This window comes from Lissotriton helveticus, chromosome 3_1, assembly GCF_964261635.1.
Source record: "Lissotriton helveticus chromosome 3_1, aLisHel1.1, whole genome shotgun sequence".
In the NCBI taxonomy this organism is placed as follows: Eukaryota; Metazoa; Chordata; class Amphibia; order Caudata; family Salamandridae; genus Lissotriton; species Lissotriton helveticus.
In genome coordinates this window covers 1,934,493,723-1,934,565,811 of record NC_136061.1, presented here as the reverse complement: position 1 = coordinate 1,934,565,811, position 72,089 = coordinate 1,934,493,723, and the positions used below count along the sequence as shown (strand labels likewise).

At 45.3% G+C, this 72,089-nt stretch overlaps 1 pseudogene; it reads left to right on the top strand.

The window, feature by feature from the left end:
• Positions 1-17,409: 17,409 nt before the first annotated feature.
• On the top strand, positions 17,410-38,147 carry LOC144824345 (uncharacterized; annotated as a pseudogene).
• Positions 38,148-72,089: the final 33,942 nt, after the last annotated feature.

Sequence of the window (72,089 nt, the reverse complement as noted above, 5' to 3'; positions counted from 1 at the left end):
GTTTTTGATTAATAAAAAAGTTTAAATTAAAAAAAGGGGACTTGAACAATCTTCCACAATCAGAGTGCTATGCCACCTAAAAAGCTTTATCTACCATCGGAGGAGCCACCTTACAGGTTTTCAGCATAACATTTGTGGCTTCCCATGCCTGATGGTGAATTTCTAGCAGAAAGGCTCAAGTTACAAGTAGTGTTGAGCAGAATTTGTGTGTGGAACACCACTCTGCACTACAATCAGTGACCCTGTGTCCCCCTACCTAGATTTCCTCTATCCAGTTTTACCATGGTGGTAATATTGCTGACGGGTGGGGGTCGAACACTTTTTTGACCCCCGCTCTCCTTCCTCCCACATCTGACAAAGGCACAGCTGGAGCCAGGCAGCATTCTCCCGTGACCTCCTCAACCATATCCCCAACTACACTCCCTCTCCCCCTCCCACACACACACACACACAGGTCCTGCTGTCAGTTAGCACCTTCTGAGAGCAGCTGGAAAATGCCTACATTAAACCCTCGGAATCAGGAATACTGTGTTGAATTCCACCTGATAATTCCAGGTCCCATAGTTATTCCCCATTCCAAGGGATCTAACTCTTAATTGTAGGAATGCTATGCGGACAGTCCGTCCTGTATTAGTAATTTCACGTGTCCACAAGCTGCACATATCATTTCTCTTAAGTTATTATCTGTGCCCCACAGTGGGAGCAGAATGGACCTTTAAAGATTTGTCAGTCCCCCATATCTGGCTTTTTTAGTGCATTGGGGATATTATTTCCATGTAGGTTTGCACGCTAAACATACATTTCTACTGAATGTCCACCAACGTGTCCATGTCATTCTTTCACATAGTGGCAACATTACCGTGCAACATTTGTGGTGGAATTGCATCTAAAACTTGGCGGAGCAGATAATGCAGGCTCAGCAGTCTCAGCCGAGGAAATGCCCATCATTCAGGTAAGTCCATAAAGAGAAGTAACGACGCTGGTGGGAAGTAATCATCTGTTGGCAGATTTCCCTTTACTCCGAGTACATTCTGTAAATCAGTGTCTTTTACAACATATTTGCCATTTTCATATTCGGTTTATTGAAAGAAAAAAGCAACACAGAGCATGTACACTCCACTAATCTAACCGGATATGCTTGCCTCGTTAGTCACGTTTTGCACTAAATAGATTTACTGTAATGAACTTAAGGAACCACTGAATATCACTTTAAAGCTACATTTCTTCGAGGTTATGCGCACCAGCTCCCCTACACTTGTTTATCCGGTTTTCCTATTTAACATTGTACATGATATTAGGAGCCAACATCTCGTGTTATTTTGGAGTCCCCCCGTACACATTATGTTATAATTATGCTGAGAGGGCTTGGCATGAAACAGCTGGAAGGCCCCTGCTCCAGTGTGTGATGTGACAGCCATGTGCGAGAAGCTTCCTCCATCCGCTCCTCTTAGTACTTTGAATGTGATATCAATCTGTGAGGCGCTTCCTCTGCGGATGGAAACAGGATATCACTGGGTGATTTACTAAATGCAATGCTTGAATAAGGATATTGGTACGTGATGGGCGACCTTTCCTGGCTGGTGTACAACATCCGTGTGTGCTGAGCCTGTGAGGAGTTGGATAATACATTTGCTTGTGATGAGTGCCCCTTAGTGGCGTGAACATGGCCTGTACTGCACCTAAATTAGTGACTAATATGTTACACGTGGTAAGAGAGCTCAGTGGGTTGGGAGCTCACTACGTGTAAACTACAAGCAGTAGGTCTGAATTTGCAGCGGGAAGACTCGGGCTGGGTTATAAAATGTGTAACATATAGTGTTTTCAAGTACTGTTAGATTATCAGCCATAAAATCCATAGGATATCAGTGTGTTATGAGCTCTCTATAGTGGGTGGCGTAGAATGTCAGTGCGTGAGGAACTCACTGCAGTGGCTGGAAACTGTATGCGACCACCGAGTGATAAATGTAATATTATATCCTTATATGATGAGCTCTCTCTCGTTTTAAATACTACTAGGGTAACCAATTAATCCCTCAGGAGACTGGCTGAAAGACAAAAAACATAAATAAACTCCCGAAGGAATGATTTTGTACAAGTCTTTAAAAAAATCCGAACTGATATAAATTGAACACACTGTACAGTACTATCAGTACAGGAGCAGTGGGTTCCATGTTACCAGATCTGGCAGGGAGGGTGTCAATGGCCGCGGAACATATGACACGCTTTAAAAAGTTTCCAGTTCATGCTTGAAAGCTGGAGTTTACCCACCCCATGCAGCAACATTTTTGCAGTGTGACATTCCGAACTTTGTTTGACTTAATTCAAGAAAAACAAGATTTGTCTGAGTTGTCACTTATGGAACAACAGGTGGATTCCTTGACTGGTGCTGCTTTTGACATCATACATGTAGCTGTATTTAGTAGTGGTTCGACGGTGGCGGCCAGGCACAATATTTGGGTGAGAGAATGGAATACTGATGCTAGTCAGAAAGCTGGCTGATTTGCGTGTCGTTTTTGGATCAACGTTTTTTGGTTCTGAGCTGGAGGAAATGGTTCACAAGATCTTTGAAAACCACATGTTTCTTTTACATGGCCAATCAAAACCTGCTTTTTCCATGTCCGTGTGTAGGGGGTTCCATCTTTAAAGTATGACGTTTCCGAAGTACTCTAATACACAAGGGGATCCATCCCACATTCAATCTTCTGTCTAGAAGAAGCAGTCAGGATCCCGACTCCTTGAAAGTCCCTTTTCCGGAGAGGCCGTTTTCACTTATTTGAGCACTCAGAGTGCCAATCTCTTCAAGATCCTTTGGTTCTCTCAATTTCATCGAGCAGCTGTGTCAGACAACATGATGTGGAAATGGGCATTCAGCACTTGATGAGCTACAATGCAACAATTCAGGTGAAATTGATGGAATGAGGAACTGGATTTTCTCCAATAATATTCTTGGTTTAAAAGGCCACAGGGGATTTCTTGGGTACTAGTCTTGAAGTGCCTAAATTCTAGGATCATCAGCCTACATTTAAAATTGGAGACATTACAATGTATAATACCAGTTGCCCATTTGCAAAGAATTCCTGACAGCCCTGGTTCTTCAGGATTCCTATCTCCATGCTCTTGCTTGAAGTTACAACAGAAATATCTCCAGTTCGCTGCTGGCAGCAAACATTTCCAATTTGTGATTCTGTCCTTTGCACTCAGAACTGTGCCATGGATATTTACCCCACCTAGAGCGAATGCTCTGTTTTGCTTAGCTTGGATTCTCTTTTTTTATTTCAGAAAATAGGATTCTGGCTTTTTGGTGTAGCGTGTTAGCCTTGATGGAGAAAGGGTTGGCTTGTGTTCCGGTTCAGGGGCAACCTGACTTGGCAGTTCGAACTGGACTGTTCCCATAGGAGCAGGGTCAAGACTAATTTGCATATAGCTGGGTCCAAACTGAGCAGGCATGTAGTACAAAATAAAGATGAATTGAGGTGTGGCACGAGTAATTACCAGTGGCTGAGATTAAGTCATCCATCAGTTTTGTATGCTTTAGTGTGGTTCAAAAGGAGAATGGCTCTGGATTCAGGGTCACATTGCCTCAATGGTATTTCCAGTTCCAAGGGCGTGTTTTTTTACACAGCTGCTGGTGCAGCAAATTCTAGATCATTGAAACTGGAGTCAATGTAATGTAAGGGTATACTTCTATAGCGCGGCTGCCACCCAACGGGTATCCTGGCGCTGCGTCAAGGAACTGCAGTGATGTTTTGATGATCCGCTCTTCTCCTCACAGAATCCTGGATCCAGCACACCAGAGAACAAGCATTGGAAATGCAATAGGTCTTGCATTTTTTTGAGTTAATGTTATTGGCATTGTAAATGGTGATGTGTTTTTCCGACTAAGGGAGGAGGAAGGGAGCAGTAGAGAGACACTGATGTGAGGGGCTTCAGTCTGGAATGCAAACGAGAGGAGTAGAGAAGCTAGAGAGGAGTAGGGAGAAAGACAGGGGTAGAGGTTCAGAAAGAAGTGGGTGAGGCGCTACGGGACAGTTCCTCGTAGGTGCTGGCAAAATGGAGTTCGTATCCTAACAGATTAAAGTTTTTTGATGGGTGGTAGGGCTGTGATAAAGTCGGCTCACCTGTCCTTGAAAAGCTTTGGGTGTGCACATGTTTAAATATACAACCAGTTGCGGCTTCTGCAGGTAAGCGCGGTGGGACGGGGCATGGGGAGGGGGTTAGTCGGCAGACAACAGAATAGGATTTATTTATTTATTTTATTTTCCCTATTCTGTTGTCTGTCGACTTCTCCCCCATCCCGAGCCCCGCCCCTGCTTGCCCCACCGCGCTTACCTGCAGGATCCGCGACTGTATACAACTGTTCTGATCTACCCACAGATTGTCTCGGTGATGGTCGTGCACATTTTCTTCATCATGCAAACACAAGCCCTGCACGGAGTTGTCGCATACACCAGTTGCAACACATAGTAAAACATGTTTGCATGTAATAAATCACAATTATTCGTAACAACGTTGTGCATGTTGTCAGCCGACTAATACCTAAAGCAGTCTGTAGATGGCTAATACATTAAAATATGATGTTCCCTTACCTGAAGGTGTACTACTGCAACTGCGGATACTCTAGTAGTGTGTGTATATGGATTAGTAGCAGCTACCTATCAGATCCCTGGTTATTCATGAACAGATAAGTGTAGTATGTTGTAAGGATGCACGCATGTAATTTGCAATCAGATCATTGGTTATTCAGGTACATGGAAGTGCATCAGTTTGTGAGGATGCACGTATGCTTGTTCTTGTTTGGCTGTCTGTCTGCACAATCCGGGCTAATTGCGCAACACCACTGTGCACTCTGGGACTTGCAGTTTCAGAGGCACCCTCAGAAGTACGGACTTAAATTAACAAGAACTCAACATACTAAAAAGTCAGACTTGCTTAAAAGTGTCATGCAACGCTCGGTTCTACCTGGCAGCTGCAATGGGGAGGGGAGGGAGGAATGACAATGAATCGAGCACATGAAATCAGCTCTCATAAATAGCATTTTTTCCAAAGCAAACGTCAACGTATACCATAGCTTAACTACCGAGGTCTTCAAAAACTGGCCATTAAAATAATTATTTAATACAAACATTGTAATGATCGGTGCTCCTCTACTTTTGTGTCACGCAGCACTCGGATCCATTTGGCAGCTGCTGGATGACAACGAATCGCGCAATTCATTTGCGAACATGAAATTAGCTCCCATAAATAACATTTTGCCTCAAAGCAACACCAACTTACACTGTAGCTCAACTGCCAAGGTCTTCAAAAATTGGTCATCAAAATAACATTGCTTGCAGCAAGCACAAATAAATGAATGCCGTCTCTTATACCTTGCAAAACACCTATACATATGCCTTTAGAATGTTAATAAAAGGAAGTACGTAATTCCATGGAAGCTGAGAGACGTGTGGGTGGAGAGGAGCCAGTGAGAACGTGCGGCGGAGATCAAAGAAAACTCTAGCGACCATATGGAGAGGGAGGGGGTGTTGTGCTTCGTGAGTTTAATGTTTGTGGTAAGCAAGTGAGAGCTGGGCGCGTTGGCGCCACCACATTTGTAGACTGCAACTTCCACGTGCACTTATTGTAAAATGTAGTAATACAAAAAAGAAGCATAAACCACATAGCATCAACAGGCATTTACAACCCCCTACAATTCAAATTAAAATGAAATGACGCCTTTTGGAAACGCTTTCATCCTGTAACGTAACGTGTGTTTTATTGTATATTTTAAGGGCAGAGTAGGAAAGAGACATGCATTAGACAGGCAATGTGAATGAGAAAAACGAAGATCAACGCACGAGAGGAAGAGAGCAATAAAGACACTAAGTGGAGACAATGAGAAATGATAGAGAAATGTAAGTGCACCCACGGGAGAGACTGGGTGGGGCAGGACAGACAAAGTGCGATACAGAAAAGAGACATGCATCATACAGAAGGGAAGGGGCAAAAAGGAGATAGAGACAGTAGAAAGAGATGGGCAAAAGGCAGTACAGTGAGAAAACAAAGATGAAACAAGGAAGAGGGAAAGAAAGGATGGAGGCTGACGGGCCAAAAGAAGGAAAGGAAAGAACGAAGGAAGAAAGGGAGCAGGGTGATCAACAGAAGGAAGGACATTGAGGAGAAACGTAGCCGCAGACTCTTTGGACATTAGGAAAAGGCACGCTGAAGGGCGAGGGAGGTGAGGGAGGGAGGAGAAATGCGAGAAACGTGTGAAGCAGGGGGCGGGGGTAGCGGATACCTTTGAAGTGAAGCTAAGTTTCACTTCAAAGGCTTGTTGGCACAGCGCACACTGGGGGATGCCTGTGGGAGGGAGGCCCCTTTATATCTCGCTCCGCTCAATGCGCATGCGCATTGATAGGTCACGAGACCTAAAAAGGGTATGTTGGCTTTTTTTTTACCACGTTTGGAATGTTACCCCACTTTGATTTGCATGGAAAATACGGATGCAAAATCCTTAATAAATCAGCAAGGTGGGACAAAAGTAAGGTCCTTGACTCAACTGATTTTAATTTGGGTCGAAAAGTGTGTACTTGCGGTGAAGACTGGGTGTAATGGGGATAAGATCTAGTAATCTGAAAAATAACCCCCCCTACAATATGATATGGTGTATTTCCTTTTCGAAAAGACACTCCCCCTTGTCATTCTTTTTGAGATTTTTTTATGCTCATGAATTTCTCCATTACACACCCAGAAAAAGTCTTTAGCTTGCTTTGATAATTAAGATACAGTTAGTGGAATAAGGGCCATGTTCCATAAGATGCCACTACTACACACTTCTAAAGCTTTCACAGTAGGTTTCACTGTAGATAACACCAATAAAAAGTGTTACTAACATGGGTATACCCTCAATTTCCATAACTAGCCAGATAGCACATGAATGTAATAAACAGAGTTAACAAAAACGAGAAACTCTGAAAACTCGAATAATTAAAATCTGGCTCTGAGATGGGATATCAGGCTGTGATACGAACCCTCTAATGTGTAAAATCTGAGGGGCAGATTTACAAGCCCCTTGCGCCTCTTTTGCGTCGCCTTTCCCATGTTTAAAATGAAGCAAAAGTGGCGCAAAGTGCTTGTAAATCTGTCCCTAAGTGTGTGATAAGAGCCCTCAAGTGGCTTGAACGCTATGCGTGTGTTTAATGGCCCCCTCTTGTGGTCAGAATAGTATACTATTTGTAATGCACGACGGTACACGTGCTTCCAGATTTTCCAGTGAGTTCTGCGCCTACTCTTATGTCAAGGGCTGAAAACCACTGGGTAATAATACCTTATGCCAATATAACAACCCTAAAGATGAGAATATTAGATATAAAACAATTTCATGGCAAAAAAACTCCGAAAACATGAGGTAGAGATGTGATTTACATGTGTTAACATGAAGGAAAGCCTGGGGGGAAAAGTAGCTTTATCATCAGTAATGAAAAACATTCTTGGACTGAGAACAGAGGAAGCTTAAATAGAACAGCCCCGCAAGGAAGACAAGGAAGCCCCTGCAAACTTCACCTTCCAATAAGAACACTGGATGTATTATACACCTTTAAATATGGTAAAACAGCATGAAAAAACACCAGAGAATACATTACAAAAGTGCGTTATGTGCACCCAAAGCACTTTGGTATTACAGAAGGGGCCACAGATCGTTGTTGCAACCCCTTCTGAAGTACAAGTTGCAATGGCGCACATTTTGTGTAAGTGCAATCACGAGAAAGTCTTCCGTCCTTTCCAACGGTAAGGCAGACATAGGGAGTTGACAGTCCTGTAATGCAGCCACTGATATCTGAAATACTTGTTTGTTTCCATTGTCAGTATCTCCTAAACTTAACTGTCAGATGCATTAATTCCTAGGCACAACCAGACCACAAGAAAAATTCTGCGGTGAACAACAGATTCAAAGATACAGGCTTGCTTTGTATTCAGGCGCCTCCAATCATGTTCAAAAGCTACCAGAATCGGTGGGCATTGCTGTTGCTGGGTACAAGAGGGCCGAGTAGCATCAGATGAGTCCTCCTGCAATCTCAGCAATTCATTATTATCTTACAAAGAAACTCTGGGGGATATTTACAAGGAAGTGGGGGAGAGAGGCGTTAGCATTCCTGGCTTAACACCTCTCTCTGCCACTTCTGAAACGCAAGGCTGCACCATATTTACAACGATATGGTGCAGCCTTGCGTTTCCCCCTGCGATGGCGCTACACATAGCAGTGTAGCATCAACGCAGGCACCCTTGCACCGTAGTGCAAGGGTGTCTGCATGCAGGGAAGGATTGTTTATGTGTTCCTGCACATAAACAATCCTAAAATGCAATTTTGTCACTTTTATGTGTGCTGCTTAATGCAACACACTTGAAAGTCACAAAATTGATTTTTTTTTACATTGTTTGGGCCTCATTTATGAAAAGTGACGCATCACTGTGTGAAAACAGCGATGCATCACTTTTCACGGCACCCTCACTGCGACACCAATGATGCGTCATATTTACTGATTGACGCATCATGTCACAAGGAGTTACAGATACGTCAGTATTTCTGACATATCTGTAGGCGGAAAAATTACGCATTGCTGGAGTGTGCAAAAAAAGTGACTCAACTTCAGCAATCGGTCATTACACATGGGCAAGTCCCATGTTGATAGTGCCTGCGTCAGTCTTACGCCTGCCATGAGGAAGGCGTAAGATATTGACGCATTAGCGTCCAAGAAATGGTGCAGTGAAATCTTATAGATTTGACTGCGTCACTTCTTCGACCCTTTCTTGCGTCAATATGCCCCCCTTGCACACATTATAATGTGGTGCAGGGTTTTACAAAGTGACGCATCTATCTAGGTAGACGCGTCACTTTGTAAATATGGCTCAACATGGTGCATTTTTACGCCACTGGTGCATCACAAAAAGTGACGCACCAGCAGGGCAAAGTAATGCAAGGGCTCATAAATAAGCCCCTTCATGTACAGGAAGAGGGACGTTCCTGTACATAAACAATCTATGGCATTTCGCTTTTTCCAAGTGTGCTGCACAAGGCAACACACATGGAAAAAGCAAAAACGAGGAGAAATAGTGCATTTCTCCTCGTTTCGCCAACTTAAGACCAGGTATTCCGTGGTCTTAATTCTGACCCGCCACCTATGTACGCCACCCATGTACATAGGGGGAAGTGTCGAAATCAAAGTGTGTTGCGGTGTAACGCCCACCTCAACACCCTCTGCCCAGCCCTTTCACGCTAACCATAGCGCGAGAGGGGGCCTTATTTACAAGGTAGCGTTAAGCCACGTTAAGTCGGTAAAAGTGACGTTGTGGTGGTGATAGGGGCTTGTACATATGCCACTCTGTTTCTCCCAGAGCTGAATTTGGAAAAACAATGTTGCACTTTGTGATACATTTAAAGCAACCTAGTGTCCAACTTTGGCAAATTGAGCTCTACGGAAGCGTAAAACTGAGGGCTTCACAAAGACTGAATCCGAGAAAGGTTTCTTATCATGCTTTGAGAGCCTCAGACAGTCTTTTCTGTGTGTCAAACCTGTTAGGAGTTTTAACATTTGAACAGTGTAAACTTGAGGTGTCTGGTTTCCACTAGAAAGGACCCTGTCGGTAGTCTATAAATCTGTGTATTTAAGATACATTATTTTTTAACCTCATGCATGCTCGTGACTGAACCGCTACGTCACGAGCCTCGGGTGGGCTGTGCTGGTGACGGAGCGGTTCCGTCACGGCCCGGCCGCCGCGCCCTCGCGGCGCGTTCTATTGAGCGAGCGGGGCCATGACGGAACCGCTCCGTCACAAGCACAGCTCACCCAAGACTCGTGACGGAGCGGTTCCGTCACAAGCATGCTGATCGCCGCACGGTCCCCCCTCCCCCCTAGTGCTGCGGCGGAATTGCCGCCGCAGCGAAGGGGTTAAAGTAATAGCTTTGTCTGCAAGCTAACCTTTATTGATTGTGATAACCTTGCATTATATAGTATCTGGTGTCAACTTTATGTCAGCTAGGCATTGACTGCAAGAGCACAGTACCGCTGGAGAGTAAAACTATGAAATGCTGTCCAACCAACAGAATCCTGGTGTCCAGAACCCCAGACAGTACGAACAACTTGAAGTAGCGCCTTCAGATCCATAAGAGGCCCTTCACATAAACAACATCTGAAGCTAAAAGCCTGGCATGGACTTTCTCTTTAGTTTCTACTAGGCTTGACTCTCATGTACATTCTTTGTGCTGGTCCATCAGGCCTTCCTTGTTCTCCTGGATGAACTTTGCATCATCCACTCTCTTCTGCAGGAGGGGATGGAACATGACAGCCATTGAACCGTGAGAGTTTGAGGTATCCTAGGTACCTGCACTATTCTTTTACAAAAGCTGCAGATTCCAAAGAGCCAAGGTCCTCTTCTGTCTGTCCTTCCTCTAGCACTCCCTGGATGAAATACTATAGTGCCCTGACTGGGCTTTGTCTAAGGCAAGATGGCACGCTGCAAAACCAGCATTACGTTATAAAAGCTGAGTCCTTTGGCCATGCATTAACTCAGTCTTCATTTCTACCTCAAGTACACTAGTCGCTCTCTCAGCTCTAACACAGGCATACAAAATTACTGCAAATTAAACAAACATGGTGCTCAGTAACTATGCTATATGTCAACAAATATTGCAAGAATTCACAGAACCATCAGCTGTACCACTCACTCTCTTGGGACTAGATGTAGGTAATTGAAATTTACCGATTCTAAAATACAGAATTTTACGGATTCGGTATTTTAGAATCGGTAAATGCTATGTAGCTAAAAAATCCGGTAATTACCGAATCGGTATTTACCGATTCGGTAATTCCCATTCATTCCTATGGGCCTGGAGGCCCATAGGAATGAATGTGAATTACCGAATCGGTAAATACCGATTCGGTAAAATAGGGAAAGCTTCAAGGATGGCAGGGTGTTACATTGACACCCTGCTGCACCCCTGAATAGTGCTTGTGTGCACATGTGGCACACATACATGCCCTAAGGGCAAGTATGTCTGTCACATGCCACAGTTTAAAATGCACAGATTTGCATTTTCAAAGGTATTCGTTATTTACCACCAACTAATAGTTGGTGGTAAATAGTGAATCCTTAAAGCACATGAGCACTCTTTAAAGTGCTTCCTACATGTAATTTACCGTTTCGGTAAATACCGAATCCGTAAATGATGATTCGGTAAATACCGAATCCGTAAATACCGATTCGTTATTTACCGAATCCTCCCCTAAACCTGAAATTTACCGAATTTCGGGTTTACCGACCGGTAATGGGCCATTTACATTTGGCCCTTAGTCCTCACTCACTTATGCCAGCCATTTCTCAAACCTCTGGCATATTAATTAACCTTTCATCAACTCGGTGAATCCTAATGTTTACCCATTGTTGCCAATTAGACAAACTGCGGAGCGGATACACAGTACAGCACAAGAGCACTTTCTATTATATATATTTGATTGTTCTTAATTGTTTGCTGAACTGAAACACTGTTCTGATACTGAAATGCTGTTCCTCTTTTGAAATTCTAAATTTGGAGATTTTTAGAGCCATTTTATCATTTTTAGGATTGTTTTTATGAATTTGATTTGATACCTCGAAGACAACAACATCCTGGACCCTTCTCAATCCGGTTTTCGCAACCACAGCACCAAGACCGCCCTCATCGCCGCCACCGACGACATCAGGATCCTGATGGACAAGGGAGAAACAGCCGCCCTCATCCTCCTGGATCTATCAGCAGCCTTCGACACGGTCTGCCACTGCACCTTAGCAGCACGCCTCCATGATGCCGGAATCCAAGAGAAGGCCCTGGCCTGGACCACATCTTTCCTCTCCGGCAGAACCCAGAGCATCCGCCTCCCACCCTTCTGCTAAAAAACCACCGAGATCATCTGCGGCGTCCCTCAGGGATCCTCCCTCAGCCCAACGCTGTTCAATATCTACATGGCACCGCTCGCCCACGTTGCACGACAACATAACCTCAACATCATCTCCTACGCCGACGACACACAGCTGATCATCTCCCTCACCGAAGACCCCCACACCGCCAAAGCCAATCTCCACAAAGGAATGAAGGCCGTCACCGACTGGATGAAGGACAGCAGACTGAAGCTGAACTCAGACAAGACGGAGGTCCTCATCCTCGGACCCACCCCATCAGCCTGGGACGACTCCTGGTGGCCCACATCGGTAAACACTGCCCCGGAACCCACCGACCACGCACGAAACCTGGGGGTCATCCTCGACTCCGCCCTGTCCATGACCAAGCAAGTCAACGCCGTATACGCGTCATGCTTCAACACCCTCCGAATGCTCCGCCGGATCTTCAAATGGATCCCCTACCGCCACGAGGAAAACCATCACCCAAGCCCTCGTCACCAGCAGACTCGACTACAGGAACGCTCTCTACTCAGGAACAACAACCAAGCTCCTGAGACGACTACAACAAATTTAGAACGCCTCGGCACGACTGATCCTCGACGTCCCCCGACGCAGCCACATCACACCCCATCTGAGAGGCCTACACTGGCTCCCCGTCAACAAGAGGATCACCTTTAAACTCCTCATCCACACACACCGGACCTACATACCTCAACGACCGACTCAGCTTCCACACCCCCACCCGCAGCCTCCGCTCTGCCAGCCTCACCCTCGCCTCAGTTCCTCGTATCCGGAAAACCACCGCCGGCGGCAGATCCTTCTCCTACCTCGCCGCCAAGACCTGGAACGCTCTCCCTACCAGCCTACGACAGACCCAGGACCTGCTGGCCTTCAGAAGACTCCTCAAGACCTGGCTCTTCGATCAGTAGCAGCCCCCCCCGCAACCTTGAGACCCTCACGGGTATGTAGCGCGCTTTAGAAATGCAGTGATTGATTGATTGATTGATGTATTGGACTAATATAGTATTTTAGCATTGGCACAACAATTCATTGCTTCATCTTGGGTTTCATTTGAAGCGGGGTGGAGGGAACAAAGCAGGAGAAACAGCACTGTTGAAATATACTAGCCCTCTTTGGGATGACATTTTGGAAAAGTAGATGCTCTAGCTTTTACAGATGGGCGGGGATTTTGGAACTCCATTATCCCTATAATGGCCACTTTAGTGAGGACGCACAGCGGATGAACAGTACGGCACAAGAGCACTATTATATATTTTTAGTTGTTCTTGTTTGTTGAACTGATTTGCTGTGCCTCTTTTGAAATTCTAAACTACGAGACTTTTGGTGGTCAGTTTGTAATTTCTAGAATTGCTTTTAGGATCGTTTTATGAATTTTGATGCATTAGGCTAATATACTATTTTAGTATTGGCACAACAATTAATTGCTTCAACTTGGGTTTCTTCTGAAGCGGAGTGGTGGGAATAAAGCGGGAGAAAAAGCACTGTTGAAATATACTGGTACTCTTCGGGGACACCATTTTGGTGAAGTAGATGCTCTAGCTTTTTTACTTGGGCGGGACTTTTGGAACTCCATTACTCTTATAAAGACCACTTTCGCATGCACGCGCCGCTGGCATTCCAAAGGCAAACCCGTCTGCGCATGTCAGCGACCAAAACGAGACCAGTGCCAGCCATGCTGCCCATAAGGTTAGTATACAGCAAAGAACTGCTCGTCTATCTTAAGCAGACAAAATTGTTGAACATGTTAGTAAGGAAACTGAGCTAGGTGTAGCTTATAAATGCAAATAATGTGGATTTACCTTTACACCTGGTGGCGGTGGGTGGGGAGTAGACAGTTTACCAAGAGGTTCAAGTAGCAAAACGGAGATAAGCATATCTTTTCAGATCCTTCTGATAATGAGAACTTGAGTGTAAAATTAAAAGCATGTTTAATAAATGTAAGATCACATTTTAGATCTGGAATTAACTGAGTGACAACGTGTGGGATGTGGTGTTTCTTACAAAAATCTGGTTAAGCCAAGATTCTGGACCATATATTTTGAAGCCCGTTGCTTGCAATTATTTACCACTCAAATGTCAATGACCCGCAAAGAAATTAGAGGGTCTGGTGTTGGTTGAGGGTTTTATTTTCTCTATCAAAATGTCTATGCCAGGGTCTTTGGTTTATTCACCTCCGAAACATTTCCAAAATTTCACTGAGATGCTAACCAATGCAATTTTATGCAGTACGCAAATTGTACGGCGCTTGGGGGTGGCAGTTTTCATATTGATGACCCAAATTGCAAAAATACCCCGCAATTAGTTGAGACTTTACATGATTTTAAGCTAATACAAAAGTTGATGGACCCCACACACAATTGTAGCCACACACGATCTTATATTAACAATTGTTCCTTCACTAGTTGTAGGAAAACCTCGACCGCTAACTTAGACTGACCATCTTTCAATAACTTTTCAATGGATAATATTGGAAATTCAGCTGGATATAGTTAGGCAAATCAGTGTTACTCGCGCTTGGCATCTTATATCAGAGGCAATTTAGAACAAATCTGCTCACATATTAACATTAATCTTTCTGAGGGAAATGAGGAAGCAGTTGACTCTTTTAATTCAGCCCTGGTTCAAGGTCTTAATATGTTAGCTCCTATAAACCAGGCTCATAATGAATCCGAAGACAGCATTTACAAAGGAGAAACACACAAGCTACTGAGAAATAAGGACGGTGGAGTGGGGGAAGCTTCTCTCTGTACTCAACTACTACAGCTCTTCACGGAGCAGCACTTGCGCGCTGGCTCACGCTCGACCTAAAAAGGGGTACGAAAAAGAAAATCCATTTCAGCAGCTTGGTTTTCAAAGTCTCCTGCAGCCTGAAAAGCTGAGATGCAAACAACTGTAGAGAGTTTGGAGGCGTGAATAAGATGTGAAATAAGTTGATTTATCAAACTACGCAAAAGTTTTCTGAAAAATATTAAGAAGACAAAGCCAGATGTCTTTAATAAACAAATTGCAGAAGCAGAAAATTCTTCTAGAGTTATCTTCAATATTGTGAAAAAAATTACATCCAAAAGCTTCTGAACAGCTCGGCAGTGGATAGAATATTTTCTAACAAACAGTATTTCTACCACCATTTCTACCTCTTTAATGTATATATGGATCTACTGGCCTTAGAAGTTATCCCGTGGTGTTTTAATATTGTATCTTACGCAGATGACACACAGCTGATGCTAGCATCCGAACAGTTGGAAAACGCTACAATCGCAAACATTTAGGGATGTCTTTCGGCAGCAGCAAATTGGATGTGTAGTAGTTGCCTGCAACTGAACTCAGATAAAGAGGATATTTATGTTTTGGGAATGTATCCCCGTTAGACATACAGAGATTAATTCGCCGACTACAACAACTGTGGCCAGGAACCTTGGGGTGCAACTATCTTTTCAACCACAGGTACAGTCGACTGCAGCAGTCTGTTTTGCCCTACTAAAATCTTTAAGAAAAACATTAACATTTCTTCCAGTCTCCACACGTAAAAATATAGCACATGCCCTAATCACATCTATGGAGGAGTGTGGCTCAATGGTTAGAGCGGCAGACCCTGATGCAGAGTTCTGGTCAGGGACCAGGGTTCGATTCCCGCCTCGGCGGGGTCTCGGGCTCAATTTCCTCGGACCTGTTAATTCTCGCCTCGGTGCCTATTCTAATCACGGGCCCCACGCTGCAACTCTGGGCAATAGCTTGCTTAGCCTCCACACCGGCCCCAACAGCGCTACGGATGCCTGGCTTCACCCTGGGGGTGCCCAGGAGTGGACACTTCACAGGGAAAGCCAGGAGGCGTTCCACAGCGGTATGAGTATGAGCGCCAGGAAGCCGCATAGGCACCGCAAGGTGACCGTCTGGTGACAGTGCGCTCTATAAGTACCATGACATCTATGCTGGATTATACGAATGTTAAAAATCTGGGGCCACTTAGAAAATCTTTGAATAGCCTGCAAAGAGTGCAGATTGTGGCGGCAACACAGATTTTAAATATTCCCAAAAGGCAGTCTGTGCGAAAAGGCGTGGCACAATTACACTAGCTACCAATTAAGCAAATAATTAAGGCTTTAACGATTACCCTTAGAGCCTTAAACAAAAGAGGTCCACTGTATATCCAAAAGAGAATACAAAAAAACATATCTCTTAGAACACTTTGCTCAGCAAAGTCAAAATGTCCAGTTTTTTCCTATGAAACATAGTGCAAGAGCAGGTGGGAGGGCCTTTGTCTTTCAGCTGCGACTCACTGGAACTCCCTGCCCGACCATCTCTGAGGCATAGTTTCTGAATCTGTTTTTAAATCAAATCTAAAAACTTGTTTGTTTTCGAGAAGGTTAGAGAATGTTTTCAAGAGAGTGCAAATGTTGTCAGCGTTTTCATGTTTGCCTGTGTTAGCACAGGGGCGTTTCATTTGAAAGCAGCTAATCTCGCTTTACAAATAATTTTTATTCATTCATTACTCAGTCAGTTCTAGGAGTCACTCTCTTGACTCTAATTTCAAGTTGTTCCCTCGATGCTCTATTACGTCACATCTTCATCTTGTACCGGAGTCCTAATTTGTGTATGTGACCTGTTCAATTCTCAACTACATTACCTCCTCGTCCTGTCTTCCTCGCCACAGTAATTACCCATGAGCCTCCGGCTCCACACAGAACTCCAAGTCTAAAAACAGCGCTCTAGTCTCCCCTCCCTCCTCCAAGATGGCCCCCAGTGGCTCCAGCCAATCCCATAAAGGGATACATAGACAGCAACTCGACCTGTTCTTTTTTTCTGCACTTCTCCGAGTGCTGTGTTCCCTGATGGTTCAGGTGAGTAGGGCGGGGGTCTTGCTTCAGCAGCCCCTTATGTCCGTGGGTATTGGAAGGGGGGAAGTTAGTCTCTATTTCTGATGTTTTTTGTAATTATGTTTTATTTAATTTGCATTTGTTTCCCCCTTCTTTGCCGGGCACCTTGTCCTGCTCTAGCGGACTTTCAGGTGCTTTGTGTGTTTGCAAGAGCGTAGGTGTTCTCGCTTTGTATGGGGGCCGCGCCTGCTCTTCCCGCTGAGTGGGAGGTTTATTGTTTGTGTGGCCCCCTGCCGACCGCACGTCCTGTTCTATGGACTTCGCGCGGTCGGGTTATTTCTCCCATTTGCCATGCCTGCGTTTCGTTTCACGCTTACCTATTGCCGTGTTTGTTGTCGGCTTGGGGGAGCGCTGGTTGGCCGCGTGTTTCATTTCCTTGCCGTGTAAGGGTTGGGAGGCGCGCGCTGGAATTCCTAGTTTTTTTCTGATACATTGTGGGCGGGCGATGGGAGTCTGCTTTGGTTGCTTAGCAACCTGCTGCTTATTGTACCTTTCAGGTGTTTTTATTGCCTTGCTGGTGTTTTTTTCACTTGGTCTTTTTATATCATGGTAAAAGGTTCGAGTTTTGTCTGCTCCTGAAGCAGTGGAGGCTTATGGATCAGGCATGTCTGTTCCCTCTGTGGTTTTGCTGCGACAGATGATCCATTCTGCGGTGGCAGCTGCCTTACGGGACCGGGTTCCTGTTCCTCCTGCCGTGTATGCACGTGTTGATGGCGTTCCGGCTGTTGACTCTGTCGCTGAGGAGGAGGTTGGTGTCAAGGGTCGTTTTGTACAGGGTGCCGTCCTTAAAGAGGTGCTGTGTCACATTCGCGGAAACTTGGTTTTCCCTGACTCTGTTATGCCTCTGGAGGATGTCTTGTTTTCTCGGTATCAGCGTCCTGTACCTGATTCATTGCCACTTCATTCTTCAGTGTTCGGGATGTTAGAAACTGAATGGAAGGATGCGGTCAATAGCTCTTTTCCTCGTTTCCTGTATGGAAGGTATCCTCTGCATGATTTTTCGGCTAAATTTGCTTCCTCGGTCACAGTGGATTCCTTGATGGACGGTTTGTCGTCGCATGGTGCTGTGGTCTCTGAGGTTTCCTCTCCTGCTGACCCTGTGGATCAGAAGGTGGATGGTGCTGTCAAGCACGCTTTTGCGGCTACTAACTTTCCTTTGGGGCGGCTACCTTTTCTTCTTCCTCAATCCAGTCCTTACTTAAGGATTTTCAGTCTCTGTCGGAGTTGTTGGTCCAGGGGGTGGATTTCTCTTCTACCCTGGCGTTGATGGAGCGGCAGGTTCGCCTGCTTTCGGATGTCTCTTTTGATTCTTTAAGGGCGGCAGCTTCTGTGGCTGGTTCTTCTGTGGCTACGAGTCGTCAGCTGTGGCTTCGCTCCTGGACGGCTGATGCTGCGCGGATGGGTCTCCTGACGGAGATCCCCTTTTCTGGGGTTACGATGTTTGGTCCCCCTTTGGAGGTAATGTTGAGGAAGACGGCGGGGGACCATTGACTCCTTGCTACTGGACGGGCTGGTCGCTTCCGTTACTTTGGTTCTCGGAGGGCTTTTGGTCCTTCTCGTAGGGGACGTGCTGGTCGGGCCTTTCATGGATGGGGGCGTGGCCGGGGTACCCCTTCCTTTGATGTGTCCCGGTTCTCTAGTGCTTCTGCCTCCTCCAATCCCGCTTCCAAGTCCTGACTGGGTCGCTCCTGGTGTGGGTCCGGTTGGGGGTCGCCTCACTTACTACTTGGTTCTTCAGGTGGTTTCGGAGGGTGTACGTCTTGGGTTTACCCAGGCTCCCCCAGGCTGTTTCAGATCCACGCCTTGTCCCTGAGACCCTCTATGACGATTGGCGCTTTTGGAAGGCATCGATTCCCTGGTGGTCGGAGATGCGGTGATTCCTGTGCCCAGCGATCGGTTGGGGTTGGGCGTGTTTTCCATCCTGTTTCTGGTGTCCAAGCGCACCGGGGATCTTCGACCTGTTTTGGGCCTGAAGTGGGTCAATTCTTTCTTCCCTCACCAGATGTTCTAGATGGTTTCGCTTCAGTTGATCCTTCCTCTGGTGTCTCGCGGCGATTTCCTGGCGTCCATAGACTTGAGGGATGCTTATCTGCATGTGCCTGTTCATCCAGAACGCTCGGCGGTTTCTCCAGTTTTGCGTCCTGGATCGTCATTACCTGTTCCGGGTATTTCCTTTTGGACTCTGCTCTTCTCCCAGGATCTTTACTGAGGTTCTGGCTCCTCTTATTGGACTTTTGCATGGGGGGGGCATTGGTGTTTTTCCTTATCTGGAGACTTCTTGATTTCTGCTTCTTCTATTCCTGAGGCGGAGTTGCATGTCCAGAGGGTGTGCCATGTCCTGGAGCGTCTCGGGTTCCTCGTGGTTGTGCCGTAGTCCTCCCTGGTTCCTGCGCAGGTTTTGACTTTCCTTGGGGCTCTGTTCCGGACTCAGTTGGGGTTGGTGTTCCTGCCCCCTCCCCGGATTCTGTCCCTGATGTCTGCAGTTCGTGCCCTGTTGTTGGGGCCATCTCATCCTGTGGGCCTGTAGTTGAGGGTTCAGGGTCTGATGTCGACTTCTTTGTTGACGGTGCCGTGAGCTCACATCCACTTGTACCCGGTGATGTCCCGCATTTTGTCGCATTGGGACCCCTATTCCCTCTATGTGAGTGTTTTTGTTTCCTATGTCGATGGATGTTCGGGTGGTCCTGAGTTGGTGGTTGGTCGAGGGTCATCTGTCCTAGGGCCGCCCCTTTCTGATTGTTCCCACCCGAGTGGTCACTACGGTTGCAGGCCTGCTGGGGTGGGGTGCTACTCTGGGGGATTCGACGACTCAGGGGGTTTGGCCTGGGTCGGTGTTATCTTGTTCTTCCGGATACGAGGTGCTGAAGGCCGTCCTTCTGGGTTTGTTGGATTTCTCGGATCTTGTTCAGGGTCTCCATGTGCAGGTCCAGTCGGACCGTCCAGGTGGTGATGTCTTGTGTGGACCATCAAGGGGGTGCAGGGTTCGTTCCCTCTGTTGCCTCGGCCGTCGGATTTGTGGTTGGGCGGAGGTGCTCCTGGCGTCCCTGTCTGCAGTTTGCCTGCCGGGTCCTGTGAACACTGTGGCGGGTTGTCTGTGCCAGGTGTTTCCTTCCATGGGGTCTTTGTCCCTCACGCAGTTGATGTTCCGGTGGTTGCAGATGATGTTTGGTTCTCGGATGGTGGTCCTGTTTCGCTTCCCTTTCCGATGCCATGATCCGCTGCTTTTGCACGATTATGCCTTGCCAGGCTGCCTGGAGAGTGGACGCCCTGTCGTTCCTTTGGCCGGAAGGTCTGTTGTTTGCTTTTCCCCCTGTTCCCCTGTTTCCGTAGTCTTGCAGGGGCTCAAGTGGGGAGGATCGTTTGTCCTTCTGTTTGCTCCGGGTTGGATACGTCGCCCTTGGTGTCCCCTATTGATGGAATTGGCTGTTTCTCCGGGCTGGACGTTACCGTTCGTGCCTTATCCTCTGTTGGGTCCTCTTCTGCCTCTGCCTGTGTTCCGGCCCCTGGGTCTGCGGGCCTGGCTCTTGAGAGGGGATCGCTGTTGCGTGCAGGTTGTTCTTTTCGGTTGCTGGCGTCATTCGGCAATCTCGGAGGCCTTCTACTCTTATGTCCTACGCTAAGCATTGGGATTACTTTGCCTCTTGATGTGTGTGTCACAGGCTGTCGTTGGCTTCTTTGGACCCTGCTTGGATTCTGGATTTTTTACTTGATGGTTTTCCTTTTGGGCTTGGCCATTTCCACTCTCGGGACTCAATGGGCCGCCATTCGGGCATTTCGTGTCCTGCCTTTGGTTCAAATTTCTCCTTTGGTGGCTCGGCTTTTTTAAGTAGCTTTCTTTGCCACGTCCCCATCCTATCTTCTGTTCTCCTCCTTGGGACCTTACTCTGGTATTGCGTTCCTTGCAGTCGGCTCCTTTCGAGCCTTTGGAGTCGGTGGGCCTGGAGTTCTTGACGCTCACAGTGGTGTTTCTTGTGGCTATTGCATCTGCCAGGCGTATTGGTGTGCTGGGTGCCTTCCTGCGGTCTACTCCTATTTTGGTCATTTTGTCTGTTTGTGCAGTCTTGCGCCCTCATCCTACGTTTATTCCTGGGGTGGATTCTTATTTCACCGTTCTGCTGAAGTGGTTCTTCCGATTCTTTATCCTGATCCTTCCTCGGCTGTGGATTGCCTTCTCCGCCTGTTGGATATGCATCGTGCATTGTTGGTTTCTTTATCACGCACTTCTTCCTTTTGTACGGTTGACAATTTGTTTGTCAATTTTGTTTGTCGCATCAGGGCCGGAGGCCCTCCCTGTCCACTGTCAGTCGTTGGATTAAGGAGGCCATACTGTTGGCTTATGGTTCTGTTTCTGACCTTCCCCCTCTTCATGTTCGGGGTCGGTCCACCAGTTCTGTTTCTGTATCATGGGCCGCTTTTAAGAGGGTGTCCATGATGGATGTTTGCCGGACTGCCGCTTGGTTGTCCCCGCATACTTTCATGTCCCATTATCGCCTTCGGATTGGGGGTGGGGGTTCTGTTTCCTTTGCCTCTTCTGTACTGTCGGCTGGGATTCCTTGAGGTGTATGTTTCTGTGGAATGTTTGTACCTCTTGTGATTGAAATATGTTTCTCTGCATGTTTCTGTGGAGTGTTTTCCTTGCATGAAGCGGATTGCTTTGGTATCGGCTCATGGGTAATTACTGTGGCGAGGAAGACAGGACGAGGAGGTAATGCCCCGGTTACTTACCAGTAATCTTCATTACTCCGAGTCCATGTCTTCCTCGCCACAGTATAGTTTCCCTTCCCTCCCGGCCCTGGTGGTGGCTTCATGTCTGCGGCTTGGTTTTTCAGGTCGAGTTGCTGTCTATGTATCCCTTTATGGGATTGGCTGGAGCCACTGGGGGCCATCTTGGAGGAGGGAGGGGAGACTAGAGCGCTGTTTTTAGACTTGGAGTTCTGTGTGGAGCCGGAGGCTCATGGGTAATTACTGTGGCGAGGAAGACATGGACTCGGAGTAATGAAGATTACCGGTAAGTAACCGGGGCATTAGTCACTACATTAGTCACAACATTAGTCACACTTTAATAGCCCTCAGTTATACCAGTCACTACCTCAGTCTTAAAGCATAACTTGCTGTCTCAGTTATCTCTGCTACTACCTATGTAACTCATTCATCAGTTCTAGGGCCCGCCACTCCAGCCTATTTTATACAAGTTAATTCCTCGCTATTTACCTAAACTAGATGTCGGTCTCACTCAATGCGTTCCGAACTATTGCAGTGAGCCACTGTATGGATTACATACCAGTGGACCTTTTGTGCGCGTCGTTCCCTTCACAGCGTTTGCTGCTGTGCAGCTTCTTCCTCTTTAGCTGTCGTGCCCAGTGCATTCTGGGGTTAGTCTAGTTCCTGGCAGCGGTGGCTCTGAAACAAGGTCCACCAGGAAAATGAAAAATGTCCCAGCTCACGTAAATGAAAGTTTCAATTCTAATTAGAATGCGGAGGTGAGTAATATGCATTTCTTACGTCACTTTTTCTTCTTCAGCTGATTCAAAGTTAAAAAGAAAACACATCAAACACTACAAATCCGATGAGTCCAGGGGAAAGTGTCCATGAAAACCATTAACACCATCCCTAAATGCATATAAATCTCTGTCCCTCGCAGTCCTTCCTCTTCTTCACTGCAGGAAGTTTAGTTAAAGCAGCATCAATTGGCCCTGGAGTCAGAGTCTATGGATAAAACATAACCATTAAGTATAGTCCTCTATGCGATTGGAACATAAAATCCAGGTCAATATTGATACAATATTCACGCATATTACACAACCTGTGATTAACTTGCCGTCAACCTATTCCTAGACTAGGAACAAGAAATCTCTACACACTACTAATCTTTGATAAACCAAAGAAGAAAATACAACCTAAGAGAAAAACACTGTCATAATGACACACAATAAACACATTGCATATCACTTACGATACCAACTTGACCACGATAATAATGCAAGGGTCCTTTATACTTCCTGTTATTCATAACAGCCATGTTTTAACTAACTGTACACAAAATATGAAGTACTCCCTGTAATGCAGACACGTGGGAGGGTAGGCATATTACAATATGACATGGGTGTGATAATCCTCACCTCTGCGCCATTAATTAAATTGAAAGTTTCCTTTACATGAGCTAGGAAATTTTTCATTCTACGTCAGGACCGGAGACGAGGATTATGCTTTTTTTTATAGCTTACTTACCACAAGAGATGCTGCATTATATATTGGCTTAAAGTAGAACCTTATGAATGGGGACCAGTCTGCTGCACTTGTAATGTACTCCACTCTACCGGCAACCTGGTCAGCCTTAGATGCCATAGCGCCCTGGCAGAGTGGGCCCCAAAAAGTTGAGTATCGATCCCTGCCTCTGCCAAAATCCATCTTACCCACCGGTCAATAGAGAAGACAGCTGTGAACGGCTTCTTAATGGCAATGAACAATTGGTTTGTCCTGTGCCGGCGTCTCAGAAGAGTTCCAAACGGATCGAAGCACATCACCAAGATTACACAGATTTAAACACACAGATGAAGAAAGGCTTTGTCTGTTCCCTGATGAAGGGCATAACGATAATGCCCGAAATGCATTGGATATCCTAAAAACGACATTGCCTGAAGTCTTATGATGTTATAAGAATTACATGATTAAGATGAAATGAAAAAAATGAAAAAATTAAATCTCATATGAATTAAATAGAGATTTATGAACATTCTCAAAAAAAGAGTGGAAGTCTTTTTTCTGATGGAAAGACAAAGTACATGTGTGCCCTAAAGGGATGAAACTGGTGGTTTCCGGTTTCACTACTATCCATGTTACACAGACGTCGTTGGACACTCGACGCCACCTCTAGGAGCACCAACCAATAGAATAAAGTTTTTTTCTAAAAAACCAGACGATAAACAGCAGTGCATCTATCCTTAACCCCAACAATGAACAATTGTTTCTCACACAGAGATCTTACCTCCGCCATCATCTCTATAGGATGTATGACATTACAACGCATGCTTTTACATCGCATGCTTTTACAACGCGGTTTTTACAACGCATACCATTACAACACATAATGCTTTTAGGAGCTGGATAGTGAATTGTTTAATTTACTATTCCAACTCCAGTCCCCGTGGATAGTAGGGAAGGTGTTGGATAGTACATTAATCACATTCCCTATCCTAGAGCGCCCCCCAGCGCAATGCGTTGTAATGGTTTGCGTTGTAAAAGTTGCATCGTAAAGGCACTGCGTGGTAAAAGTTGCATTGTAAAGGTTGTTTACCTCTCCTAGTAAACCATTAGGCATTGTACTACACAGAGTTTAGGAGAACCCTCAAAAGAGGGGTAAGTTACTGACCTGGTATTCATTTTGGTCTTTTGCGAAATAATGAAGGTAACCCCTTCCGGGGTGATAACCCTTGCCATGATGTCCAGTCACCTGATTTCAGAAACTCCCTTACAGGAGATGAGGCACAATAACATAGCCAAATTCATGTAAATCTCTTTCCTGGACAGGTACCGATTATCCTGCCAAGAGAAACAATACCAGCTTAACATCCCATAAGCCAGAATATCTAGGAACCAGTGGTTGTGCCATTCTGATACCCTTTAGCAGTTTACACACCCACTGTTACTCACCCACCGGGATATTGCTGATGGGGAGATGCTCTGCTGAAATCGACGATCTGAAAGAGTTCACCGTGCAATAAGCAACGCCCAGCTAGACAGCTCCACAAGAAAATTCAAATCGTCTGTAACTTGCGTTACCACACGATCCAGGTGTCTCTCCACATACCAACAAACCCATCTACTCCAAGCCTACCTGTATCGCTTGTCTGTCCCAGCCCATGCTTGCTGGATGAGTCTCTCTGCTTCCCTCAAAAGCCCGCTGGCCTGCCAAGGTTGCCTGAAATCCTCCGCACCGTGAGAGTAAGGTGACCTTGCGACACTAGAGGATGTGAACGAATGTTGGATCCAGGGAAACGATGGAAGTTGTACCGGTTCCATCCATGATAGCTCCAGAAGAAACGGGAGCCAAGCCTGAGATTTCCAGATCGGGTGAGGAGTTTTGGGAAGCACCAAGGTGCTGGGGACAGGCCGAAAAGCATTAGAATATCTATCCCCTCCTCTCAAACTGTAGAAAACGGCGATGAGGGGGAAAAACAGGGAGTGAAAGTATGTGTCCTTGAGATCTATATGCATCAGCAAGTCGTTCTGCAGTAAGAGATCTCTCAGGAGGTGAATTCCCTCCATCTTGAAGTGGCAGTACACCAGCCACTCATTAAAGCCTCTCAGGTTTATAACCGGGCAAAAGTCCCTGTTCTTCTTCTCTACTAAAATGAGATTGCTGAGAAAACCTTAGAGGGTGTAATACTGACCTTCGGATGCTCCTTTGGTGAGCAGATCCTGAACCTGATCAGTCCCATATCTTGTTTTGAAAAAAACAGTGGACATGGTCTGGCCACTTGGACCGGAGATCAGTAGAACTCTATGTGGTATCCCACAGTTGCCCACCTGTATGCAAACAATCTAAGGCTCCCCTCTAGCCTGTGAGGGAAAGAAAGGATGCTGCTTAGAGTTGAAACCTCCGGGAGAGTTAGCCCCGCCCCTTTTGGCACGGTTGTCTCTGGCATTTCCTCCTTCCTGATTTGGGTAAAAAGTACCCTGCCAGCCACCATTTCATCCATTGTTCCGGGGCCTGGTTGGAAAGAGCAGCCGGAGGAGCAACCCCTGAGTCTTCCGGCCCCAGTGAAAACCTTTCCTGCAAAACATTTCTTGATCAATGTCTGCGCTTTGTTCAGCGCAGAGAAGGTGGCAACAAACTTCCCCAGTTCTTTTACGAAGGCTGCGCCAAATAAATTGGTTTTAGCCACTGCTCCCGCTTCTCATGAGGATAGTTCCCCCAGTTTAGGATCTACTTTAATCAGTAGAGAATGTCGTCTCTCTGCCGATAAGACACGGTTGGTGTTGCCCGACAGGCACATCGCCTTCTGTGCCTAGCTTGCTACTATGTCTGTGGGAAGGGGAATCCCTGATTGTTACAACTGTTCTGCCAGTTCGATAACTTTTGTCAGTGGGCTTACAACGTCAAACAATTTGTCTTGGCTTGCTCTCCATGAACAGTCAATACACTTCTTAGGGTTTTTCAAATATTTTGCAAAGAACATGCACATATTTGGATCTATGTTGGAGGTGGCCGCCACTGTTCCTTCCAAAGCTGGTCTAGGGCACTTCGCCCGAAGGCGAACTCAAACCTCCTTGTCTAGGGGCTGGTGAAGTTTACTGGGCACATAATCCGCCACCTTCTGATCTGGGAGCCATTCCGAGGACCTCGGGTGATACATTCTATCCAGCTCCAACATGTCTGTCGAGGTGTAATCCCCTTCCAAGGATCCAGAGGAATTCGAACTAGGGCGTCAAGGCCTCCTGGAATCCTGTCCATCGTCAGAGGACCCTGCATCGTCTGTGTTGCCCCATGCCTCAGATCAGGGAACCCTTCTTCAGGGCCGAAGTTTGGTGCAACAGCATCGCCAATTTCCCCAGGTAAGTCTTCCTCCCAGTAGGGTACATTTTTTACTGTGCATGTACTCTTATGGAAGACCTCTCTCAGACGATTGAAGCCTTCCAGTTGCCACGCATCACGGTTCTGGGCATTATGGGTGGTAGTTGTGGTTAGTCCACTAGTCCCTGACCAGTGTCCCTGAAGATCCTTGTGCCACTCGAGACCTGGGAAGTCAACTTGTCTACGCTTACCTGCAAGGTTGCCAACGCACTAGCTATAGCTTGCTAAAAGAGCCTGTTCACCCCTGCAGGGAAGCGGTGTTGTGGGGGCCATTCGTCCTCAGAGGCAAGTTCAGGTAAATAGTCGTGGTCCCTGAAGGATGCCTTATAAAATAGGGGGTGTGAGTTCCAAAATACATACATGTTATAAGCCCTGTAATGAATTCCAAGGGCAGCCCCCTCGCAGGTGCTCAATGCCAGCATTTTAGGGATACTAGAAGATTCCAGTGTCAGATGGCTGAGGTGGCCCTAAACTCTTACCGGCGTAGTAGTGTCCTACAAGGGTTGGTAGTGAGGGGGGAGAGGCCCCAGCAGTTGGTCCTTGTCACTGATACTCACTCCCAATCCCTAACGCATACTTGACGAGCACAAAGAAATATAGCTTGCTGCTCCAAAGGCCACGACGCGCCTGACAGTAACTGCAACACAAACTTCTGCGCACAAATAGGAATACTTGTGTTCTTTCCAGGATACACTTGAGAATTGTCCTATTTATCCTTTTTGTTACCCAAAACAAGATGGTGGCCTTTTCTTTCCTGTTTCTCCACAGGTTCACTTCCTAAATTGGAATAATTCAATAACAGCAAACTACTTTTAACCTGTGGATCAGTTATGCTTATGCCTATTGCTCAATCTTTGAACTTGTTGGATTCCTTCATTCGAGTTATTTTTCCTTAACTTCTTCTCTGCTCGTCTTGTTTTTGTCCTGGTGGAAAGTTTTTTTTTACTGTCTTCAGTATATTGTTTCCCTCCAGCCTCGATACCACTCCAGGTTGCAGCTCTTGACACTTTCTGTTGCAATTTGAAATCTACGTAGCCCGAGGGAGTGGTCGAATATTTCTTTATTCCAAGAAGAGGTTGAGACCAACACCTAGAGTATCCGCCCTTGACAGGCAGAGGTGCCAAAAAGAGCGTGGAAATGAACCAAGTGCAAGAACTTTTCACAGAAGTGAATAACCTTACCGAACAAGTCCAGACCCTTTCTAATGAAAATAATTCCCTCTGTCAGTCTTTGGAAGTTTTACAACGGGGCACATTCCACCTCAAGCAGGTTTGACACAAGAGTTTGATGGAAATCCTGACAAGTTGAAGGAGTTCCTCGACACATGATGTCAGATACATTTTACATTTAGGCCACATGTATATGCAAGTAATTGTACTAAAGTGGGGTTTTTAAGTTAGCAATACCACTGGAAATTCCCTAGCCTGTGCAATGCCTTTGATCTCTGAAGCAAGCCCTCTCCTGGATTAGAGAACATTGTGTAGGTTAGTCAAGCAAACCTCTATCTCCATACTTACATTTTTTTATTTTAGGTTCTGGCCAGGGAAGTGGAATGGTCCGAGTCAGACTTGTTTACACTTTTTTCATACAAGACTAAAAGAAGATTTAAAAGATCATCTAGCTCATGTTTCTTGTATAGAAAGCCTGGGTGATCTCATCCAACTCACAATCCAACTGTATTACCGAATTCAGGGAAGACTTCTTGAGCACAAAAAACAACTAGGAAATTGACTATTGTTCAAGTCAAAGTTAAAAAAAGCGGTTAAAACTCTAGAGTCTGAAGAAGATCCTGTGCAAGTAGCCTACACCTTGAGTCCTTTGACGGAGGACAACACCACACCAAGTAGGAAGTTAGGACACTGCCTATACTGCGGTTTGAAAGGGCACTTGGTTTATGCTTGTCAGATTTGGCCAACTCAACCCTGCAAGCTGTAGGAAAACAAAAAACTTGCCTCTTCAGCAGGGGTTAGGGACGAGTTCAAATGATGTCACCCTGTCTCAAGCACCTAATAATTCGGTATTGATCTTAGTGGAAGGAAAGGTCTTGATTTCTTCAGTCTGGAATACTGTCCTGTGCTTATTGATTATGGTGCCTCAAATAATTACAGGGACATCTTTTGGGCTGCAGATCGCTCTGTTTCACTTAGATCTAATGACATTCCAAAAGCAATGGAAGCTGTAGACGGACCCTTGGTTGCATCTGGCCTGGTATTAGAAGAAAGCAAATCCTTGACTTCACAGATAGTACACCAAGAAATTCTCAGTTTCAATCTTCGGTATCAGTTGGATGATCAAACATACAGCCTGATTCATGAAGGTACCGTTTTGCGAGTCTCTAATAGCGATTCATAGCGAATCACTATTGAGGACTCGCAAAACGGTATTCATGTAGGAATTGCTAAATAAATAGCGATTCCTACATATTCTCTATTTGCGAGTAGCAAATTGCTACTCGCAAATAAGGAATAACTCCCCATTCATTCCTATGGGCCAAAAGGCCCATAGGAATGAATGGGGAGTATCCCTTATTTGCGAGTAGCAATTTGCTACTCGCAAATAAGATAGCGATTTTAAGGGTGCCAGGGGTGTCCAAAGGACACCCTGTAGCACCCCTGAAATGCTAATTGAAACAGGTGTTGCGCACACACATGTCCAAGGGACATGTGTGTGTGCAACATGCAATTTAGAAAAATGCTTTTAAAAGCATTTTTCTACGTTTTTGCTATTTACCGAGAGGTCTGACCTCTCGGTAAATAGCGGCCAAAAATTGCTAAATCGCAATTTTTAAATGTGTCATGAATAGCATTTAAGGAATCTCTAATAGAGATTCCTTAAATGCTAATCCTCGCATATTTGCTAATTCTTTATCAGCGATTTTTGCATTTGGGATTGTGAATCCCAAATGCCAAAATTGCACTCGCAAAAGGCAAGATTCTGAGAATCTTGCCCTTTGCGAGTGCAATTTAGCTTCATGAATCAGGCTGATAATCTTTACATGAATTGGTAAGCTAGAATATGTTTCCTCGGGTCGGAATATATTGTGACCAACTGCAGGATTCAGCATTCTTTGTCAGTCAGTCAAAAAGTAATTTCATTGGGACCATAGTCTGTTAAACTATTCCAATCATATTTAAAACATAGGCATGTCAAACATCATTAAAAGCGCATCACAATGTTTTCTAATTCACTAATACTGAAAATACGATGAATACATGAAACCAAAAATTATCACCAAAGAATTTATACCCCTCGTTTTTCCTTTCAATCATTTGTAAACATTTTCCAACTGCAATTGTTACTTCTAATAAACGCATAGAACATAACAACGTTAATGCTACCTGCCCTATTTTGATACTATATTTTATAAATCTTCGCCTTTCCCCAGTAAAAAAAACCAACAAACCAATAAAATATGCACACTTCTTATGCCGTAATAGTCAGCATTCTCTGTCTGCCTTTTTCTAAAGAAGGTGATCCTGCTCAGTCTGTGGCCTCAGTTCCTGAAGCCTATGTAGACTACATTGTGATCTTTTCTGAATCTAAGGTCAAATAATTGCCCCTTCGCTGGTCTTTTCATTGTTCAATTGATCTATTACCAGATGCAATAGTACCCGTTGACCAGATTATTTTGCTATCTCCCTTAGAAGTGACCCTCTCAAAGAATAACTTGAAGAAAATCAACAGCACAGTCTCTTCCAGGTATCATGCAGGAGCATTTTCGTTCTTTGTTCCTGTGAAAGAACTTCAGCCCTGTATAGACTATAGGCGATTAAATCAAGGCACAATAAAATATTGCTACCCTCTTCCCTTAATGTTTGAAATCCAAGGTGCAAAGAGCTTTAATAAGATGGACATTCAAGGGGCCTACCTTCTCATTAGAATCGAGCCTGGGGATGAATGCAAGACCATCTTTAGAACTCCATTTGGGCATTATGAATATGATGCAATTAACTTTGGACTTTTCAATGCCTAAGCAGTGTTCCGACTGTCTACGAATTTCACATTTCCTGATTCCATCCTACACTCAGGTGTCTTATACCTTGATGACATCCTTGTATTTTCCAGGAAACCTAAAGATCATGTCAAACACAATGAAGAAGTTCTGAAGCATCTGAACTAGAATAATTTTCTGGCTAACCAGACAAGTATGATTTTTGATGCTGAATCTGTGGAACATCTCGGTTATGTTATTCCCGCTGGAGGTCTTGCCAAGGATGATCGAAAGGTGGATGTTATTTTACAGTAGCCTATTCCATCATGAGTAAAGGACACTCAAAGCTTCTTATGATTAACAAATCATTATTGCAAGTTTATACAATAATATTTTTCTAAGATAGTAACACTTTTTGATCATACTTTTTTGAAGAAGTAACACTGATAACAGACCTTCTGAAAAAAAGTTCAAACTATAATTGAAGTCAGGAAGCAACTCAGGCTTTTTCATCAATCGGATATTTTAAAACCCTGTGTCGATGGAACAGATGCCTCCGATTATGCAACTGGAGCAGTTTTAATTCAGGAGGACCATGATATACTGAAATATCACCTAGCCTTTTTCTCTTGGAAATGTACTCCTACGGAATATAAGTGTTAAATACTGGAGAAAGAATTATAAGTTATAAAAGAGTCTTTTGTTAAATGGAGACACTTTATGTTAGGATACCAATTCTAAGTAACTCCCCGTACTGGAGCCTACATATACTGCAATTTGGTCCTTTTTTCCAGAGATATGAATTTTAGATCACATATACCTGGAACGCAAAACACAGTCGCTGACAGTCTAACATGAGAATACCCAGAGAGAAGGAAATTCAAAACCACAGAAAAAATTCTTCCTCCCAGTGCATTTCCGACAGCGATTTTAACTCCCAATGTTACTACGTTCTCCTGTATCATACTTTCATCAGCACTATTGACAAAATATTGTTCAGCCTCCTTAAAGATTTTCAAGAGATGGTGCTTCACCTATGTCATGACTTGTTAGTTTCAGATCATAGAGCTATAAGAACCACTGAGGAATTACTCTAAAGGAAATTCTGGTGGCCAAGTCTCCGATGTGACGTATATGAATAGTAAATATCTTTGAAATTTGTGCTCAAAGTAAAACTGAGACCCAAAAGAAGTCTGGGCTCCTTTTCATTTCCGAGCTGCCTACAAGACCATGTGAGATAACATCTTCAGATTTCACAGTATATTTACAAACATCTGTAGGCTGCATTGTTATAATGGTGACAGCCGACTCGTTTACTAAAATGGTACATTTTCGAGCCTTACCTAAACTTCCTTCTGCATCAGAAATGGCAAAGACACTTTATTATGGATTATTAGACTAGAGGGTCAGCCTCTTAAAATATTTCAGATCGTGACTCTCTATACATTTGCAAGTTTTGGATGTCACTCTGCAAAAGATTCGGTATTTAAAGAGCATTAACATCTGGATATCATCCACATGCTAATGGCCTAGCTGAAAGATCGAACAGAACTCTGAAACAATTTTAAATATGTTGTTACTGCTTCTCAGAACAATTAGAAGTCCTTCCTCGCTCCTGCTGAAATTGCTTATAATATTTCAGTCCACTCTTCAACCAAGCTTTCTCCTGTCTTTGATCTCACAGGGTTCCACCCTCAAAATGTTCCTGAGATTTCTGATATTCAAGATGCAGTTCCAGCCGTTAAAGATATCTTATAAGTTTTCACTCATATCAGAAAGGTTCTTCTTCAAAATGTAAAAAAGGCCAGGTTAAATCAGAGTGCTCAGGCCAGTCAACATAGACGACCTGCTCCAAACTATAAAACTGGTGATAAAGTATGATTGTCCTCAGGCAATCTTCCACTCTTGATCCACAGGTCAAACCCAGTCCAAGATTCTATGGCCCATGTAGTATTACTAGGATCATTAATCCAGTCACTGTCGGACTGAAGCTTACACCTTCTTGGAGAATTATTCCATCTTTTCATGTCTTCCTATCAAGACCTTTCAAGAGAAGGTAAGAGAAGAATGATCTCAGTAGGTCAGTAAGTAGTGTTATAATTAATGGCCAAGCAAGGTATGAGGTAAGAGAAATTTATGACTCAGATGGTTTGAAGGAAACTGCAGTAACTTATCGATTGGAAGGTTTCTAGTCCTTGTAATTGTTCCTGGGAACCGGCTAAGTCTGTGCATGCTCCTCGCCTTGTGAAACAGTTCTTTAATTTATTTATTTATATATTTTTGTCATTTATAAAGCGCCTGAATCACCCCACATGGGGTATCTCCGTGCTATAGATGCAACCGGCTTACCAACTGGGGATTTTAACAAAAGAGTAAGGTCTTCAGTTTTTTTCGAAAGCTAAGATAGTTGGTACAGAGGCGAATGTCTAATGGGAGCTGGTTCCAGTATTGGGGCGCCAGATGGGAGAAAGATTTACCTCCCAATCTGGATTGTTTGATTCGGGGGACAGTAAGGAGACCTTTCCCCTTTGAGCGGAGAGTCCGCATAGGAGAGTGTCTAGTCAGTTTTTTAAGTTTCAAAAACACCACAGAAAGGAGCAAAATACTGGGAGATCACACACCCAATTTGGGTGGTATAGAAGGCCCTCACACACCGACCTGGTCAGTGTCATGCTTCATCATCGGGCCCCACAAAAGAGGCCGAGTGCCTCTTTCGTGTGCTGCGACGCCAGGAGACTGCGGAGCTGGTTGTGTGTGAAGGGCGTGCAGTGAGTTATATAGATAAAAGGTGCCTAAAGGGTATCAAAAAATTAAATTTTAATGTGTGATCCCTAAGACACGGATAAAAAGAAATATGTGTCTGAATAAATTGCCAAAGGTAATGGTTTGGTTAATTCAGATTTCTATTTAAGTCAGTCAACATGTTTCTGCCGTTAAATGGTTTTAGTTTGCCTAGGCATTCGTCAGGACTAGTAAACCCCGGAGGTATGGACTCTCTAATCATCCATCGGGGTCCGGTACAGAGGGTATGCTAGGTGGCAGAAGCGGGCTGAATGCGTTGAGGGCGATGTGCCAGGTACGCTTCAACCCCCCTCCCGAGACCCATGGTGCAATTAGCGCCATCCTATAAAGTGCAGATATACTCCTGAACTTGGAGTGTTTTTGGAATGAGCCATTTGCTCTTCCCCACCTTTTTATGCACTTTATCACCTTTTTGATTTTTCACTTTCACGCCCCCAGGTCAGGGTGGATGATTAGAGAGTACATACCGCCGGGGTTTACTAGTCCTGACGAATGCCTAGGTAAACTAAAACCATTTAACGGCAGAAACATGTTGACTGACTTAAATAGAAATCTGAATTAACCAAACCATTACCTTTGGCATTTTATTCAGACACATATTTCTTTTTATCAGTGTCTTAGGGATCACACATTAAAATTTAATTTTTTGATACCCTTTAGGCACCTTTTATCTATATAACTCACTGCACGCCCTTCACACACAAGCAGCTCTGCAGTCTCCTGGCGTCGCAGCACACGAAAGAGGCACTCGGCCTCTTTTGTGGGGCCCGATGATGAAGCATGACACTGACCAGGTCGGTGTGTGAGGGCCTTCTATACCACCCAAATTGGGTGTGTGATCTCCCAGTATTTTGCTCCTTTCTGTGGTGTTTTTGAAACTTATATAAAACCTCTCTTTTGTTGTTTATTCGCATAAAACCGGGGACTAAGAGAGAGTTCCTTTTTCTCCCTGCCTCTCCCATTGTTGTTTTGTAGTCAGTTTTTTAGACAGGTACACGGGGCCAAGTTGGTTAAGGCTCTTAAACACCAGGCAGCAAATTTTGAATTTAATTCTCAAGCGGATAGGTAGCCAATGTAATTTGCGCAATAGGGGCACTGAAGGGGTACGGTAGGGTGAGCTGATTACCAGTGGGGCTGCTGTGTTCTGCACTACCTGAAGGCCGTCCAGGTCAGATTCCTTGGCCGCGATCAGCAAGGCATTACTGAAGTCCAGGCGACTGAGGACCAGGGCATGAACCAGAGTTTTCCGGGTGGACGAGGGGAGAAAGTGAAAGACTCTGCGGAGAAGACTTAGTGCGTGAAAGCAGGCTCGTTTGGTGGTGGCTATGTGTTCAGTGAGGCTGAGTTTGTTATCGATTAGGACTCCTAGGTTTTTTATTATTGGTTTGGGTGGAGGAGCCTGGCCCATTTCTTCTGGCCACCAGCTGGGGGAACCAGGTGAGTGCAGCTTCTTTAAAGAGCATTACCTCCGTTTTACCAGCATCTAGCTGGAGAAAAATTCTGCTCATCCATGTTGTTATTGTCCTCATGCCTTCTAAAAATATGTTTTTAATATTCAGGGTGTCTTTATCGAAGGTGAGGAGGAGCTGTGTGTCATCAGCGTAGGTGAGTGGGATGAACCCGCTATCCCTTAGGAGGGCAGCGAGTGGAGCGACATAAACGTTAAACAGCGAAGAAAACCCTTGTAAACCTGGAACCCCTAAAAGAAGGGAGAGTGTTAGACAAGGGCGTTGTGAAGTCCCCACTTTAGCACCTACAGCGGGTTGGGGTTCTTAATGGGCCTCTTTGTCTGCAACTCAGCAGCAAAAGCTCATCAGTACTACAACGCTGGAACACAGAGTTCAAAGAAATGCAAGCAGGAGCAAAGAAATGTGGTAGCAGGGTACAAAGAGCAGGGAAAGGCCTAAGGAATATTGGAAGGTAGGGTGAAAAGAAGAAAGTATGGACAAATGAGTAGGTGGATTAATGAGTATGTGGATGAACGAGTGGGTGAAAGGAAGAGTGAATGATAGGTGGCTGGGCAGATAAAAAGATGGCAAAGTAAAAAGATGGGTGGATGGATGAGTGAATGGATAGGTGGATGGACAGGCCAAAGGATGGCAAAGTAAAGGAAGATGGATAGCTGAATGGACAGGTGAAAGGATGCTCTTCTAGGAAGAGTTTGGTTCAGTTGCTTCTTGGCACCAGTGCTTCAGTTTAAAATAGGATATATTTGAATTTTCTGGCTACTCCCTTGGTGTAAAGATTATTTACCTGCAGCCCTTTTGCCTGCACTGTTCCCTTTATGGCATTTGAAGCTGCACAGCTTTTTCCTTTTCTATTGCCACACGGCCCGGCGGAGTTCATTCCCTAGTTCCTGGCGGCAGTGACACACTATCCGCCGGAAAATTGTAATAAGTTAAGTGTTTCTATATGCTGCAGAGTAAGTACTCTGCTATTAAGAATTATGAGACACAATATCTACAATAAATTAGGAATACTTGTTTTCCTGCCTGGATACACTTAGGCAATGCCTCATTTATATTTTATTTATACCTTTATTACCCAAAGCAAGACTGTTGTCTTTTCATTCCTGTTTCTCCACAGGTTCACTTCCTGAATTGGGGCTATTAAAGACATCAAATTACTTGCCCTGCAATTACGCTTATGCCTATAGCTCACTTGTTTGATTCTTTTGTTACAACTATTTTCCTTATTGCTGTCTCTGCTCATCCTGTTGTTAACCTGGCTTGGAGTAAAGTTTTTTTTTTACTGTCTCCAGTATAATTTTACTTCCTCCTCAATCCCCCTCCAGGTCGAACCTCTCGACTTTCTGTTTCAGTCTGGAGTCTGAGGTAGACTCAGGAAGTGGTCAGTCATTTCTTCATTCCAAGAAGAGATTGAGACCAATGCCTAAAACCCCCGCCAGTGACACCCATTCAGTTACAATTAGCTGCTCCTGAGTCAAGACTTATTTGGGACATTCTGAAAGCTTCCATGGGAATGCATTCTACCCATTGCTTACCTCTGGCTTTGTGGTTTGTAACTCACAGTTGCTTGCTTTGTAGTTGCTGCCTTTATTTGTTTTAGGATGTCCAATATTATCTTTGGTGGTCCTGTGGAGCATAACTATACATTTTATTTGACTCTTTTTAAGATCTCGAAACCGATATTCTCGCAGAAGTCGCAGTGGAAGCAGCAGAAGCAGTCGTTCCAAGAGTCGCTCGGGCTCCAGATCCCAGATCACGTTCCAGGAGCAAGAGCCGCAGTCTCAGCAAAAAGAGGACTCCCAGCAAAGAGAGGACTCCCAGCAAAGAGAAAAGCAAAATTAGAAGTGCTGAGCGTATACGAAATAGTAGCATAGAGGAGAAAGAACCAGAGAAAGAAAAGGTTGATGATAATGTGGATGAAGAAGCTGCTGAGGCAAATGATGAAAGTGTGGCAGCTGAGAACCGGAGCCGCAGTCAAGATAAAAGCAAAACTACTAGCAAGGATAGGCGGAACCGTAAGAGCAGAAGCAATGATAAACTAAAAGAAGGCAGCAAGAAGAGGAGTAGAAGCCGTAGCAGAAGCAGGGACAGGAGGCAGAGAGGATCGGGATAGTAGGAGCCGCAGCAGGGGTGAAAGAAGCAAAAAGCGAAGTAAACGGGATGGCAAATCAAGCAGAAAGAAGGAAGGCAAGAAATCCAGATCCCAATCTCAAGAGCCTTTAGTGCCGGAGTCTGACAAAGAGGCAAAAAGTGATGGTGAAGATATGGAAACAGGCCGCACCTCAAGGTCCAGGTCCCGCTCTGCCCCCAAGTTGACAGCCAAAGCAAACTCAGCATCTCGCTCCAGATCACGGTCTAAATCTAAGTCTGTTACAAACCTGAAACCTGCACCCTCTCGTTCGCGGTCTCGATCCAAACCCAAGTCTGACCATAAGAACAAATCAGCCTCTCGTTCACGGTCTCGATCCAAACCCAGGTCTGAGCATAAGAACAAATCAGCCTCTCGTTCTAGGTCTCGGTCGAAGCAAAGATCTGATCGGAAGATGAAATCGCGTTCCCGGTCCAGATCCAAGCAAAGATCTGATCGGAAGGCGAAATCCCGTTCGAGATCTATATCCGAATCTAAATCCAAGCGTAAAGCGAAATCTACCTCTCGCTCTAGGTCTCGCTCGAAGTCTAGATCTAAGCGCAAGGCAAAATCGCGTTCTGGTTCTCGGTCCAAATCAAGATCGAAACGCAAGGTAAAATCTGTGTCTCGTTCCAGATCCCGGTCAAAATCTAGATCCAAACGAAAGGCAAAATCCACCTCGCGCTCCAGGTCCCGATCCAAATCTAGAACTGCCCATAAAGTTAAGTCCACCTCCCGTTCCAAGGCTTCCCGATCTAGATCCCGATCCAAGCCTAGATCTGACCGTAAAGTTAAATCCACATCTCGTTCCAAGGTATCCCGATCCAGGTCTCTATCCAAACCTAGATCTGACCTTCAAGTGGAGTCCACCACACGTTCCAAGACTTCCCGTTCCAGATCCCGATCAAAAGCTAGATCTGACCGTAAAGGAAAGTCCACCTCACGCTCTCGGTCCTCACGTTCCAGGTCCAAGCCTAGATCTGAACAAAAAGTGAAATCCACTTCTCGTTCCAGGTCTAGATCGAAACCTAGGTCTGATAGTAAAGTAAACTCCACCTCTAGATCCAGGTCACGATCAAATCCTAGATCTGACCGTAAAGTGAGATCCAGCTCCCGTTCTAGGTCCCGTTCCATTACCAGATCTGAACACCTGGCTAAATCTATTTCTCGCTCTAGGTCACGATCCAATCCAAGGTCCGATCACGATAAGCATGGTTCCTCGCGTTCACGCTCACGATCTAATCCTAGCTCTGACCTTGGCATACACCGAGACTCACGATCTAGGTCTAGGTCCCATCCTAGGTCAGATGTAGCTGACAGATCAGATTTGCGTTCCCGATCCAAGTCACCAGAAAGATCGCTGTCTAAATCTCGTTCCCTATCCCCCTCACCAATGCAATCCTGAACCTGCTTCAGCCTCACTTTGGAACTCTATCAAAGTTATGATTCTTTTATTATTTTTTTTGTACATGTTTGTTAGTCGTAGCAAAAGTGATTGAAGTAAACAAAATACATTTGATGCTGTACATTTTTTTTTTTTTTTTTTAAATATTTTTATTGGAAAACCTCACATGCAGCATTACAGATAAAGCAGGACAGATCGAGGAATCGCAAATCACCAAGACAAAAAGGGGTTCAGAGTCTCGCGCAACGAGTGATATCAATACAGTTATCCGGTGTAGCCCAGTAAATCAGGATTCATAGTTAGATTTGTCCACAATGTTCCAGTACAAAGAGGATCCCATTTTATAATAAGGTAGAAGGATCAAATGGCCTGCAATATTGCGAAATCGTACTCTAAGCTAGTTCAAAACAGGATAATAGTCTGTAATGGAGATTCACAATTGGGAAGTCAAAAACAGGACTTGAAGCGACAATAGCAGTGTACTAGCACTCAACATCATACTCATGAAACAATAATAATAGAAAATACGCATAAGTACACATTACAAGAATCTTCCCAACTCAACGAAAACCACTACCCCAACTAGGAAAGAAATATACTAAATATAAAGGAAAGGGATACAAGAAAAGAGAAGAAAAGGAAAAGTAGGGCCATAGAGACAAAGAGTTACGAAAAAACACTTCCCATCCCCCAACCCCCCACCCTACATACCAGCAGAGGGCTACGGCCCACCCCCTCCCATAGGCATGCCTGTCGCCCCAGTGAGAACCCCGAAAGTGGGAAAACCCGAAGGAGGGCCCTATCCCCGGCCTCATTCCCCCCCCCCCCCAAACCGAAAGCATGTGAGCCCACCACGATGGAAAGTGAGCATCAATTGACGTTCATCTCAGCCCCCCCAAAGGCACAATCAAAAGCCATGTTCCGAATCGTAACCGGGATCATCCATAAAATGCCGCAAACAGTCAGCGATCAGCCCTGGCCAGTCCGAGCAGAAGCAGACAAGTTCCCCATTCCCCGAGCAGGCACACACGATGGACCCGCAATCGCAGCAGTGGCCACCCGTGCCTTCAGCAAAAACAGCGGCGCAGAGTCAGCACTGTTCCTCCAGGGTGTACTGTCCGTTGTCAAAAAAACGAGGCACTTTCGTATAGGAGGTGAAGCAGTTGGCAAGGAGTTAAAAAGGGCAGCAGACACGCAGTACCGGCCGCCATGCTCACTGGTCTCGCAACCCAAATCTGCACACCCCAGGGAGTCCTCGGCATCAACCGATTGGAAAGGGCCGGGCACCCAATCCACTTTGCGTCCATCTGCCTCTGTAGATCCCGCAGTAGGAGCAATGATCGCCTGGGAGCCATTTATGACCAGCCACCGACGTTTCAGGGCTGAGTGCAAGTTCGTAATGGCCAGAAAGACATCTCTCACCGTAGGTTCCATCCCTCTTTCGCCAATGTACAATGCACTACCCCTCTCAGAGGAGCCCCCGAACAGGATAAGGAGCAGTCTGAGCAGGCAGCCAGGATATTAACATCAGGGCACAGCGTGTATATGGGTCATGACACTCGAGCCCACACACTCGCTCAATGCCGCGCACTGCTCACCGGCTGTAACCATGCGAGGGTTCTCCTTCCGATGTCCGTCTCAGATGGTGCGTGGTCGCCCACTAGCAGCCCCCAAAGAAAGGCCAGTCCGGGTTATTCACTCCGCACAGCGCCCCAGTATATACACCTCCACAGGCACCAACACAAACATATGTCACAAAGCTTAGAGGTCCAGAGCCATGTCGAGCCCAGCCACACACTGCGATGTACGCGTTACGATTTTCGGCTCGGGTCACCGATCCAAAATGGCCGACCAGGGCCGATGTTGATCACTTCCACGGCGGCCGCAGTGCCACTCGAGGTCCCGGCTCGACCACTGTAGAGGCCGGAATCTTCACGACGACGTTACTCGGCCGTCCGGGGCAATTTTCATTACGGAGTTACACGGCAGGGCACCGCATCCGCTCATCTACGCGGGGCCACTGCTGAGATGCAGGATCATTGCCAGGATGGTGCGGGAGGCGAGGGCGAGCGGCGGAGCCGAGTGTCTATGCGGCCATGTTGTTCGCCGTCGTGGCTCCTCCCCTCGATGCTGTACATTTTTAAATGCCTGGTTGCGTGTCTAATTGTTTAATATGTGCTGGGCTTCATGAGTTTGGAATGAGTACTTCTAGATACGTAATGGTAAATTCACTTTCTTCGCTTACTCTCTTAAACACTCTGTTGCTCTTACCGGCACTAGACCCTGAATGAGCGAGGGTCCCACGGGGGTAAAAGGACACTCTCCACCTGCATTGTTGGTCCCCCCGCCGCAACGTTCTATCGCGGCCGGCGAGGACTGCATTTCCCAGGCTCCCCGGCGCTCCAGCATCGGCGCAACGCCGCCACGTCACCTCGGCGCCCGGAGGCGCTTGAAATCCCGGCACATCCCGGCAGAGCGGGTTGCTCTTACCGGCACTAGACCCTGAATGAGCGAGGGTCCCACGGGGGTAAAAGGACACTCTCCACCTGCATTGTTGGTCCCCCCCGCCGCAGCGTTCTATCGCGGCCGGCGAGGACTGCATTTCCCAGGCTCCCCGGCGCTCCAGCATCGGCGCAACGCCGCCACGTCACCTCGGCGCCCGGAGGCGCTTGAAATCCCGGCACATCCCGGCAGAGCGGGTTGCTCTCACCGGCACTAGACCCTGAATGAGCGAGGGTCCCACGGGGGTAAAAGGACACTCTCCACCTGCATTGTTGGTCCCCCCGCCGCAGCGTTCTATCGCGGCCGGCGAGGACTGCATTTCCCAGGCTCCCCGGCGCTCCAGCATCGGCGCAACGCCGCCACGTCACCTCGGCGCCCGGAGGCGCTTGAAATCCCGGCACATCCCGGCAGAGCGGGTTGCTCTCACCGGCACTAGACCCTGAATGAGCGAGGGTCCCACGGGGGTAAAAGGACACTCTCCACCTGCATTGTTGGTCCCCCCGCCGCAGCGTTCTATCGCGGCCGGCGAGGACTGCATTTCCCAGGCTCCCCGGCGCTCCAGCATCGGCGCAACGCCGCCACGTCACCTCGGCGCCCGGAGGCGCTTGAAATCCCGGCACATCCCGGCAGAGCGGGTTGCTCTTACCGGCACTAGACCCTGAATGAGCGAGGGTCCCACGGGGGTAAAAGGACACTCTCCACCTGCATTGTTGGTCCCCCCGCCGCAGCGTTCTATCGCGGCCGGCGAGGACTGCATTTCCCAGGCTCCCCGGCGCTCCAGCATCGGCGCAACGCCGCCACGTCACCTCGGCGCCCGGAGGCGCTTGAAATCCCGGCACATCCCGGCAGAGCGGGTTGCTCTCACCGGCACTAGACCCTGAATGAGCGAGGGTCCCACGGGGGTAAAAGGACACTCTCCACCTGCATTGTTGGTCCCCCCGCCGCAGCGTTCTATCGCGGCCGGCGAGGACTGCATTTCCCAGGCTCCCTGGCGCTCCAGCATCGGCGCAACGCCGCCACGTCACCTCGGCGCCCGGAGGCGCTTGAAATCCCGGCACATCCCGGCAGAGCGGGTTGCTCTCACCGGCACTAGACCCTGAATGAGCGAGGGTCCCACGGGGGTAAAAGGACACTCTCCACCTGCATTGTTGGTCCCCCCGCCGCAGCGTTCTATCGCGGCCGGCGAGGACTGCATTTCCCAGGCTCCCCGGCGCTCCAGCATCGGCGCAACGCCGCCACGTCACCTCGGCGCCCGGAGGCGCTTGAAATCCCGGCACATCCCCGCGACGCGGGAGCGAGCGGGAGCGTAGCCGGGCGAAGCCCGGGCAAAGGGCGGGCCCTCTGTGGCCCTCTGTGGACCGAGAAGCCGGGCCGGGGCCATATCCTTTACGTCCCTTCATTCACCTTTCGAGCAGCTTCGCAATGTGAGTGAGAACTTGTTATCTGTCTTTTTATTCTTCTCGTATTAAGCCAGTATTCAATCATCAGCCACTATGACTACTAAAGTGGTTACTATGGACAACTTCCTTATAAAGAAGGTAGCGCAAATTAACAGTAACAGGAGGGCTTCACTGGGTTTGGAACACTCACCTACTATTACTACTGTACCAGAACTCCCTGTAACTGATCCTGATAACCCTGTGGCTATAGAACACTCAGTCCCTGCAGGCAAAGTAACCATTGTAACAGCTATGGTCCATGCAGGCCAGTCTGATAACTTTTGTGCTCCAGTTCCCACAGTATTGGCTATATCATCAGCCACAGGAATACATGATCTCGCAACTAAAAAATCCCCTAGAAAATACAAGAAAGCCCGAGTGAGACGGAGGGGGAAGCAAAGTAAGGCAAATTATAAAATTACACAAGGAGGGGGGAGTGTGCCTGAAACTGCACCTCTTCTTCTTGAGTTGAGATCCTCAAACCTGGGAGGAGTGGGGGTTGCTATCTCACAGAGTCGACCCACAGATTCTGTGATGCTTATTGACTGTTTACAATCAGGGATTATAGACAATACTGATAATTTTCCCCTTGACCCCACTACAATGAGTAAGCTTCTTTTGTCTAGTACGCCAACTAGCTTACCTCTACCAGATTCATATACAGGGAACGATAATGGAAGGCTATCAGCATCTCCAAAAATGCCCATTGAGGCATCTTTTAGGTCTTCCATTTCACCACCCACTATAGGAACAAGTAAAAAAAGGGGGGGTGAACCACTGTGTAATAGACCTCAGAAGATAAGGAAAGGGGTAGTTCAGTCCCCACAGTCACATATTGGTCAAATCCCATTAGGTGAAGAGGCCATGCTGGCCAAAATTTTAGAATTAATTAGGGGTGTGTTGCAACCGATTTTGGATAAGACCGACTTGATGTCCACACATTTGGACATCATAGAGAAAAAGGTTGAACAGAATTCCCTCCTTTTACATGAATTAATAAAAGGCCCGGAAAAAGTTAGGACGAATCCCACAGTTAAGACTAACCCTCCTGCAAAACCTAACGCTGTAATGCCCCTTATAACATCTGCTCCTATTACTCCAGTAACTAAGACATCAGCACCCGTGTTTAAAAAAAGGAAAGTAGTCCAAGAAAAGGGTAAAGTGGGTAGTCCAACGACTGTGCCATCAACTCCCACATTGCAACCGCCTGCTATTCAGCTGGCGGCCCCATTAACTAAAGAACAAATTCAAAAACCTGGGGGATCCCAAAATCATGGTGGGAGAAAAGACCCTTTAATAACTAATCCGAGAAATAAGAATCCCCCAACTATTGCCTTAGAAAAACCGAGCCATACAATAGACTTACCCCCAGATTGTGCCCCTTTTGTCATTGTAATGGCAGGGGTTCCAGAGCTACCTACAGGTAAATTGGAAGATCACGTTGCCTTACGGAACAAGGTTACATTCTGGCTCCGAGACAACAGACCGTTGCCTGCATCCATCAATGGAGAAATCGTAAGTGTAAGACGTGCCCATTGGGTGGGAGTCAGACCTAAGGACAGAATGGGTGATGTAATAGTCATCAATTTTAAGGATTATAGGGCCGTGAGGCACATTGGAGATTGGTTCGATGCTAGTAGCAGCGATGCCATCTCCACACATCTTTTATCCTATTTCTATCCCTATGCACCATCAAAAGACAATAATAAACAGGGTTGGAATAGGCAGCTATTTCAGAAACCACCATACCGACAGCGGGGTTCTAGAAAAGTGGGACCATGGGATATGCCCGGTTTAATGGGGCCACCACCGTTGAGGGGTTATCCTCTTTACGTAAATGCTCAGGAGCCCCATATTCATATGCAAAGCTCGGAGGAGTTTTATCCCAGACACCAGGTATTAGATTATCAATACCCCCCTATAAATAGCCGATATCCACTACATCCTGAGTCCAACCTCCTGCAGGGGAGGCCATGGTATAATAAAGAGTTCCACCCGCCCATGTACAATTTACCTATCCAAAATCGTTTCCAGATTTTTAATGGGCTGGACGGGGTGGATTGACAACAAGCTCAGATATCCCAAAAAAATTTGGCTGGGAATAAGTTTCATCCTTTAGTCTCTTACCCCTTTATTAAGGATATAGTTCCCCTTAAAAGTACTGAGACTCTGAGTGGGATTCCCCAAGATTTGCCAACTTTACAAAAGACCCCTAATACTAACAGCTTATTGCCATGTAACAGTAATATCCAGGAACAGATGCAATCCCCCACAGTTGATATCATTATTAGGGGTGGGGAACAGGCAGGTGAAGGCCTGTCCCAGAAAGAGAATGATTCATGCGCACTGTTGTTTTGGAATATAGCAGGGTTTAGGCAAAAAATCATAAATCCGGCATGGGAGTCAGTAATAAATGGTCAGGATATAGTGGCTTTGCAAGAAACCTGGATACAGGAATCAATCCATGTAAGTGGCTATAGAACCTTCTTTACACCAGCTGTCGGAGGTCATTTTGGAAGAGCTAAGGGTGGGTTGACAACGCTTGTTTCAAATCAACTTAAAATTAAACAAGCTCACTGCCATTTAAGTTCTTGTTATTTCCAAATTATAACTTTACGGAATTATAAAGGAGCTGTGGTGCTAATTATTAATTTTTATAACAATGTCCCGAGAGATGATATTCTGGTTGTAATGAAGCAGCTTAAAGATGAAATTCAGTTAGAGGTAGACAGAAATGAAAGGGACCTGATAATCATATGGGGGGGGGGATTTTAATTGTTCATTATGTACTAAAAGGAATCAGGGCCTATGTGGCCTTATGACTGAGAGAGACATGTACTTGACACACTTTGATCATACCTTGATGGGGGACTCACTAAATGAATTATTATTCATGTTTGACTTGGGGTTTGCCAACGAATCTGCCCCAGAACCTACACCCTTTGTTCCGACTTTTGTTGGTAGAGGCTCATCGACAACTATTGATTTTATTATCACTTCCAGTAACCTCAATCATAGACTCCTGGGGGTTACGAATATCCAATTACCCATAAGTGACCACCTCCCACAATCTCTTAAGGTAGTAGATTTGTTCCCAGACCCATCGACGGCCGCGCCTCTGGTAGAGACAGCGGTTGATGTTGTCCTTGGGAGACAAAATGGGTACACACTTAAATGGAGTAAAGTAATCCCCACAACCTTTTTTGAGAAACTCTGGGAGGCGTGCTCAAATAGTTTTAGGATTTGCCTAAGTGATAACTCCACTAAAGATCAAATTATTGAGCACTTTGGAACAATAGCTGCAAATATAAAAAGCAGCCTAAGGGTGGAGGCAAAACGCAGAGGCAGGGGGTCAAAGAGCTGGTTTAATACTGTATGTACAAGGGCTTTGAAAAATTTAAAACAGGCAGTACATAGATGCCCTAAGGATAAAAATGAAATAAGAGAATGTAGGAATACATATACTCAGGCCCTGAAAGCAAGGAAAACCGCATTAAATAAGGAGGCTTTAGATTCCCTCTGTGAGGCCTCGCAATCCAAAGATTCCGCTGCATTTTGGAAAGCAGTTAATACTCCTTTCCCTTATGAAACCCACACGGCGCGAATCGAGATTGCAATAGATGAAGATAAATGGGTAGACCATTTTTCAAATCTTTATAAGGCACAGGAAGACATCCATGTTGGGGGTATTAACTCTAGCCTGGATGTACAACAGAGTTATAACTTGGTTACGACAATTGAGGAAGTGCTCTTAGCCCTGGGATCAACTAAATGCGGTAAGGCTGCCGGACCTGATGGGATTCCGGCAGATTTATTTAAAGCTAATATTGAATTTTGGGGGCCAATGTTAGTACAACTTTTTAATGCAGCTCTCTCATCGGGCCTGAAAGAATCTTGGTTCACCTCAGTCATTGTCCCGATCTACAAGAAGGGGGATAGGAACAGCTGTGCCTGTTACAGACCAATCTCCCTTCTTGATTCCTCAGTAAAAATTTTAGGACGTGTTGTGTTGGCAAGACTCCAAAGCTGGGCAGAGGATAATGATATTATCAGTGATCTGCAATTTGGTTTTCAAAAAGGGATTGGTACAATTGAGCAAGGGTTAAACCTTATGCTCTTGCAGCATAAATATATAAGGATAAAATCCGAGCGCTTGTATTTTACTTTTGTCGATCTCTCTTCAGCGTTCGATTGTGTATCACACTCTAAATTGTGGGATATAATGAAAGGTTTGGGAGTGGATAATAACATTATCTGTTTTTTGAGGGAACTCTACAGTGGAGCTACAGCCTCTGTTCGTTACGGCAGGGGGGGAGAATGCTCCAGACAATTTAGCATAGGTCGCGGAGTGCGTCAAGGTTGCGTACTGGCACCTTTTTTATTTCTTCTCTATATCAATGGGCTCGAGCGTCACCTGCTGCATGAGTGTAGGGATATGCCCAGGGTGGGGAGGAGGGAAATCCCTGCGCTCATGTATGCGGATGACGCAGTACTCATGGCACGCACTCCTCGTGCTCTACAAAAACTAGTAGTTAGCTTTGAGAAATTCATGTTGAACCTGGATCTACTAGTTAACTGTAGTAAGACTTTCTCAATGAATTGCGGCCTAAAACCAGGCAAATCAATGAAGCGTATTGTTTTAAATAATGTCCCGCTGGATAACACCCCAACCTTTTCTTATTTGGGCATTTTATTCCATGAGTCAGGCTCCTGGACAAGCGCTATTAAGGCTAGAACTCTTTTATTTATGAAAACGATCATGGCCTTACAGAATTTGGTTAGGAAATTGGGCAGGAAGCCGATAAAAGAAATGTTAACCATCTACAAAGCTACATGCTTGTCTGTGGCTATGTATGGCTCTGGTCTGTGGGGATATGCAAATGTTGATCAAATCCAGTTGGTAGAGAACAAATTTCTGAGGGGAGTTCTAGCAGTCCCACAGTGTGCAGCCACATTCAATTGTCACGCTGAACTTGGCCAACCTTACATAACGGACATTATCAGAATTCAACCTATCCTATTGTGGCATAGGGTATGGACTACTAATGAGTGCGTTATGAATCGGGCTCTGCTACGTGACACCCTCAGCTTGGACCATGCGGACAGAATGGAATGGTTGAGTTACGTAAATCATTTCTTGACCGAGATTGGACTACACTCATATTTCTTGGACCCAATCTCAATGGATAGTATTCCTAGGAAGCTATTAAAAACTATCTGCCTGGACCACCTGATGAATAAGAGGAAGAGAGTGGAAATTCTGAAATCTACAGTACACTCTCACCTTCCTACCCTCTGTGAGACTAATACTGTACAGCCATATTTATCCCTGCCCATGACTAACTATGATCGCTTTCTTTTAACTCGTTTTAGATTTTGTATATTTTTTAGATTAGTGTCTTTTCCATGCATGAACTCATGGACTCATATTCTGCCCACTTGTTTGTGTGATGGTATATCACAACAATCTGATATTCATATCCTTTTTTTTTGCAAATTTTATACTGCTATACGTAGGAAAATTATTGTCCCTTTTTTAAAAAATATGAATTTAACCAGATGTCGCCCAGCTTTTTTAGAAGTACAGAAAATGGACACGATTTTAACTGTTACTGTGATTTTAAATTATTTAAAAAGTGTTTTTAAATTCAGAAAACAAATTCAAATTGAAATATCATAGATTCCTTATTGATCTACCTCACTGTATTATCAATTATGAGAAGAATTTATTGTAATTACTGTACCTTGTTTTATGTTTGCTACTTTTATGGTTAATTGTTTTTTTTAACCGAATAAAGTTTATTGAACTGAACTCTGTTTCAGTGTATGCTGTCTAGTGGGAGTTTGCTAGTCTAGAGTCTTACATTTCAAGCATTTTGTTTGGGTTTTTTATTTCCTTACTCACTTTTGAACTTGCAAAGTTGTGAGAAGGTGATCATAAGACTCTTGACCTGCAGCGATCCATAGAAAAATACATATTAGATTTTCACACCTTAGTATTGTGACAATATTCCTGTTTTATATTGGCTCCTTTAACCATTTGTTTTTTTATTCTTCCTTTGCCACCTCTTCCATCTTGGAAAGTACAGTGATCCTGTTTCCATAAAATTTGAATAAAGACTATTTTTGCTTGACAACATTTAATTGTAGTCCTAGGCTTGCTATACGTTCAGATGTGTGACTTCATTTTTATATCCTCAGACCAGTTGTTGCCCTTCAATACCCGTTTCCCCTTTCAGACCCACAACCCGTTTGCGCTAATTGTGGGAGGTACAGAATTGAAGTATCAATGCATTGCACAATATCTAAATTACATGTAAATATGGAGTTATAGGGATTTGGGCTCATGAATACTTTTGTTAAAAGGCAAATTTCAGACAGGGCTAGTTTAGTTCACCTATTTTATGTGGTTGGGGCACTGCTAATTTATGTTGGTTGTGGTTTATAGGACTTTGACACTTGACGGGCGCCTGCCTTTGTAGGGCCTACAAGCCATAGTAAGTTTTCATGCAAGTGCATCCTAAAAGCCATGCAGCAAAATGTGTTGACTTGCACCTGATAAGAGTGTGGTGTGTGTGATACCCAGGCCAGTTTCCAGGGCCCGATTGAACTGGTCCAGGTGGTGCAGCAGGAGCTTCCACTCATTGGTTGTGAAGCTATAGAACACCAAAGTGCCTCAGAATGTTTACTCTCCAGATGGATGTTCTGTGCCCATTCAGAGAAGTTTGTAAGATGTGTTTTTGTCCTCGTATATCCTGATTATTAATGAAGCCTCTGAGCTTCCTCCTCATTTATATGAATAAGGAGCCAACCCTGGGTAGAAAACGCAGAGGCACCGTGTCCGGACAGAGTTTGAGGGAAGAAAAACATGATTGCCTTGTCAGTTCCCCTCAGGCTTCAATCATCGGACAGTAGTGTTGGTAAAGTTAACCTGTGCCGGTTCGGTATTAACTCCTAACCACCTCTTCAGAGGGGACTATAGCTTGTCACTTATTTGCTGCATTACGGCTCTTCTCTAGTTCATAGACCTAGAGAACGGATTTGAGCCGTTCTGCTTTGGATGGGCGGGTCGGGAGAACCCAGTATTTACAAATCGGCGTCCTACCCAGTAATATAAAAAAAGAACAGTAACTTATTGTCCAAATACAGTTCAATTCCCGTCGCAGGCATAAGTCCAAACATAAGCTTGGGGCTTACCTCTAGTGGCATGTGCAAAAATTCTGATACAAATGTACAAACGTCTGTCCAGTAGCGGAGCATGGAAGGGCAGCTGAGAAACATGTGCAGGTCATCGGCCTCACTGAGTCCACAATTCTTGCAATAGGCTCCCATCGACCCCTTCAATTTCTATTGTTTCTTTTGGGGTCCAGTAGGCTCTAAAGAGACAAAACAAGTGATTTAGTCTAAGATAAGCTGATTTGATCACCTTATATACTGTTAGAAAAAATACGTGCCATAAGTGTGCAACATTCGCCCACTCGGTTACTTTACCCCAGAGACTTGTTGGTACGTTGTCACCTTCATCTTGGGTGTCCATGATCATTTTGTAGTAAGTGGCAACCACCTTCTGTTGGTGGCTCGTGATTAGATATTCTTCCTTGTATCCTCCTGAGCTTCCTTTGAAGATTTGGCCCAGCTCTGTATGTGCATGAACTGGAACCTGGACACTGAGAATTCTGTCAACTGTTGGAATTGAGTCCACAAACACAGCTGTCCTTCTTGGATCATCTGACCCCGTTCCATAATTCGACATCTCTAAGATTCTATGACCAGCTATCCTTCGGGAACTCTGGTGACCCTGAGGAATCCCATAGTGGGGCATATTTGCTTTAATTTTGGAGGTTTGTTGCTTGTCCAATAGGTGCCCATAATTGAGCCGCGGCCTACGACATCTTCAGACCGACTTTCTTAAACTTCTGGTGACTAAATCTGTTCATGAAGCCATGCTGGCCTGTTCTAAACTCATCAAGCAGAGCCTCCCATAACTTTGTACTTCCCCCAACTTTGTCTGATTAAAGAAATCTAACCTTTTTTAACTGAAAAACCCAGGCGAATAGTTGAAAATCTGGGAAAGTGATGCCTCCTTTGTCAAAAAAAATTCAGAGATTGAAAGTTTAGTTTGCTGTGTAGCTATTTGAACCATTAAGTCTGAACATGTAACAGAATCATCAAAAAGAAAAGCTAATTTGGGAAGTATCGACATTTTAACCAAATTGGCTCTCCCAAAGGTTGTTGATAGAAGATGAGACCATCTGGTTAACAGCCTATTAGTTTCAACCATAGCTTTCTCAAAGTTGGATTCCACCAGTTTATCTAATGAGTGGCTTACTTTTAGTCCTAAATATTTTATTTCTTGTATCGTGTAGTTCTCTATGGCATTCGAAACAATTACTTCTGTCTTACTCTGATTTGCCTCAGCCTGCAACCATCCTAAATTCTGTTAACTGTTCACAGGTCGCTACTACTGGCTTCCGGTTTAGTGTGTAAACCATAATGTCGTCTACTTAAAGGGATTGTTTTTTCCACCAAGCACCACACACAAGGAATAATCTGTTGCTCCGTTCTAATTCTGGGGAGAGGGGTTGGCCTAACGGCTAAGGCGCTCAACCTCGGACCTGGGGAACTTGGTTCGAGTCTCGGTAACGACGCCAAAAACCCCCTGTGATTCTGGGCAAATCACTTAATCTCCCCGTGCCTAAAATGAAAGTGTGTCCTCATGTAACGTAACTGGTGCTATGTAAAGCGCTCTGATAACTGATTCGGTTCGGTTATAGTTCGCGCTATATAAAACTCTGCAAAAAAAAACAACAAAAAAAACAGTTTACTGTGTTCTTCCACAAGTGGTTGCTTTCTGTAAACAGGCCTTTAAATGTTGTTCTTATCTTGTTACATTTGCGGTGCATTCAAAGACAGAGGTCAAAACGTCTTCCAAAGGAGTTTGGTGTTTACTTTTCTTTCTCTGACTTCAAAGTGAGAGGATTTATGTGACTATCATGCTGGGTACTAGAGGTGTGCTGGAGGAAGGCTACATGCTGTTATTTCAACAAAATGTACATGTCTGTAAATGAACTGTGCAAATATTTCACAGAATATGGAAAGCACGAATTAAGCACTTTTTGTAATTCTGAAGTGTGGTGGAAACAAATATTTTTATACGATCAAAATAAATCAATCTACTAGGGGGTACCATTTAGACACATTATCATTTGTACGCTGTATAAATATATCAGTATAACTGTATGTGCAAATTTAATGACCATTTCAATTGAAAATGTTTTGTCTGTAATAGCAGTGTTCTAACACACCATGCATACTCCTCTCTGCCCCACTTTACTCTAATCTACCCCACTCTACAACACACTACAACTGTCTACACTATGACAATCCACTCTAGGACACTCCAACCCACTCCACTCTATCCCACTTCACTCTAGGATGGATCACTGACATAATATCGAGGGACATAATATCGAGTAGCAAAAATATCGTTGACAAAATATCGACAGACAGAATATCGAGTTTGTATCTACAAACAGGTAAGTACAAAAATATTGAGTAAAAAATATCGTTTACAAAAATATAGTTTATAAAAATATCGACTTTATTAAAAACAGTGTTAAATTAAATTAATATAAAAAATGTATTACTAAAATATACTTAAAAATACTTATATTAACTTATAATATTTAAATAAATAATGAAAGTTATAAAAAACATTTTTTACAATCATATTTGTTAAAACATATATATATAGTAACATAATATAATTAAATAATATCCAATATTATTACCGTACAATAGCGGAAGTGTAAAAAATACTATTCCCACTCCAGAGAGTGCAACAGTAGGGAAAGCGTTGGATAGCGTAGGGATCAAAATTACTATTCCCACTCCAGTGAGTACAACAGTAGGGAAAGTGTTGGATAGTGTAGGGGTAAAAATTACTATTCCCACTCCAGTGGGTGCAACAGTGGGGAAAGCGTTGGATAGCGTAGGGGTAAAAATTACTATTCCCACTCCAGTGAGTGCAACAGTAGGGAAAGCGTAGAGGTAAAAATGACTATTCCCACTCCAGTGGGTGCAACAGTGGGGAAAGCATTGGATAGCGTAGGGGTAAAAATTACTATTCTCACTCCAGTGAGTGCAACAGTAGGTAAAGCGTTGGATAGCGTAGAGGTAAAAATTACTATTCTAACTCCAAAGAGTGCAACAGTAGGGAAAGCGCTGGATAGCGTAGGGGTAAAAATTACTATTCCCACTCCAAATAGTGCAACAGTAGGGAAAGCGTTGGATAGCGTAGGGGTTAAAATTACTATTCCCACTCCAGTGGGTGCAACAGTAGGGAAAGCGTTGGATAGCGTAGGGATCAAAATTACTATTCCCACTCCAGTGAGTACAACAGTAGGGAAAGTGTTGGATAGTGTAGGGGTAAAAATTACTATTCCTACTCCAGTGGGTGCAACAGTGGGGAAAGCGTTGGATAGCGTAGGGGTAAAAATTACTATTCCCACTCCAGTGAGTGCAACAGTAGGGAAAGCGTAGAGGTAAAAATGACTATTCCCACTCCAGTGGGTGCAACAGTGGGGAAAGCGTTGGATAGCGTAGGGGTAAAAATTACTATTCTCACTCCAGTGAGTGCAACAGTAGGTAAAGCGTTGGATAGCGTAGAGGTAAAAATTACTATTCCAACTCCAAAGAGTGCAACAGTAGGGAAAGTGCTGGATAGCGTAGGGGTAAAAATTACTATTCCCACTCCAAATAGTGCAACAGTAGGGAGAGCGTTGGATAGCGTAGGGGTTAAAATTACTATTCCCACTCCAGTGGGTGCAACAGTAGGGAAAGCGTTGGATAGCGTAGGGGTAAAAATTACTATTCCCACTCCCGTGGGTGCAACAGTAGGGAAAGCGTTGGATAGCATAGGGCTGTGCTTCCCAAACTGTGCGCCGCGGCACCCCGGTGCGCCGTGATCAGAAGCCCGGGGCGCCGCGCCGCCACGCACCACATGGGAAATTGGGGCTGCAGAAACTTGCAAGGGGGGGGGCGAAATGGCACTTAAAAAAGGGTTTGGCCAAATGTTTGTGGGTCACGCTGTGCGCTCAATAAAAGGAAAGTGAAATGCCAGAGCACTAATGTTTATTTATGTATCTTGCTGGGTATGATCAGGCCGGTTCCGGCAAAAGTCCCACACAACTCTTAAGTCTACAGCAGCCGCATTTGTTAGCAATGATTTTACGTGCTCCTTACCAAGAACACAAAGTAATAAAATAATAACAACAAAAGGTAGCGGGGCAGGTCATTTCTAACGGCTGCTGACAGCCGGTACAATATTCAGGTTAAGGGCAGTGCTTAATTTGTAATATACTAAGTGCCAGGGCCCTTACTAGGAGGCCATTGCAGGGTGCACCACCAGTCGCCCCTTTAATCGCTGCCAGTGGCGGAACCAAAACAACTAACCATCTCTCTCCCCTTTGAAGTGCGACAGTTCATGTTAATGTGTATGTTTTTCTAGGATTTTTGCCTCCGTGCTGTGAAATCTGCTCCCTGTCCATCTCTGCTTTGGGGCACACTGTCCATGTGACCAAACTCCTCATCATGCCTGTTAGCATGAGGAGCTTGGGTAGGGTGACCAGGTGTCCTGGATTTGCCCGGACGGTCCCTGTTTTTCACCAGCTGTCCCAGGAAATTTCATGAAATTTAGCTCATGTCCCGGTTTTATAGAGGGTCGGCTGATAACTGCATAGGTGCATTTTTACGTTTTACAAAACAGGAATTGTTAGCAGTTGTTTTAAGAAAGTAATTTAATTACCAGGCAAGCTTCTCAGTTTAAAAATGACATTTTACGTATGTTCTAACTGCCTGTTCTGTAATTCGCTGCTGAGGAGTGTTGTCATGATGTGCCCTGGCTTGAAGTAAAACTGTAGTCCTTCTATTTAAGTGAAATGTCCCGTTTTTTGGCTTAAAAATTCTGGTCACCCAAAGCTTGGGGCGCACAGGCAGCATGAGGAGTTTGGGCACATGGACAGTTAGCATGAGGAGCTTGGGGCACACAGGCAGCGTGAGGAGTTTGGGGCACACAGGCACTGTGAGGAGTTTGGGCACATGGACAGTTAGCGTGAGGAGCTTGGGGCACACAGGCACTGTGAGGAGTTTGGGCACATGGACAGTTAGCATGAGGAGCTTGGGGCACACAGGCACTGTAAGGAGTTTGGGCACATGGACAGTCAGCGTGAGGAGCTTGGGGCACAGGCAGCGTGAGAAGCTTGGGGCGCACAGGCACTGTGAGGAGTTTGGGCACATGGACAGTTAGCATGAGGAGCTTGGGGCACACAGGCAGCGTGAGGAGTTTGGGGCACATGGACAGCCCGTGTGAGTAATTTAAGGAAGACCACAGGAAGTACTCCCGAGGTCGGGCTTACATCCTGGTAATGGTGGGGAGCCACGGCCAACTGCCAATTAGGTAAGGGAGCCACGTGCCAAAAAAGTTTGGGAACCACTGACATAGGGGTAAAAATTACTATTCCAACTCCAAAGAGTGCAACAGTAGGGAAAGCGTTGGATAGCGTAGGGGTAAAAATTACTATTCCCGCTCCAAATAGTGCAACAGTAGGGAAAGCGTTGGATAGCGTAGGGGTTAAAATTACTATTCCCGCTCCAAAGAGTGCAACAGCAGGGAAAGCGTTGGATAGCGTCGGGGTAAAAATTACTATTCCCACTCCAGTGAGTGCAACAGTAGGGAAAGCGTTAGATAGCGTGGAGGTAAAAATTACTATTCCCACTCCAGTGAGTGCAACAGTGAGGAAACCGTTGGATAGCATAGGGGTAAAAATTACTATTCCCACTCCAGTGAGTGCAACAGTAGGGAAAGCGTTGGATAGCGTAGAGGTAAACATTACTATTCCCTCTCCAGTGGGTGCAACAGTGGGGAAAACGTTGGATAGCGTAGGGGTAAAAATTACTATTCCCTCTCCAGTGGGTGCAACAGTGGGGAAAACATTGGATAGCGTAGGGGTAAAAATTACTATTCCCACTCCAGTAAGTGCAACAGTAGGGAAAGTGTTGGATAGCGTAGAGGTAAAAATTACTATTCCCACTCCAAAGAGTGCAACAGTAGGGAAAGCGTTGGATAGCGTAGGGGTTAAAATTAGTATTCCCACTCCAAAGAGTGCAACAGTAGAGAAAGCATTGGATAGCGTAGGGGTTAAAATTACTATTCCCACTCCAAAGAGTGCAACAGTAGAGAAAGCGTTGGATTGCATAGTGTTAAAATTACTATTCCCACTCCAGAGAGTGCAACAATAGGGAAAGTAAATACTTCATATATTATTTAAAAAAATATAAATTAATATCTATAAAAAATTATTTAAAAGGAATTACCAATTTAATATAATATAATAATGAATCAATTAAAATTACAAATTAAAATTAATTATTACAATTAATTACCTATTAATACAAATTAATTACAAATTAACAATTAATAATTTACCATTTAAAAATTAATTAACAATTAATTCAAATTAAATACAATTAAATAAATTGATTTATTTAATTAATTATAAATAAATTACTTCCCACCCTATTCCCCTATAAACTCACAACCCGCTACAGAAAATAAATTAGTAAAATTGACATAATTAGCAATTAATCAATTAAATAAAATTAATTAGCAATTCAAATTTAATTAATTACCCATAAATAATTAATTAACAATTAATTCTAAATAAATACCAATAAATAATTTTACATATTTAATTAATTATAAATAAATTACTTACCACCCAATTCCCCTATAAACCCACAACCCGCTACAGAAAATAAATTAGTAAAATTCACATAATTAGCAATTAATCAATTAAAATTAATTGCCTATTAAAAAATTAATGACCAAATATAAATTAATGAACAATTATTCAAAAATGAATACCAATAAATAAATTTACATATTTAATTAATTATAATTAAATTACTTCCCACCCTATTCCCCTATACACCCACAACCCGCTACAGAAAATAAATTAGTAAAATTAACATAATTAGCAATTAATCAATTAATTAAAATTAATTGCCAATTAAATTTTTATTAATTACCAAATATAAATTAATTAAACATTAATAAAAAATGAATGCCAATAAATAAATTTACATATTTAATTAATTATAATTAAATTACTTCCCACCCTATTCCCCTATAAACCCACAACGCGCTACAGAATTAAATTACGCAAAAATTAAAAAAACAAAATTCATTAATTTAAATAAATTATAACATAAATACATACTTTTCACACATATAATAACATAATAAACACTATAAAAAATTTGATATTAAAAATTCGATAATTTTAATAACCTATATTATATAATTCGATATTTTAACTTTCTATATTTTTAACATTCGATATTACATTACTTACCTTAAAAACGATATTTCTGATGACTATATTCTGTCCATTCGATATTTTGTCCATTCTATATTTTAAACTCGATATTATGTCCATTCGATATTTTGTAGTCGATATTTTGACTGTTTACCCTCTAGGACACCTCACAACACTCCACTCTATGACAATCCACAACACTCCACTCTACTCTATTCCACTCCACTCTAGGCCACTCTATACTAATCCACTCTACAACACTCAACTCTACGCCACTCCACGCCACTCCACTCCACTCCACGACACTCCACAAAACGTTTCTCCCCAGTATGCAATACCACTCTATGACACTTTGCTCCACTCTATGCTATGCCACTGCTCTGAACTCCACTTCACTCTATGACACTCCACTCTACAATGCTTTCCTCCCCTCTACACTATGCAACTCTGGTCTACCCCACTCCACAACACTTTACTCCACAACACTCTACACCAGTCCACAAAACTCTACTCCATACCACTTTACCTTCCTCCACTCTATGCCACTCCACTCTCCTCCACTGTATGCCACCCCACTCCACTCTTGATCACAAAACTCTGTGTGCCACTCCACTTACAATACTCTACTCCACTCCACGCCACCAATCTACAACACTCTACGCCACTCCACTCTGCATTACTCTATGTAACTTCACTATAGACCATTCTACTCCATGTTATGCCACTCCACTCTATGCCACTCTAATCTATGACACTCCACACCATTGCACTCTACTTCACTCAATGACAGTCTGCTCCATTCCACTCTACTCTACTCCACACTACACCACTCCACTCTATGACACCCTACTTCATTCTACGCTCCGACACTCAGTATAGACCACTTTGCTCCACTCCACCCTATGACAGCCCACTCTACAACACTCCAAGGCAATCTACGCAACTCCACTTTACGACACTCTATGCCACTCTGCGCTAATCCACTCTACAAAATGTTTTATGCCACTTTAATCCACTCTACACCACTCTAATTTAGGCCACTCCACTTCAATCTACAACCTTCCATTCTATGACATTCCACTCTATGACTGTCTACTCTACAACACTATACATTATGACCTTCCACTCTACAATGCTCCACTCTACGACACTCCACTTTACGATACTCCCCTGTATGACACTCTTTGCAACTCCACCGTATGACAATCTACACCTTTTCACTCTACAACTCTCTATACTCACTCTATACTCACTCTACTCTACCCCACTCTATGACACTGTACTCTACGCCCCTCCACTCTACAACACTCTCATCAACTCTATGTCCCTCCACACCACGCCTCTCCACTCTACACCCTTCCACTGTATCCCACTCCACTCTGCACAAAGACACTCTAAGTCATTCTACTCTACAGCAATCCACTCCATGCTACGCCACACCACTCTATGCCACTATATAATAATCCACATTTGTAAAGCGCACAATCACCCGTAAGGGTCTCTAGGTGCTGGGGGCCGTCAGGAAGATTAAGCAAGCTATTGCCCAGAGTCACATGGTGCTGCGCTAATCTGCCGCCGGTGCCAGGGATCGAACCGTGATCCCCAGATTCCGGAGTCAGTTACCCTGGCCGCGGCGCCACACCTCTTCCTCAACACTACATTCCATTTCACATCACTCCACTCTACCCCACTCCGCTCCATGCCACTCTCCTCTGCACCACTATAAGACATGCTGATCTGCAGCCAGGCTAGTGTACAACATGGCTTAAACACATTGGCAAAGCCAATAGCCCTTGCATAGGCACGACCTATTGGCTTTGCTAATGGTTGTTCATATCTGTCATTCCCTCAGTTATACCATTTTACCCTCAGTTAAACCACTCGCTCCCTCAGACCAAGTACCAATCACTCCTTTTAAGCGTCTGACAATATTTGCTCGACAGTGACTGCAACAAGTGCCTAATTATTGTCACTAATTAAGCCACCAAAACAGCAGCCGTCTGGAGAAACCTCTGAGGAGGGCGCCTCGCGCTCATTAACATCTGCCGTGAGCAGATTAATCACCTAACAGGCAATTAGCAGCTGTTCCTGTTCGAGACGAGTGTATGCAGAAATAGGGTCCTGGATTCTTCCACGCGTAATGAACCAATCCTGCGCAATATGAAATCAGCGGCGACAAGCTAGGACAGGAAGCAACAACCACGGCTCGAGGGTTAGCTCCAAAAATGCCACAGCATCGAATATTAGCCCCAGAAATGACGCCAGCTCTTAATACCAGCCCCCAAACGGCCCAAAGTAGATTGTTAATGCCAAGAACGTCACAACATCATTAGCAACATGTAGGCTGCCGAGCAAAGTTTGCACAGTCATAGACACAGTACATGGTATTGTTACCACGACGCCCTCAGCACTGTTACAGCAAAGCATTCTCATCCCATCCCCATAACTCGGGGAGCCCCCCCACAATCACCCGCAGAATGTGTAAATACTCCAACACATCTAAGACTGTCGTAGCTGTAACAAACCGGACTAGCAAACCCCTAGCATGTCTAATATATGAGCCCTATCCCAACTAGAACCATCTAGACACACTGCAGACTCCCCCGGACACCGCCAATACATCAGGCATGGCCAATTTCCATAACAACAACACACAGACCATGTTTAACCCAATGCTGTCCAGTCGTCAACCCATTTTTTTCACAACATGGTCCCCTCCAGCTCAGCTCCAACAAAAACATGAATTTCCAACCCAAAAAGAACCAGGACTAATACAATCCCCGAAATAAATGCTAAGGCTCAGACTAAAAATGGGGCATTAAGAGGACGTGGTCATACCATGGCGGAGAGCCCCAGGATGGTAAAATCAAGCTGACTCCTTCTCCCTCCTCCGACCCCAGACAATAGCAGGTAAAGCACAGGTAAACAGGCCAAAAAATGTAAATGCCATGGCATGGGGGTGGAGGGAAGGGCGAAGGAAGCGCTGGGCTGACCTGTGCCTGGATTGTGTGAATGGGCTGGTTACCTTTCAACAGGCCTATTCTCAGGACGGGTGGGGGTAGATATAGAGGACACACAGGTGAGGCCCTACACGCAGAGGTCTTCAATCTGTGGGGCGCGATCCCCAGGGGGGGCCTGGAGTTATGGGAAGGGGGTCGCACATTCCCCAGCCTCACTTGTGCATGGGACAGCTAATTTCACTAATTAAAATGCTTCATTTGACTCTCCTGTGCTGTGTAAAGCTTCTGTGCCAGGGTGCCTGGTCACCTGAAATAAATGTTTATTAATCTGCAATTGCAAATGGGTGCTTGGGACCCCCTAAATCACTCAAACCTTTGTGATGATAAAGATTTTTTTCTTTTTCTTTTGGTAGTGCAAAGAGTTAACAATTCGCATGTGAAGTGCTTGCTTTTAATCCTAACTGTATTTACACAGTCCTTATTACCCCTAAGAAGGTGTTGAAGGGACAGTTATATAAAAAAAATGCATTACATAAGCCATGGTATTACTAAAATCTACATTTTAGAAGCACCATTTTATTGTAAAGCTATTTACACATTTTGTGTCAGTCTATCTTATACTGTGTGTAAAAATATTAAATAATGACTTACATATTCACAGTACTTTTTGTCACAGGCTGTGACCTCGTGGCACTAAAAATACACAAGTCACCATTCTCCACTGCACCAACCAAGATTTAATTCTGTGCCTCTCTGGTTACACACAGACCTTTGCAGTGCATTAACTAATAGACATTTCATAATGTTCTACAGTGCATTTCCTACTGAGTAACAACTTTTTTCATTATTTTTCATTTACGCTGTCCATTAACCTATATGTAGGTACTTGATGGTGAAAGACCTTAAAACGTACAGAATATTTTGGAACTTATTTGTGAGGGGCTTGCGCCACCAGAGAATCACTTTTTTTGATGCTCTAGCGGCGCAAGTGTCTCAACCATACCTATGTGGCGGCGCAAAGTTACCCTGCATGGCTTTGCATGGCCTCATGGATATGGGGTTAGACAAAGCAGCACAAGTCACTATGTAGCCTTACTCTGCATTAAGGAGGTGTTCCATAGGCGTTGCGTGGGGGTTCCCACGGAACACCCGTGTGTTTTGATGCTGCTCCAAAATTATGTAAACCCGGGGCAGAGCCAAAATTGTGCGCCTCCCCAGTGGAGGCGTAAGGAGGAGAAATATTTGTATTTCTCCTTGTTTTTTCCTCTTTCCATGTTTGCTGCATTCTGCAGCTCACATAGAAAGCAGAAAAAGCCTCTTGGGACTGTTTTTGTGAAGGAAGGTGCCCCTTCCTGCACAAAAACAATCCTACCTATGTTGCTGCAAAGCAGCAATTTGTGCACCAACGCAAGGGGAAATACCAGGAATGCACTGTATTTCATAAATATGGAGCATTCCTTCCCTTTCACATTGGTTTAGGGCAGTGCCGCAAGAAGATTTGCAGAGCTGCCCTACGCCAATCCTCATAAATAAGGCCCTTTGTTATTAGCTACGCTCACTGACCTTTGGTTTGCTAAACACTCTTTAATATTATTTCCCCACTGTAAAAATTATTTGTTGGTGGAATTGGGGGCGTTAATGGTACTTGATGATGAGGAGTACCAGGTTCTAGAAATTTTTGTCAAGAGAGGGTCCTTACTCCTAAAACTCTTTGACAAGGGGGTCTCGGCATCAAAAAGTTTGAAGACCTCTGCCGGGCCTACAGTCATGGACGTCGCTGCAGGCCACCCTGAGGTGAAGGAAGTTTGAAATATCCTGCTGCAAAAAAGAAGAGGACTCATGCAGACAGGGATAGTGAGACAGGGCAACCAGGACCGGAGAAAAAGCCCTGCAGAGGTTTAGCCAGGATGCAGGAAGCACCCTCAGAGAGGAGGCGCTGCGACGGTCAGTGGGAATTAGGCCAACTAAGATGTAAAGGGACCTACCGCCACAGAAGGAGTCGCTGCAAGAAGCAGACTGCGCACCTGCAACGAAATACCTGAAGCCGCAGGCCAACACATGTAGAAAGAGCCTCGCCGCCTCAGCAGGAACTAAGTATGGGTGGGCAAGGGTGGCGTAACTCTCTCTAGCGTAATTACCGCAAAACTACTCATAATTATACATTATTGTGTTAGAAGCATAATCCAGAATTGAGAGCTATTTTCTTAGTGCATAATGTGTGTCGGAAATGGGCCAGAAGATGCATTTTGCTCTATGAAAATAGCACTAAATGTTACAGGACTTGAAGAGCAGTAGCCAGCAGCTGCGCGCTCTCTCTTAGAGGCAGATTTACAATCCCCTTGCGCCACTTTTGCATCACTTTTCCCATGTTAAAAGTGGCGCAAAGGGTTTGTAAATCTGCCCTTTAGTTTGTAGTACTTTTGATCCTTCAGTCAGCTGCAGCCCATCCAGGTAAGAGCGGTGAGGCGGTGTGGGTAAAATGTATTATTTATTTAATTTTCCCTCGTCATCGTCCATCGCGATACCCCCACAGGGCCCCACAGCGCTTACCTGGACAGGCCGCGGCTGCCTTCAGTAGTATTTTTGCACCAAAATACTCCTAATTACTCAAGTTGGAGTGATCTCGTAATTTTGGTAACTTTGCATCATAATTGTGATGCGGAATTAGAAAAGTTACTCTAATTACTCTGGCATAATGAAACTTTTTCACAGGCATAAAGCTGAGCAGTGAATGAAGCAGGATCAATGCTGGGAGGTGCGTACTCTTCACGCCCATCCTCTTTGGATCACCAGCAGCAACGCAGTACGGCACTATGGGACTAAGGAGGCCTGTAAGTGCACATACATGACAATAGACTCATTTCAGATGGAAAACTTCAGATTTAAGCAAAAAAACTTATTTTTTTAGCTGTCCCTACTTGAAATAGCTTCTGTTTCGATAGACCTCAATTGGGAAAATACATTTTCCTGATTTTGTTTTTCAAAAGCTTCAACTTCCCCGCTCTGAAATGTTGTCATGTATGTGTGCACACACCTGTAGCCCGTTCTAATGGACTGAGGGGCTACACACCCTTACCTTTTTGCCACTATGAAGAATGTCAGGGCTGAGTGTCAATCACTGACACCTTTTTCACAGAGTGTGGTAGGGGCGGCAGTATTACAGACCCCATCCCACTTTGTGACGAGTGAGGGGCTACTGCCTTCCCAAATTATCTGATCTCAGGTCAGCCAATGAGGGAAGGCAGCATCCCCGACCCTCAACAGGGATCTCTGAGGCAGAGCTGCGTAGGTATGATTTTATTTTTAATGTTTGGGGTGTGCATGCCTGAATGTAGAAAGAGTGACTGTTGTGAATGGATGTGTGTGTGCATGCATGTGTCAATGCATGAGTGTGAGTGGTAATGTATGCATTTGTGCCCCCAACCGTCCCCTCTCCCTGCTAATAGTACGCATACCAATGCATGCAGGCCAGCTGCAGCGACACGCTGGGGCGGGAGGATGGGGCCATAACCCTCCCACAGACAAACTCTGGGCCTGGGAAATACATTGGGCTGGGGAATTTAGAGCACCTTGGGGTCATCCCGGTCTCTTTCTCCAAAAAGAGGAATTAAGCAGACATGGAAAGCAGGCTCAAGTTACAGTAAACCCATATGGAATCAGGAAAATGAAGAATTTTGTACAAACGGTGAAGGAGGCCAGAAATAAAGTGGGAAGGGAGCGTTTTGAGGAACATACTGTTCTGCAAGGATCCCCCAAGACCACAAGGGGTTTCAATGGAGCATCGTCACAGAGGAACCAAATGAAGAAGGGTCCATGAGTGCAGTAGACATTGGGGCACGGCACAATGAAAACCAGGAAACTGGCGAGCGAGCCAAAGGAGAAATGCCAAGTCCCAAACAAAGGAAAGGACCAAGAAAGCAATACCCCGGCATTTATAGCCATCATGACTGAGGTAATTCAGTTTCGACTCCATTTTGTATTCCGTCGCCACTTTGTGGTGCCCTCACTCAGGCAGCTTGGCAAACCAAGTGTTTTTGCCCTTTGTACTGCTACGTGTCAAATACCCCCCCCCCTTTCCCTTGTTGTGAAGCCAATTCCAGGAACTAGCCAAACTAACTAATCCTTGTTTAGACTGACTAATCCTTGTTCCAACTATCTGTTGGCCTTCAGTATTCTTTCCCTGCCCTATCTTATCTGTTGGCCTTCAGTATTCTTTCCCTGCATTATCCTATTTCTCAAGTTGTCCTTTGAAGCACACAAACATGTTCTGCCATTACTGATTGACCTATAGGTGCTGTCATTGATTGACTTATGGGGTTGAGCAAGAACACGACTCAAGTGGGACGTTCTGGTCACATGGTGTCTAGTTTTGAATGTTTTCCTATTGGCTAATATTTGGTGCATGGGGAGTATTTTTCTGTGGGTGTATATGGTTATAAAAGACTGTGAGCCACGGGGTGAAGGGGCAGTCTCCTGAGAACCTACTATTGGTGTACTTCTGGGACAACTGTGCATAGCTGCTGCTAATAAATTCGGTTTTCTACGCTAACAGAGTATTCCGTGTCTCTGTACAACAAGGCAGGTGAACTCAGAGATTTCACGCGTGCCCTGCGCCGCCAGGCCCTTCTAGGCCCGGTTCTTCAACTGGCAGCCCAACATAGGGCGGCTTCAGAGGTAGCGGTCGAGCCCGAGGGTCATGAGGAGCCCCGCAAGGAAATTCTGGAGGAAGCGCACCACATGATTGACCCCTGCATGTCGAAAGTGGACCAAAGGTCTTTGCAGCGCGGCTTCTCCTTTCCAACGGCTGCTGGTGACTGCTGCCCTGACTGCCACCCTGCCTTGGTCTCTTTGGTGATGACTGGTATTGCGAGACGTTGGACGGACCTCTGTTGGCATAAGAGAACATTTGGTTAAGTAATAGTGGGTAGCTCCCACTTCTTTGTTTTTGATTTTTGATTCGGCTCTTGCAAAAACCGAAGCCGAGTTGTGAGTACATTTGTGCTGTGTTGATTGATTAACCCATCGATGTTTGTAAAGGAGCCAGTGAAATAATGGTGCTTGGTTTCAGTAAGTTTAGAAAATGGTGTTGTTGTTGTTGTGATAGGGATTCCCGACTGGAGGACTCTTGTCCAATTCCTCCGGCTGGAACTCCCACCTATGAGCTTTATTCTAAACATGGTGTAGGCTCCATCACCTTTAATGAAGTGTGGGTCCGTTATACGAGAAAAGATGGTGTTTTGCAGTGGCCACAAAATGGTAGTTTTGAGCCTGATATATTAGATAATTTGGAAGGTACATTGTTTAAGAGAAAAGCCCGGCAAGGAAGCCAAACAGAAAGAAATTAAACAAATGAAAAGAGATAGGAAGGAAAAGGGCATGACTGTCATACAGGCTGCCCAGCAGTTCAGGACAATGAGACTGATTATGCGATTGAGGTCTTAGATAGACAACATCGTATGGCAATAGATAAGTGTTATCCGGTGTTGCCAACTTCCCCTGCAGACAAAGATGTTGACCCCGAAAAGGATCCTTTAATTTCTCACCTTTTGAGATTACCCCCGCCCTTTGCACCGGGTGCTAATGCACCCCTACTATTGCCACCCTCTCAGCCACTTGTTGTTCCCCAGCCGGTCCCTGCACCTCTGCCACTGCCCCTTCCGGTAATGCCAATCCCGCCACCTCCTTTGCCTCAGACTCCCTTTATTCCTGTCACCCCCTCTTCTACCCCCTCTTCTGCCCCGCCTAATACCTTGTCCCCTGTCCTGATGTCGAATTCCCCCTCAGTTCGTAAGCGGATGGTTGACACAGTTTCTGGCTTTTTGTCCCCTTTCTTTGGGTCGTTCAACATGACTCCTGTTCTTCCTCGTAGGCAGACCCGTAGTCAGCTCCCAGGTCCCGAAGAGCGAGATGTGTTAGATCTCCTTGCCCGCAAATGGATCATGAATGGTCCCCAGTATGGTATACAAGATATCATGGACACTTTCCAGCAGTAGGATGCGCCAATGCAAAGACATGTTTTTGATATTATGTGTGTCATTCTTGGACAAGAGTGGGAGGACATGGGCTTAGGATTAGCTCCCCAGGGTCTGCTAGATGTTCAGGCTGACTTTAACAAAGGGATAATTGTGGGTGCTGAGGTTGAGGATGCTGTAAGGACACTTGTCACCTTTAGGACAATGTTTACCTACCGGTCTCAGTCTGAACCCAATCTTTCTGTTAAAAGGAAACTGAAACACTATCCTATGAGAGAGGTTTCCCCGGTGTGGAGAGAAGCGGTTACACCCCAGGGCAATAATCTTGGTATACCCGCTCACTTTCAACGTGTATGGGTACATGTTCCTTGGAAAAGATCTGAGGTTCTGGCCCTCAAACAATCCTTATCAGACCCCCATAAAAATCTTGCTGGTTATTACAAAGAGCTGTCCCAGACTGTTGATGCATGCATTATGAATTTAGCCGATATAGACAAGTTGATGGGAAATGTGGTCCCACAACCATTATGGGCTAGGATTCGGAAAGAAGACCATGCTCAAGAATTATGGGGTGATTGGGCTGCTATCCTTGCCGCAGATGGACTCCAAGTGGGTGGTGCTAAACCTGATGCTTTAATTGCAGACCTTCCCGCTAGGATCATTGCTTTGATGAAAACTATGATGCCCCCTCTGTGAGTTAATTGGGATAAGTTAGCTGCCTGTAAGCAAAAGAAAGATGAAAGCGTTTCCGACTTCTTTACTCCATTTGAGGAGACGTTTCTTGATCACAGTGGTCAGGATATGAGCACGGAAGGTTGCCAATGATTGTTTGTAGATACATTTGTGTTTAATTTGCTCCCCGAACTTTCTAATAAATTGAAGGATTCCGAAAGTTCATGGGCCGTTTCTTCTTCTGCTCAGATATTGGCTGCTACTCAGTATTATGAAAATAGGGATAAAGAGAAGAGGACAAACTTGATAAAAAAAAACTAAGGAATTAAAAATGAAAGTTCTTTTGCAACAGGCTTATCCCCCTTGTCCTGCTCAGTGCCAGTTCCAGCCGCTTCCCCGATTCCAGAAGCTGTTACAAAAACCTGAGCCCTTTGTTTCCCGGCCCCCACTGGGTCCAAATCAATGCGCTTATTGTAAGGAGGAAGGTCACTTCAAGAATAATGGCCCGGTTTTGTTGCAGCGTGCTGGTGGTATGCCTGGGGCGCGAGGCCGAGGTGGCTACCAGTCAACACCCAGGGGTAGGGGGCGATGTACATCATCTCAAGACCAGCGTTCCTTTCCCCCTCAAAACTCCACCAATTAATTTGATCAGCAGAATGCTCAGTCTGCCCATTATTACAATGATGATTATTATACCGAGGATGAGAGTTAAGGTTTTCATACTAGCTAGGACAGCCATAGACAAAGTGAGGGAGTCATTTCCAGTGGACCAAGATGGGCCTTATATTGAAGTCATTGCACTAGGTGTTTCAGAGCTGTTTCTATTGGACACTGGTGCAACGAAGAGTTCTATCATCCACTCTAAACTTCCTGGGGCACCTTTGTCTGGCTTAACAAATGTTTCTGTAGGATTTTCTGGCGCCCCAGTTCATAACCCAGTTTCTTGTCCTCTGCCCATCTCAATAGGTCCTTATGATTTGGAGGCTCCGCTTATTTTAACAACTGGTTGTGGTGAAAATTTGTTAGGTTTGGACTTATTAAAAAGACTGTACGCAACATTGCATTGTTCCCCTTCTGGTGTACACCTCACTTTAGGTAAGAAATTGATTTCCCCGGCGTATTTGTCTAAAGTCCAACTCCCCCTTGAATTGCGCTCTCTTCCTGCCACCCTCTGGGCTACAGGCCCCAATGATGTAGGTCTCCTGCAGATTCCGCCCTACATCGTCACTCTCAAATCCAATGTTAAGTTACCTCGTATTCCACAGTATAAGATTTCCAGTGATGGTGAAAGAGCTCTTTTGGCTATTATTTATGATTTGTTTCAGAAAGACGTGGTTGAGGAGACAAGGGGAAATGTATGCAATAGTCCTGTTTTACCTGTTCTTAAACGTACTGACTCTTCTCAGCCACCCGTTTATCGTTTTGTGATTGACCTCCGGGAGGTCAACAAGATTGTTGTACCCCAATTCCCTGTCGTCCCAGATATCACTGCCCTATTGACAATGATACCTGCTTCGGCTGCTTGGTTTTCTGTTATTGACCTCAAGAATGCTTTCTTCAGCATTCCCATTGCTGAGGAAAGTAGGGATATTTTCGGCTTCTCTGTAGGAGGCCGAAGCTTCCGGTTCAAGTGTGCTCCTCAAGGCTATTGTGAGAGTCCCTCCATTTATAGTCAAGCTTTGAAAACTCAGCTCGATGCTTTCACTTTGCCCCCAGGTGCCACCCTTATTCAATACGTAGATGATCTGTTGGTTGCTGCTGATTCTGAGGATATTTGTAAACAGGTTACTATTTCATTGTTACGTCACTTGTCTGACCTTCATCACAAGGTTTCACCCTCTAAATTGCAATATTGTCGCCAAGAGGTTACCTACTTAGGTCATCTCTTGTCGAAGGAGGGACGGCGATTGACCCCAGAACGTATCCAAGCAATTGCTCAAATGTCTGTACCATGTACACAAAGGGAGGTGCGTGCCTTTTTGGGCATTACCTCTTATTGTAGGCAGTGGATTCCAAATTTTTCTTTGCTAGCAAAACCTCTGTTGGCACTCACTCTCAAAGATACACCCCAACCTCTCCCTTGGACTGCGGAATGTCAGAAAAGTTTCACTGACTTGCGTATTTCTTTATGCTCTGTTCCTGTGTTAGGTACTCCTGATTACAGTAAGCCTTTCACACTCTACGTTTATGAGAGAGAAGGTTGCGCATTGTCAGTTTTAATGCAACAATTTGGAGACAAGCAGCGCCCATGTGCCTATTTTGCGGCCGCATTAGACCCAGGGGCCAAGGCGTTACCTAGTTGTCTGAAAGCCACAGCAGCAGCAGCAGTTTCCATTCGCCAGTCTGCTGGATTGGTATTGGATAATACTCTTATTGTCATGGTACCACATGCAGTAGATACCCTCCTAAATAGAACAAAGACTAGGCACCTTACGAGTGCCCGCTTGTCAAGGTACGAGCTGACGCTCTTGGCCAGCCACGTACATATCAAACGATGCAATACCCTAAACCCAGCCACGCTGTTACCGATCCCAGTAAAAACAGGTACTCAGGAACAGCATGATTGTTTCCTCCGTAAAGAGGAGGAGACAAAAGGTAGAGTCGATTTAAAGGACACTCCACTCCTGGACCCGGATGGGATCCTATGGGTGGATGGTTCCTGTTTCAAGCTCCCAAATGGTGAGACGACTTCGGCCTATGCAGTCACTACTTTGTACACAATTGTCGAAACAGCACGCATTAGGCACAATTCAGCCCAGGCAGCTGAATTGATAGCTCTGACTAGAGCTTGTGTATTGGCTGAAGGAAAAAGAGTGAATGTGTACACTGATAGCCAGTATGCATTTGGAGTGGCCCACAGTTTTGTCCGTCTGTGGAAGGAAAGAGGGTTTTTCACCTCCCACGGCACTAAGATACAGAACGGCCAGTTGGTAAATGACCTTCTCGAATCACTTACCTTGCCCACTCAGATAGCAATTGTTAAATGTAGTGCACATAAGAGGATTACTGATGATGTGGGTCGAGAAAATGCTTTTGCGGATCAGATAGCGAAAGAGACAGCCAGAGACGTTACAAGCCGCATGTATGCTGCGGGCCCTGCTAGATGGGTCAGACAAGGAGGGATGTGTGAGGACACAATAGAAAGTGTAAAAATGATCCAGGGAGAGGCTACAGAGAAAGAACTGAGTAAGTGGAGAGAGGGTACAGGAATGTTGGACGCGACAGGGTGTTGGACAGAATTGTCGCAACATCAGCGCTGGCTGTTACCAGACGCCTATGTGCTTCCAGTAGTTACCATTGCAAAAAACACAGTTGATGGACAGAATGTAGAACAATGTCATACATTAACCCCAGTACAAGGATCTGGGCCTAAATCCATTGTTTTTTTGCAATCCACACCACCCTGGGTTAGACACTGGCTATATGCAAATCAGCTCTGACCCTGTGCCTCATGGGAACAGTCCAACCCGAACTACCAAGCCATGTCTTTCTCAGACCGGAATCAAGCATCCAAGGACCGGTTTCTGGCTATCAGCCTTCATTCAGCCTGGATAGCTTGACTCCAGCGGTGTGGAGAGCCTGGGACTCACGTCTGAGCATACCCAGCCCACTCGGGGTGAAAATTGCAAAAAACACAGTTGATGGACAGAATGTAGAACAATGTCATACATTCACCCCAGTACAATGATCTGGGCCTAAATCCATCGTTTTTTGCACTCCACACCACCCTGGGTTAGACACGGGCTATATGCAAATCAGCTCTGACCCTTGTACTGGGGTGAATGTATGACATTGTTCTACATTCTGTCCATCAACTGTGTTTTTTGCAATTTCACCCCGAGTGGGCTGGGGGTGCTCAGACGTGAGTCCCAGGCTCTCCACACCACTGGAGTCAAGCTATCCAGGCTGAAGAAGGCTGATAGCCAGAAACCGGTCCTTGGATGCTTGATTCCGGTCTGGGAAAGACATGGCTTGGCAGTTCGGACTGGACTGTTCCCATGAGGCACAGGGTCAGAGCTGATTTGCATATAGCCAGTGTCTAACCCAGGGTGGTGTGGAGTGCAAAAAACGATGGATTTAGGCCCAGATCCTTGTACTGGGGTGAATGTATGACATTGTTCTACATTCTGTCCATCAACTGTGTTTTTTGCAATTTCACCCCGAGTGGGCTGGGGATGCTCAGACGTGAGTCCCAGGCTCTCCACACCACTGGAGTCAAGCTATCCAGGCTGAAGAAGGCTGATAGCCAGAAACCGGTCCTTGGGTGCTTGATTCCGGTCAGGGAAAGACATGGCTTGGCAGTTCGGACTGGACTGTTCCCATGAGGCACAGGGTCAGAGCTGATTTGCATATAGCCAGTGTCTAACCCAGGGTGGTGTGGAGTGCAAAAAACGATGGATTTAGGCCCAGATCCTTGTACTGGGGTGAATGTATGACATTGTTCTACATTCTGTCCATCAACTGTGTTTTTTGCAATTTCACCCCGAGTGGGCTGGGGATGCTCAGACGTGAGTCCCAGGCTCTCCACACCACTGGAGTCAAGCTATCCAGGCTGAAGAAGGCTGATAGCCAGAAACCGGTCCTTGGATGGTCCTTGGATGCTTGATTCCGGTCTGGGAAAGACATGGCTTGGCAGTTCGTACTGGACTGTTCCCATGAGGCACATGGTCAGAGCTGATTTGCATATAGCCAGTGTCTAACCCAGGGTGGTGTGGAGTGGAAAAAACAAAAAAAAAACAAAAAAAAACGATGGATTTAGGCCCAGATCCTTGTACTGATGTGAATGTATGACATTGTTCTACATTCTGTCCATCAACTGTGTTTTTTGCAATTTCACCCCGAGTGGGCTGGGGATGCTCAGACGTGAGTCCCAGGCTCTCCACACCACTGGAGTCAAGCTATCCAGGCTGAAGAAGGCTGATAGCCAGAAACCGGTCCTTGGATGCTTGATTCCGGTCTGGGAAAGACATGGCTTGGCAGTTCGGACTGGACTGTTCCCATGAGGCACAAGGTCAAAGCTGATTTGCATATAGCCAGTGTCTAACCCAGGGTGGTGTGGAGTGCAAAAAAACGATGGATATAGGCCCAGAACCTTGTACTGGGGTGAATGTATGACATTGTTCTACATTCTGTCCATCAACTGTGTTTTTTGCAATTTCACCCCGAGTGGGCTGGGGGTGCTCAGACGTGAGTCCCAGGCTCTCCACACCAATGGAGTCAAGCTATCCAGGCTGAAGAAGGCTGATAGCCAGAAACCGGTCCTTGGATGCTTGATTCCGGTCTGGGAAAGACATGGCTTGGCAGTTAGGACTGGACTGTTCCCATGAGGCACAGGGTCAGAGCTGATTTGCATATAGCCAATGTCTAACCCAGGGTGGTGTGGAGTGCAAAAAACGATGGATTTAGGCCCAGATCCTTGTACTGGGGTGAATGTATGACATTGTTCTACATTCTGTCCATCAACTGTGTTTTTTGCAATTTCACCCCGAGTGGGCTGGGGATGCTCAGACGTGAGTCCCAGGCTCTCCACGCCACTGGAGTCAAGCTATCCAGGCTGAAGAAGGCTGATAGCCAGAAACCGGTCCTTGGGTGCTTGATTCCGGTCTGGGAAAGACATGGCTTGGCAGTGGAACTGGACTGTTCCCATGAGGCACAGGGTCAGAGCTGGTTTGCATATGGCCAGTGTCTAACCCAGGGTGGTGTGGAGTGCAACAAAACGATGGATTTAGGCCCAGATCCTTGTACTGGGGTGAATGTATGACATTGTTCTACATTCTGTCCATCAACTGTGTTTTTTGCAATTTCACCCCGAGTGGGCTGGGGATGCTCAGACGTGAGTCCCAGGCTCTCCACACCACTGGAGTCAAGCTATCCAGGCTGAAGAAGGCTGATAGCCAGAAACCGGTCCTTGGATGCTTGATTCCGGTCTGGGAAAGACATGGCTTGGCAGTTCGGACTGGACTGTTCCCATGAGGCACAGGGTCAGAGCTGATTTGCATATAGCCAGTGTCTAACCCAGGGTGGTGTGGAGTGCAAAAAAACGATGGATTTA